The sequence below is a fragment of the Oncorhynchus tshawytscha genome, unplaced genomic scaffold (genome assembly GCF_018296145.1).
Source record: "Oncorhynchus tshawytscha isolate Ot180627B unplaced genomic scaffold, Otsh_v2.0 Un_contig_2357_pilon_pilon, whole genome shotgun sequence".
Lineage (NCBI taxonomy): Eukaryota > Metazoa > Chordata > Actinopteri > Salmoniformes > Salmonidae > Oncorhynchus > Oncorhynchus tshawytscha.
Genome location: NW_024609757.1, coordinates 154,654 through 222,500, shown reverse-complemented (window position 1 = coordinate 222,500; position 67,847 = coordinate 154,654). Strand labels below are relative to the sequence as shown.

Sequence of the window (67,847 nt, the reverse complement as noted above, 5' to 3'; positions counted from 1 at the left end):
GAAGAGAGACTGCTAGGGTAGATTATTAGTACCCTATAGACCTGTAAGAAGAGAGACTGCTAGGTAGACTATTAGTACCCTATAGACCTGTAGGAAGAGAGACTGCTACCTATAGTACCCTATAGACATGTAAGAAGAGACTGAGACTGCCCTATAGACATGTAGGGATGCTACTGTAGACTACCCTATAGACCTGTAAGAAGAGAGACTGCTATAGACATGTAGATGCTACTGTAGACTATTAGTACCCTATAGACCTGTAAGAAGAGAGACTGCTAGGGTAGATTACTAGTACCCTATAGACCTGTAAGAAGAGAGACTGCTAGGGTAGATTACTAGTACCCTATAGACCTGTAAGAAGAGAGACTGCTAGGGTAGATTACTAGTACCCTATAGACCTGTAAGAATAGAGACTGCTAGGGTAGATTATTAGTACCCTATAGACCTGTAAGAAGAGAGACTGCTAGGGTAGATTATTAGTACCTATAGACTGCTGTAATAGACCTGTAAGAGAGAGAAATGCTAGGGTAGATTACTAGTACCCTATAGACCTGTAAGAAGAGAAATGCTAGGGTAGATTATTAGTACCCTATAGACCTGTAAGAAGAGAGATTATGCTAGGAGAGACTGCTAGATTATTAGTACCCTATAGACCTGTAAGAAGAGAGACTAGGGTGCTAGGACCTGTAGATTATTAGTACCCTATAGACCTGTAAGAAGAGAGACTGCTAGGGTAGATTATTAGTACCCTATAGACCTGTAAGAAGAGAGACTGCTAGGGTAGATTATTAGTACCCTATAGACCTGTAAGAAGAGACATGCTAGGGTAGATTATTAGTACCCTATAGACCTGTAAGAAGAGAGACTGCTAGGGTAGATTATTAGTACCCTATAGACCTGTAAAAAGAGAGACTGCTAGGGTAGATTATTAGTACCCTATAGACCTGTAAGAAGAGAGACTGCTAGGGTAGATTATTAGTACCCTATAGACCTGTAAGAATAGAGACTGCTAGGGTAGATTATTAGTACCCTATAGACCTGTAAGAAGAGAGACTGCTAGGGTAGATTATTAGTACCCTATAGACCTGTAAGAAGAGAAATGCTAGGGTAGATTACTAGTACCCTATAGACCTGTAAGAAGATAAATGCTAGGGTAGATTATTAGTACCCTATAGACCTGTAAGAAGAGACATGCTAGGGTAGATTATTAGTACCCTATAGACCTGTAAGAAGAGAGACTGCTAGGGTAGATTACTAGTACCCTATAGACCTGTAAGAAGAGAAATGCTAGGGTAGATTATTAGTACCCTATAGACCTGTAAGAAGAGAAATGCTAGGGTAGATTATTAGTACCCTATAGACCTGTAAGAAGAGAGACTGCTAGGGTAGATTACTAGTACCCTATAGACCTGTAAGGAGAGAAATGCTAGGGTAGATTACTAGTACCCTATAGACCTGTAAGAAGAGAGACTGCTAGGGTAGATTACTAGTACCCTATAGACCTGTAAGAAGAGAGACTGCTAGGGTAGATTATTAGTACCCTATAGACCTGTAAGAAGAGAAATGCTAGGGTAGATTATTAGTACCCTATAGACCTGTAAGAAGAGAGACTGCTAGGGTAGATTATTAGTACCCTATAGACCTGTAAGAAGAGAGACTGCTAGGGTAGATTATTAGTACCCTATAGACCTGTAAGGAGAGAAATACAAGGGTAAAGTACGAGCAGAGCCAGTAGGGACACTTTCTAAAAGCACTAAGCTCATGTCCCCTAAACTTCTTACCAAGGGTTCACTGTACCGTAACTCGAAACTCCCATCCTATGTTCCAATGATTCTTATGCCGGGATAAACTGCTCTTTAGGCTATCCAATACTTCATGCCAGAGAGGACAACTCGTTATTCAAGATGCCATTTTTGACAAATGGCATCTGCCTACATAAACTGGGGGTGATTGCCCTAAAAAACTAATAACTTTGTAAATATCCTTAGCTTGCAGTTTTAGATAATATGTATGTATATGTCCCATCTGGAGACTGATGCTTAGTTACTATGGTGACAAAAGATGATGACACATGAGAATGGCTCTCATAGTGACACAACCAAGGAATTATAGCAAGGACTGCAGAGTTTAATTGCTGCAATTATACATACCTCTCTGTGTGTGTGTGTGTGTGTGTGTGTAACAATCCTTTATAGACCCTTGTCTATTTCTGAATGCATAGGGTGTTCTTTTTGAATGGCAAGAATGCCTACTTAGAAACCGGTATTGATTGAATAGTTTGAACATAAGCATAAATAACATAAATAAATACTGGGAACGTGTTGTCTCGTCAGGCCTGGGTCTGGGACTGTACAAACACATAGGCGTGCACACACACACACACACACACACACACACACACACACACACACACACACACACACACACACACACGCACGCACACACACACACACACACACACGCACACACCCACACACACACACAGACACCTGCAAACCTCCTTCCTGTAAATATCCATATAATTTTAGCCTTTACACTCCAGAGACCTCACTATAATTAATTGACAACAAGACGGGACAACGTCATTAACAACAAAACCTCATCACCTCACCTTCATCATGGATATTCTCCGCACAGGAGAACCAGATCCCGGTGTGGAACTGTCTAAATAGGAACCGGTCGTCCCCCGTTTCCCAACTGTACACCACTACTTTGGGGTCCGTCTCGTTCACTCCGTAATCGATGCAGTTGTGCGTGCGAAGTTTAGTGCACTTCGGCTTGGGGACGCGCTGCGTGCCGACGCACCAGTATGTTGTGATGAAAGCAGTTATTGAGAAAAATAATGCTAAAAGATTCATACTAACGGACAGCAGTGCCCTGCACTTGCGAGTGGTCTTCATTGTCCATAGATATCTGCACTTATTAGATAACTCACCCACTCGCCATCCATCCAATATGAATCAAAACAGGTCATGAAAAACTGGTCAAACTCCACCGAAAATAAGTTTCAACTGATGTGCAACATGTCGGCAATAAAATACATCATTTGGCAATTTGAAATGACTCTCCCTACCCGATTTGAGGGACAGCAAAATTCAGCTTCAATCCACCATTATCATCTGTTCGAGTCGTTAGCCATTAGATCATTTTCACACGAAGTGCCCTGAAATGAGACTCATCCGTTCGCTGAAGGATTGTCACATCCAAAGATTTGAAGAGCTTGTTCACACAAAACTGTGGGATTTGTATCGGTGATGCTCGCCTTCAATCTGTGATGAGCTGCTCTCTCTCTCTCTCTCTCTATTTTTTCCCTCTCTCAGAGATGAGATTACAGTTCATTGATATTTAATTTTGTGTGAACAATAATCAAACCATAGTATCAGACTGGGAATAGGATCAATAGTATTTCTTATATTTCAGAACAGTACTTGGACTGTTTGACTGAGCCTGTCTGGGGTGGAGTGCCAGATGGGTAGGATTAGCACTTTTGGGACTATTCCATTGGCAATGACAAAATGATCAAGTCTAAACAACAAGACAAGCCTATCATAAAGACTATCTAGATAGCCATTGTTCAGTGTTACCATTAAGATGTCAACGAGTTAAGTGTTGCCATAAAGTCCATCTATAATGTTCTGCAAGGAGGGCTCTGTTCTAATTGAAGGGCCACGTCGACAGCAATTGGGTAATCACTCAAACGTCTCACTCGATCTCCCTCTCCCCTCTGACAGTGTAAAAGCCAACTATCACAGCTTATTGTGAAATAGACACAAATGACTTATTGGACACGAAAAAGTCCACTGTGTGTATTACATGATTTTCTTTTGTCATAATGCATCCTCCTTCCTTTTTTCGTGTGCCTGTCACAAATGTCCAATAAGCAATTTGTTTTCCCAATAATCTGGGATACTGGGTTTGGTAGAGGCAGTGGCACAGCGGCTCTTCTCATTACTACACTTGAGAGACAGCACGCTCACATGAGACTCTGATTGGATAAGCTACAACAGAAAGCCAGGATACTTCACCCAAAATGTGTGTGTGTGTGTGTGTATAACGTTGGTGGGACACAACAGTGTCCTGATACATGTGTGATCATGAAGCATCACCACTGACGACAGAGGGAGATATCTAGATTGCAGTACTCATGGGGTCTTATTTCAACATTTCAAAGGGCTTAGCTTGGTATTATAGACTCTTCACAGTAGTTGTAACAGACAGACAAATAGAAGGAAACGTGGGGTTAGGGTGGAGTACACAGGAGGCTGCTGAGGGGAGGACAGCTCATAATGGCTGAAAGAGCAAATGGAATGGCATCAAACACCTGGAAACCATGGAAACCACGTGTTTAATATATTTGATACTATTCCACCTATTCCACTCCAGCCATTACCATAAGCCCGTCCTCCCCAATTAAGGTGCCACCAACCTCCTGTGGTGGAGTAAATGTTTAGACAGTCAGTGACAGGTTTGTACATAGCCTATATTTAGTAGGCACTGTAGGTCCTAGCCATGTCCACTGGTTCAAAGAACTCGTCATTCTTTCCAGTATTCCATCCCATCAGTGACCCTACTCCCCTTGTATAGGAGGCAGCTGGACTCAACTGGGCCATTGTTGTATAACCCATATTCCATACATTCTGCTTACTTAACATGTCTAGGGCATATGTTGAAATGGAACATGTATTGGCCAATTGTATGTGTCAGATAGGACAGATTCATATTTCGATTGCGCTCACATGTACTGCACATAAAACAAGACAAAAATGCTTTCTTACAGGTTTGGCTCTAAGCTTTGATACACATTTTCAAGAAAGATAGAAATGGTCCACGCACACACACACACACACACACACACACACACACACACACACACACACACACACACACACACACACACACACACACACACACACACACACACACACACACACACACACACACACACACACACTTGACCGATAAAACAGGAAATCAAAATGTCCTAGACACGCAAATATCAATCATCAACACATGCAAAGCTTAAATATACTGCAAAATGGATACATTGATGCAGGGGAGATCAGGCAATGAAATATGATGATTCGGTTGAATAATGCTCAATCCATGTCAACAGCTGTCAACCCTGAGACCTCACGTTAAATACCCATGCAATTTATATCCCAACAAATGGACACACACACACACACATACAAAAGAGCTTAAGCGGTGGCCGTTATGTTACGCAGGAGTGTCTATGACAAGCGGATTACTGCATAGAAATCATGACATCTTTTTGATCCACCAGCCCTGCCTTTATTTTTAAAGCACATGTGTTTCCAAAGAGGTAAGAACAGCAACATCGTAAGCACGGATATGAGATGTATCCCAAATGGCACCCTACTCCCTACATAGCCCTATGGGCCCTGGTCAAAAGCAGTGCACGATATGGGGAATAGATTGCCCTTTGGTTCACAGCCATAAACATGGGGCTTCACTTGTGTTTGGAGGCTGGTGACTTCCGTTTGAAGCTGATAGACGGAGGGGAATTAGTCTCTCACCAGATAGAGACTAAGGATTAGTATAATCTGCACTTTACAGACCCTCGAAATCAAACTGTCTGACTGGGTGTGCAGGGCGCTTTAGAATCAGATTCTAGAACAGTGTTTGTTTGTTACAGGCTGATTGTTGAGTTAAAATCAAATTGTATTTGTCACATGGGCCAAATACAAACAGGTGTAGACCTTACAGTGAAATGCTTAGTTACAAGCCCCTAACCAACAATGCTTTAAGATGTTAAGAATTTAAAAAAAAATAAAAGTAACAAATTAACCAGCAGCAGTAAAATAACAAGCAAGGCTATATACAGAGGGTACCGGTACAGAGTCAATGTGCGGAGGCACCGGTTAGTTGGGGTAATATGTACAGGGGAGAGTTAACTATGAATGAGCCAATTGGATAGATTATAAACTGGGGAGTATTAGCAGCCGTGTAAAAGAGGGGTCTGGGAATTTAGCCCTTCAGGAGCCTTATGGCTTGGGAAGAAACTGTTTAAGAAGTGCTCATGGGATCCTTAATGACTCAACGCTCCGGTACCGCTTGCTGTGTGGTAGCAGAGAGAACAGTCTATGACTGGGGTGGCTGGAGTCTTTGACAATTTTTAGGGCCTTCCTCTGACAACGCCTGATACAGAGGTCCTGGATGGCAGGATTCTTGCCCACAGTGATGAACTGGGCCGTACGCACTACCCCCTGTAGTGCCTTGCGGTCGGAGACCGAGCAGTTGCCATACCAGGCAGTGATGCAACCAGCCAGTCACCATGCTCTCGATGGTGCAGCTGTAGAATCTTCTGAGGATCTGAGGACCCATGCCAAGATCTATTTGAGTTTCCAGAGGGCAGTGTAAAAGAGGGGTCTGTGTATCCCTTTCAGGAGTCTTATGGCTTGGGGGTATGTTAGTTGTTTGGACAAGAATCTTGACCTCAACCTGTTCCACTACAGCCCTGTGTGGTAGCAGAGAATGGGACTAGGGTGGCTGGAGTCTTTGACAATTTTTAGTTCCTCTGATGATCTCCTGATACAGAGGTCCTGGATGGCAGGAGGTTGTTGTCCCCAGTGGCACCACTGGGCCAGGTTTCTGACCTCCTGTAGTGCCTCATGCGTTGTTGGTGATCAGTTGTGTTTTGATGTGGCAGTGATGCAACCAGTGCTGCTGGATGGTGCAGCTGTAGAATTGTTTTTGTGGATGCTTTTGGACCCATGCCATTTTTTAATTTTGAATGGGATCCATAGGCTTTGTCTGCCCAGTGTCTTAGTGTTTGGACCATGCTAGTTTGTTGTGGACAAATTTGAGGCTCCTGAGTGGTGCAAACTGTCCACTACAGCCCCGCATCTTAGAATGAGGGGCGTCACTCAGTCCCCTGGTTCTGTAGTCCACAATCACATCTTTGATCACGTTGAGGGAGAGGGTGGTCCTGGCACCACATGACCAGCTGACCTCCTCCCTTTCTCATCGTTGTTGTGATCAGTTTGTTTTGATGGCCTTGTTAAATAAAAGGTTAAACATAAATACAAAATGAGGATGAGACGAACTAGCCAGACCATTAAGACCGGATACCAGGAAATTTTTCCAATATTGGAATGCAGATCCATATTGCTCACTGTGAACCAGTGACAGCGACTGATTTGACCCCTAAGCTCCCTGTGTGAATGAGGATGTTCTCTATGTACCATAGAAGGGCCAGAATGCTAGTATTCTAATTCCTAGTTCTATGGTTCACACTTCCACTAGTCATAGGCTCGCTTGCCAGGGACAAAAATGTGAATATGGTGTCCGTCTACACAGACCAGAGAAATGGAAGGATGAATGATTCTCTGGTATTGCTGATCTATTTGACACATGTATATGACATAGAAACCCACACAAAAACAAGAATGAGGGAAACATAAAATACATAGCTGGTGAATAAGGTTGTCTTGACATACTTTATATGCATAGCATTGAGAAACAAATCAGTCAGACTAAATCAATCAATTATGTTCCCTTTTGTTACAGTAAGTACAAGTGTTAACATCAGGAACAGACTAGAGTAGGCGAGTGAAAGAACAGTGATGAGGGGTTTCGGGGTAAGTAGTACAAAATGCCAGATGGTGCGAAAACGGATATGTGGGAAAAAGTAGTCAGTTGACCAGACTATGTAAAAGATGTTAGAAAAGAAAGGTTTTGTTTAATACAATAATAACATTTTTCATTGAACTTCCAATCTTTCTGTATTCACAAGGAAAACAGTAGCACTACAAGGATAGAACATTATTTAAATGAATCATTATTTAGGGGAAATTTTATGGAAAAAATAAACTATAGGACGTTATCAAGCACATAAAAATATTTAAAGCGTCTCGAGCAGTAATCATTGACCAAACTACTACAGTAGCTACATGCCTTACCACAGACAGACAAACAAGGAAACCAATTCTAATCATTATCCAAATTATTATTATAAAGGTGAGATGGAATGTAAGAACTGTGATAAATATCTGAGGATGCCTGGTCCCAGATCTGTTTGTGCTGTATAAGCCAACTCCTACGGTCATTGTCAAGGCATGAAAAACTGATCTGGGACCAGGCTACAACCGAGGTGCAGTAAGGCTTTTCCAGTATGGGGGAGAAGTTCATGTCGATCACAATTTTAGGGAAGCAAAATTCCGGAAACTTAAAGCAGGAATGATAATAACTTAGAGGATTTGAAACCATCATAGGTCATACGGGGGGAAAGTGTTACTAGGTCCCTGTATTAATACAGGAATGTCTCTCTTTCCTTCTCATCCCTCTCTCCTTTCACATCCTTCACTTTGGTAGCCTCGTCAACCAGACGTATCGTGAAGTGAAATAGAACGGTGGGCATATCGGTCTGGTTACGAGGCGATCACTTTGGTCCCGGGACTGGGAAATTAAGTGGCGCTCGACACGGCCAGCTTCTTCAAGTGGTCCATGAACACCTGTAGACTCACGTCGTCTGTGAGGATGGGGGCTCCGGTCTCCTAGAGAATGAAAAGAGACAGAAATGTGATGAGTATGGTGAAAACACTAGAGTAAAGCTTCCTTCAGTTGGATCAGATTCAAAATGGCCAGCAGAAGAGAGACTGATGGTACATGAAGCTCTACCACTTGTAAGACTAGAATTCCTTTAAGAAAAATACAATTGACTCCCCATGATAAAACTCCAGCCTTGACATCACCCATTTCCAAATCAAGTCCACAGCTGTTATTGTACATAAAAACTGGTTCTCAGTTTACGTTTTGAAGAATGAATGAATTGAACATTGTATTACCTGTCCCCAGGAGTAGAGGTTGTTGTGTGTCTGGGAGGGGTTGACCTTGGACAGGAGGAAGCGGGCCTGGGACCCTCCGTGCTCTGTGTCGATGTACCGGGGCATGGGGAACCGGGTCTGCAGGATCTCCTGGGCGTCATCCACGGGTGCTACCAGTAGATGCTTGAAGTTCTCGTACTCCGGCTGCTCCTGGTAACCCGCCTTACGCCACTGGGCGATGGTCTGGTGGAGAGAGAGAGATACAACAGGGTTGTAGTCATGGTAGGATGTTTTGTGTTGGTGTTAGTTGTATAGGCCAGGGTTGTAGTCATGGTAGGATGTTTTGTGTTGGTTTTAGTTGTATAGACCAGGGTTATAGTCATGGTAGGATGTTGTGTTAGTTGTATAGGCCAGGGTTATTGTCATGGTAGGATGTTGGTGTTAGTTGTATAGACCAGGGTTATTGTCATGGTAGGATGTTGTGTTGGTGTTAGTTGTATAGACCAGGGTTATTGTCATGGTAGGCTGTTGGTGTTAGTTGTATAGACCAGGGTTATTGTCATGGTAGGGTGTTGGTGTTAGTTGTACCAGCTGTTTGTCAGCTTTTTTGTCGTTTGTGAGAAAACTCTTAACATGTTGAGAATAGAAAAGGACAGGGCATTGTGAATGAATGAACATAATGAATCTACTAATATGTATCCCATTTCTTCAAACCCATCACATCAGGCAGGTACACACACACACACACACACACACAGACACACAGACACACAGACACACAGACACACAGACACACAGACACACACGTCTTGTTTCTTGTTGTAATATTGATAGTGATTTACATTGTTGTTTATGCTCTACATGATGATGTTCAGTTTGAGATGCTAGGAAATAATAATAATTATTAGGGTTTCCCAGCTACTATTATAACCATTATTGTCATGGTAGCTGTTGTGTTATTGTATAGACCAGGGTCTCATTCCATGGTAGATGACCAGCACATTATTGGTGTTCCAGCTACTAATAACCAGGGAATAGGCATGGTAGATCACCAGGGTTACAACAGGATAAGTCTGTTGTTTTACAGGGTTATTGTCATGTGAGGTAGTATAGAACTCATTCTCCATGGTAGATGACCAGCTGGAAGAAGCTGTTTGTCAGCATTTTGAGGAGAAAACAAACATGTCTAGAAAAGGAGATTGTGAATGAATGAACCACTAATATGTCCATTTCTTCAGAACACATCAGGCAGTAGAACAGACAGACACACACAGGACAAGTCTCACAGGCAGTGAAATCTTTTTTTCTTTGTAATATTGATAGTGATTTACATTGAGAAAGATGTTCAGTTTGTGGGAACTCATTGGAAGAAGGTGTCCATGAGCATGTGTGAATATTTGACTAATATTTCTAGCTCCTTAGGGAAATGTGACCTAATTATCTAATATATAGACTGGTTTTGTAACAGAGTAGATTGGAAAACAAATCATTTAGAAAGTTGATTAGAATTAAATTCAATATTTAATATTTGATTGGCCGCATACACGTTTTGCAGATGTTACTGCAGGTGCAGTGAAATGCTTGTGTTTCTAGCTCCAACGGTGCAGTGAAATGCTTGTGTTTCTAGCTCCAACAGTGCAGTGAAATGCTTATGTTTCTAGCTCCAACAGTGCAGTGAAATGCTTGAGTTCCAACGGTGCAGTGAAATGCTTATGTTTCTAGCTCCACGTGCAGTGAAATGCTTGTGTTTCTAGCTCCAACAGTGCAGTGAAATGCTTGTGTTTCTAGTCCAACAGTGCAGTGAAATGCTTGTGTTTCTAGCTCCAACAGTGCAGTGAAATGCTTCTAGCTCCAACAGTGCAGTGAAATGCTTATGTTTCTAGCTCCAACGGTGCAGTGAAATGCTTGTGTTTCTAGCTCCAACGGTGCAGTGAAATGCTTATGTTTCTAGCTCCAACAGTGCAGTGAAATGCTTATGTTTCTAGCTCCAACAGTGCAGTGAAATGCTTGTGTTTCTAGCTCCAACAGCAGTGAAATGCTTATGTTTCTAGCTCCAACAGTGCAGTGAAATGCTTGTTTCTAGCTCCAACATGCAGTGAAATGCTTATGTTTCTAGCTCCAACGGTGCAGTGAAATGCTTATGTTTCTAGCTCCAACAGTGCAGTGAAATGCTTATGTTTCTAGCTCCAACGGTGCAGTAAATGCTTATGTTTCTAGCTCCAACAGTGCAGTGAAATGCTTGTGTTTCTCCAACAGTGCAGTGAAATGCTTGTGTTTCTAGCTCCAACGGTGCAGTGAAATGCTTGTGTTTCTAGCTCCAACAGTGCAGTGAAATGCTTGTGTTTCTAGCTCCAACAGTGCAGTGAAATGCTTATGTTTCTAGCTCCAACAGTGCAGTGAAATGCTTGTGTTTCTAGCTCCAACGGTGCAGTGAAATGCTTGTGTTTCTAGCTCCAACGGTGCAGTGAAATGCTTGTGTTTCTAGCTCCAACGGTGCAGTGAAATGCTTGTGTTTCTAGCTCCAACGGTGCAGTAAAATGCTTGTGTTTCTAGCTCCAACGGTGCAGTGAAATGCTTGTGTTTCTAGCTCCAACGGTGCAGTAAAATGCTTGTGTTTCTAGCTCCAACGGTGCAGTGAAATGCTTGTGTTTCTAGCTCCAACAGTGCAGTGAAATGCTTGTGTTTCTAGCTCCAACGGTGCAGTGAAATGCTTGTGTTTCTAGATCCAACGGTGCAGTAATACCTAACAATACACACAAATGCAAAAAAAATGTATTCAGAAATTAAGATACTGCAAAGTTTCCTAGGAGCTAGAAACTGGTCGACCATGTTTTTCGTCGCCATCTAGTACACTATAGAGATCGAGAGTGTGTAATTAGAGTGTGTCATTAGTGTGTGTCCATAGTATTTGGTAAGAGTCTGACCTCTGGTGGTCCGTGGAACGAGTAAGAGTACAGGATGGGCTGGATCATGATGAGAGACTGGGTCAGGTCCTGGCGGACAAAGTGGTGTCTGTAGTAGGAACACTCATCTGGGCTGTTGTTGAACACCTGCAGGAACGGTGACCGCCGCAGGTGGAACATAAACTAGAGGGAGGACAGAGATATTCATTCTAACGATTATAATGAAATAGGATTTTTTTTATTTAAAAAAAATATATATTATCAAATTATATAGATATTTTTTTATATTTGGGATATTGCTTCTTGCATCATCAAATGTTCCTGTACATATCCCACTGAGGTCAACTAAACTAAGTGGAAGTTATGAGTTGTGATTATCTGTGCAATGGGAATATTCAAGATGAATAAAGTTAACGTTCAGTTTAGAGTGATTAACACAATGTTTAGAATATTTATATATTTTCCATTTCTGTAATAAACATGATTTTTTCAGTGTTCTTGTTTGTGACACTCGGGTTGATGGCCACTAGACACAGTGCTGTGTGTTATGGATTAAACTCCTGTCTGTTGACAGTGATTGACTCCAGACAGGAGGTACAAGGACACACTATTATGTGATTCTGTAGCAACTGACAAAGTCACTGCCTTTTGTTTCAACGTCATACAAGCCTCTGGTGTTAAGTTGTCAGACAAGGCCAATTCCACCGTTCTCTGCTTCTGTGCTGGGTGGTGTTAGGATACAGCCGTTGACTACTTTTTCATGTACATATATCCGTTTTGACATAAATATGATTTTTTTGCTAAAGTTAGAGGTAAGCACTCAAGTAATTATTCAGATCTCGATGAGCTAGTCAAATCTATTCCACTTCACCTCTATTAGAAGGACTTGTAATTGAAGGGCTCTTATTAAATAGCTCATATAGTTCCAGAGTGTACCACTAGGTGTCAGTCTTACCTGTGGGTAGAGTGAGAGGGACTCCGAGAGCTTGAATGAGGTGGGGTCATCTTTGTTGAACTGACCGAATTTCTGACACTGTAACAAAGGAGACGACAAACGTCAGCGTCTTGAACTAAGGCATCAACACATACCTTCAGGACTTCAGTCAAGTGCTGTTAGTTTAGGTATCCAACACAACTTCCGAAACATCACAGAGGGATTTAAAAACTGTCAGCGAATTAGTATTCGTGTCATTCTGCTTCACATTCCAGACAACTCCTTTCTACATTCTTCTACAATGAATAAGAACAAAGAGACACAAGAATACAAAGGATTCTTCTATCCACAATCACCCACAAGTCCTACATACATTCAGCTATGTGAAGAACAACAGGCTACTCTCTTGGAATAGCCAAGGTGGGACCAATGCCCAATGACATTACAAAGCCTGTCACACATTGGTCAGCCTAGCTGTCACTCACCAGGCGAATGAGCTGTCTGTCCAGCCAGCGCAGGACGTCCGGCCCCTCTTCCGACTCGGCCCTGAACACGCCCAGCCTGGCCATGATGACCGCCGACGCCTCCTGGTCGAAGGACGACTCAATGTGCTGGATCTGGGACTGGGCGTCGGCCCAACTGGATGGAGGGAGAAAGAGGGAGTGGACAGGTTAGGGGCAGGGCGAGACTGACGCACGTGTGCGTAAGCACAAATCTAGGCTGCACGTCCACTTCCAGTCATTTAACAGGGCAGGGTGAATGTCAACCTCCTCATTTGTACGGCCGATATGGACTTTTGTCTTTAAGCAGTGAGTTACCACAATGTGAGAAACGCAACGTCTACAAAATGCAGACTCTTGCATATATATATTGTAAGGGCTGTCAGTTCAGTCACACTTCAGTCAAGAACGATGTAGCAGTTCTGCAAACCCACTTCCTGTTTACTGTTTCAAAGCGAGAGAGAAGACTTACTTCCTGGCGACGGTGGTAACCCTGATCCTCCTCTGGGTGTTGGAGTGTTGGTACTGGGTGACAAACTGGACCGCTCCTCTACCACCCTGAGGGATTGGGGCGTTGTGCTGCACAGAGAAAATATAACTACAATAGTTGGTATAGGAGTACATTTAATATTGCTAAACATCCTGCTTGAATACTCAAAACCACATCCTAAGGAATCACTGAGGTGAGAATGATGAATTGTCACATTACATTGGTTTGGTCGACCCAAATCAATGACTACTTTGAGTAAGAATGAAATGAGAAACAAGTGATCAAAGGGAAATGTGTTCACCTGATTGACGACCTCGAAGTACAAGGCCAACGTCGTGGAGGGACTGAGACTGCAGATTTTCCACTGGGTTGTTCCTCCAACACCGACCTCCTGTAACAGAGACAAAGGGCCATTGAAGTCAATGAAAAACATCTTCCCAATTCAGAGGGGAAAATGCTATTAGAATAGAAGGTTGAACAATTCCGCAAACCATTCCTGAAATTCTGGAAAAACTGGGAATTTTGGGACCGTTTCTGGATTATTATGATTTATTTTAACCCTATTTGGATTCTGTATGTGCCTGAAAGACTCACGTTCTCTGATATACACGGTCCCTTAGCGTTGAGGGAGACACAGGGCCCGATGGCCCCCGATACCTTCAGCTCCCTGGACGCCTTGACTTCCAGCGTGCCTCCGAAGGCCATGCGGAACTCTCCGTTGTGGTCCTTACTGAACACCCTCTGGAAGGTCTGCTTGAACAGAGAGGTGTTGAAGGAGTCGCCCATCGCTATGTGACCTCTGAGAGGATGGAAACCCGGGAGGAAAAAAAACATGAATATTCAGCAGCATAATTCCAATACAAAAATGAAAAGTCAATGAGCTAGTGAGGATGAAGTCTCTGGAAAAGTCATTCTATCGAATGTAGAGGAATTGTACAAAATGTATTTCTTATTCAGATCAAATAAAAGCTTCAGTAGACAGTTCTCAAATCACCAGGGACATGAGGGATTCAGCACAACTAGGGGAATCAGGTGAAGACAGGATACAGGTCAGGCGTAGGTCGTCTGAGACTGGTACTAACCCAGTGAGGTTGGATAAACATTTCATCTCTAGAAGTCCGGTCTGATCCAAGGCACAGGCGTAGATGTCAATACTGTGGCCGTTCACTGCCGCACGGTTCGCCAAGGCGTCGTAGTACTGAATAAAACAAAACAAGGGAACCGTTTGCAACATATACAAACAGTGCTGGGTAGCACCTTGAGAACTCTTTGGAGCATCGGTGTCCATGAACATACCTCAACAGAAGAGGTATGGAGAGAGAAGAGAGCGCAAACTTGAGAAATATTTGACAAATCGTGAGCTTGAAATAAAGAAAAATTTGAAACACATTAAGACAAAAATGAGATCCATCTTAGCTTGAAGTCTTAAAGATGGAATCCGTGAAAGAAAAAACCATAATTTTGTTGCAGCTAAACTGGTAAAACATTAAGACAAAAATAATAATGTCTGGAATAGAGAGAAGGGAATGGCATCAAACACATGGAAACCATTTGTTGTTTTTTATAACATCCATCAGCCATTAGCTCTAAAACCAACCTAGAATTGCACCACGTATTCTTAAAGATGGAAAATACGTGTTTGTTGTTTCCAGTAACTTCTGTGGTTGTAATATCGGGATGTGGCAGTTCCACCAATGAAGGATTCCGCTTTAACTCTAAAAACTAGCCCACTAAGAACAAACCATTGTTATTAGTTTTTTTTGCCATGGGCTAAAAGTGTCGCGCAGCATGGTAAAACAAAATTGCATCCATTCTGCGCTATCCATTCTGAGGCTGCAAAGGGGAGGACGGCTCATAAGAATGTCTGGATTCTGCGCTATCCATTCTGATCCATTCTGATCCATTCTGGGAATTCTGCGCATCCATTCTGCGCTAATTCTGCGCTACCATTCTGCGCTATCCATTCTGCGCTAATTCTGCCATTTCTGCGTATCCATTCTGATCCATTCTGTATCCATTCTGATCCATTCTGCATCCATTCTGCGCTATCCATTCTGCTCTATCCATTCTGCGCTATCCATTCTGCTTCCATTCTGCCATCCATTCTGCGCTATCCATTCTGCGCTATCCATTCTGCCTATCCATTCTGCTCTATCCATTCTGCCTATCCATTCTGCGCTTCCATTCTGCTCTATCCATTCTGCTCTATCCATTCTGCGCTATCCATTCTGCCATCCATTCTGCTCTATCCATTCTGCTGCTGAATTCTGCGCTATCCATTCTGCGCTATCCATTCTGCTCTATCCATTCTGCGCTATCCATTCTGCGCTATCCATTCTGCTCTATCCATTCTGCGCTATCCATTCTGCTATCCATTCTGCGCTATCCATTCTGCTATCCATTCTGCTCTATCCATTCTGCGCTATCCATTCTGCTCTATCCATTCTGCGCTATCCATTCTGCGCTATCCATTCTGCGCTATCCATTCTGCGCTATCCATTCTGCGCTATCCATTCTGCTCTATCCATTCTGCTCTATCCATTCTGCGCTATCCATTCTGCGCTATCCATTCTGCGCTATCCATTCTGCGCTATCCATTCTGCTCTATCCATTCTGCTCTATCCATTCTGCTCTATCCATTCTGCTCTATCCATTCTGCGCTATCCATTCTGCGCTATCCATTCTGCTCTATCCATTCTGCGCTATCCATTCTGCTCCATTCTGCGCTCCATTCTGCGCTATCCATTCTGCTCTATCCATTCTGCGCTATCCATTCTGCTCTATCCATTCTGCGCTATCCATTCTGCTCTATCCATTCTGCATCCATTCTGCTCTATCCATTCTGCGCGCTATCCATTCTGCATCCATTCTGCGCTATCCATTCTGCGCTATCCATTCTGCTATCCATTCTGCTCCATTCTGCGCTATCCATTCTGCTCTCCATTCTGCATCCATTCTGCTATCCATTCTGCGCTATCCATTCTGCGCTATCCATTCTGCTATCCATTCTGCGCTATCCATTCTGCGCTATCCATTCTGCGCTATCCATTCTGCTCTATCCATCCATTCTGCGCTATCCATTCTGCGCTATCCATTCTGCGCTATCCATTCTGCTCTATCCATTCTGCGCTATCCATTCTGCGCTATCCATTCTGCTCTATCCATTCTGCGCTATCCATTCTGCTCCATCCATTCTGCTTCTATCCATTCTGCGCTATCCATTCTGCGCGCTATCCATTCTGCGCTATCCATTCTGCTATTCTTGGCATTCTGCGCTATCCATTCTGTTATTCTTGGACTGACCTTGGTGGCTTTCTTCAGATGCCGTGCGTTGTCCTTGGTGATGTCATGCCAGGAGCGGATGGGGGTCTTGAGTTCGTCTCCCACCACCATCCCGGGGCCCTGGGTGGGGGGTCCGCCCATGAACATCATCACACGGGCCCCTGTGTTGGGAAACGTACCCTGGGGGTGGAAAGACGGTGGCTATGGTCAGTATGGTCAAGATTTGATTTATTTATTTGAGTAATTCAACCATGGTATCAAACATGGCATTTCTGACTGAGATGTGACTGCCAACACAGAAGCTGCCATTAGGTTATTGTAGTCTGATTTAACTGTAGTATGATATAACAGAATGTACTGGGAATTTCCAGGTGAACAATAACGACAGCAATCATTGATAACAGCAATCGAAATCCCGTCGGTTTTAAGAATTTGGAACAGGGAGACACCTCCAGAACAGAAGCAGAGAAAATGTCTGTTATTCAGTAACCCCTACATTCTAATCTCACAGCACCAATGCTCTGTAAAAACCTGCTGAGAGGCTTGTAGGAAGTCACAACATCAGCCGCTACGGAATCACAGTGTCACAGAACACATTAACAATCAGTGTCCTGTGTCCTTGTACCTCCAGTCTGGCATCACCATCAACAGATATGACAACCATCCAGAACATTCACTATCAATTCTAGTGACCACCAACCCGTACACAAATGACTGTCCCAAACAGAACACGGGATATACTGTGTATTACACGAAGGGAAAACATACGCTAAGCATTGTGTTAATTACTCTAAACTGAATCATTTCCCCATTACAGTGACATCCCAAGTGATTTGACTGTGAAATTGTATGCAAATGCTCCCTCAGTCACGGTAAGGATTCACCAAACTACCGATATCCCTTCAAGAAACTCATTCATATTAAGTTACCATACAGACCGGTTTCCCAAAAGCACCTTAAGGGGAGGTTCATCGTTAGAACCATCAGAATGGATGAAGTTAGACTTCAGATGTTTTTCTCTAACCATGACATTATCAGTAGACATCAGCACCAGAGGACCGGACAGCAGGAAACACAGCTGTTCTAACACGTACCTACAGCATGTTAGTTGTGTTACCAGAGACAGGAAGAGAGGATAGTGGAGAGAGAGAGAGAAGGAGCAATAAGGCAAAAAGAAAGAAGCTGACCTTTGACCTAAGAAAGTATGAGTGGTACTATTGGCAGACCTAACTGAAGAGATAATGTCAGTGTGTGTGTGTGTGTGAGAGAGGAAGTGTGTGAAAGGTTAGTTGAAACCTGTGACATGTCAGAGCGGGTAAGGTTCAGTTTAGTTTTGAAGGTCAGTTGCCTATGTTGACTACATCGAATCAGGTTATTTGTACACCGCACAAAATGTGTACATAGGACTGTGTGCTTGTGTAAGTGCGTGTGTGTAAGTATATGCACGCTTATGTAACTGTTCTTACCTCCAGCAGGCCCACGGCGATGGACAGTGCTATTCCAGTAGACCGCAGTGGTCTCTTCCCCTGTGGTACAGGCCAGGGGTCTCTCTGCAACTCTCCCAACAGGTCTGTCAGGTTCATGTCTACCTTATGGACCGGCTGCAGGAACCGACAGGTGACGGCTGGATCCTGAGGGGCCGCGGGACGACCCTGAGGCCCAGATGCCGCTGGGTTCGTCAGGCCTAGCATCTCCTGAAAGAGAGAAAGAGAGCTATGAGTTCTCATGGACTTTCAACAATGGTATTGTGGAATATTGCATGGCAGCCTAAGAGTTTCTCTTGTCCTGGCCAGTCTCTTGACTGTATTCTATATAGGCCTAACGCTCTGACTGTACACAATATCATATATAACACTGTATTTATACAACACTGTATTTCAAAGTACCTCTGACAATGTTCTTGAATATTACATGGCAGACTAAGGGAGTTTTCCCTGTCGGCTGTATTCTGTATAGGCCTAACGCTCTGTTTCTGGGTGTTAGGAACCTAGGGCTTTTTTTCTGTATAGAACACTACCCCTGTAGTGGCATAGACCCATTCTATGTCATTCAGAACCATCCCAAAGAGCCAATCATATCTTCTTATTCTATCTTGTGACACCTGGCTGTCTTTGACCTGTATCCTGTCCCCATTCTACTGTTTTATTGTCATTTAATTTCCAATTGATTCAAGGACACCTAGACATGATCATATGACAAACGACCACAACAAAGATCCTATTCCATTTCTATGGACAAAGCAGACTTTGACCTAGATCAGAGGTCTCAAACATACGTCCCTCGGGCCAAATGCGGTCCTTGAAAGATTTAATGCGGCCCGCAGTTGTCGTCATAAATATAGCCTACAGTCATCTTAGTACAACTAATCCAGATCTTTTCCCAAAACTAATGAATGCATTTTCAAGACTACTTGCCTTCCCGTATGTAACAGTTACTGACTGACCTGGATCTGTTTGGAGGAAAGCTCCTTGGTTCCTCTGAACACGTAGCTCTTTGCAATGCCCTCGCAGCTCAGCTCGTGGACCTGCACCATGCGTCCGAAGGTGATGAGGCCGACCAGGGCGTTGGGGGGCAGCAGGGACAGGGACATCTGCAGGGACTCCTTCAGGGCCTGCAGGTCCTCCTCCTCCAGACACGTGTCCACCACGTACAGGAAGATGAGGGGGTTCGGGGGGCCGCGCTACATTGGTGGCAGAGACAGGATTGGAGAGGTTATTTTACAGAAACAAAGTGCTGGGTCTTTAGTTTTGAGTTGACATGGGTTTTCTATGTTGCAGTGTTTTGAGTTCTTCCATGTTGGGATGGTGTCACATGACACTGAGGTCAAGTGACTTTTGTAACCCGATGTCACTTTGTAAATTGACAACGTCCATTACAATAAACAGCAAAGACAAAGAATGTCTAAATAAATGATCAACTTTTATTAGTTATTTTACCAGGTAAGTTGACTGAGAACACATTCTCATTTGCAGCAACAACCAGGGAATAGTCACTTTAAACTGGGGATTATTAGGTGGTTTGAGGGTCAGATTGGGAATTTAGCAGGACACCGGGGTTAACACCCCTACTCTTAAGTGCCATGGGATCTTTAATGACCTCAGAGAGTCAGGACACCCGTTTAACGTCCCATCCGAAAGACAGCACCCTACACAGGGCAATGTCCCCAATCACTGCCCTGGGGCATTGGGATATTTTTTTTTAGACCAGAGGAAAGAATGCCTCCTACTGGCCCTCCAACACCATTTCCAGTAGCATCTGGTCTCCCATCCAGGGACTGACCAGGAGCAAGCCAGCAGTGGTATGCAGGGTGGTATGCTGCTGGTACCTAAAACTTAAAAAGTGATGGTAATGTCATGTGGTGTGTACATTTGCCAGTACATTCTTTGTGGCTAGTAACTCAACTTGAGGATCAAAGAAACATTCATATTTGATGAAGCAATTCTGTGGGTTGAGACGCACAACTACAAAGCCAGGCCGCGTGTACAGAACATAATGTCTATGTGCAAAGTTCAGAGATCTCTATGTGGAACTGTACGTGTCTACCTGCACTATGTACTCAATGGTTGAGAACTGTGGCATGAGCTCAGCCGGCTGGTTAACGTCCGAGATGCCAGCGTATGACGGGGGGAACTGTGAAGGAGAGAACGAGACGACAAAAGTGGTTAGCTTCACCTGCTAGAGGAATGTAGACAGGCCACTTTAAAGATATTCCTATATGACTAGTATAAACACAGGAATGTATGTAGTCCACCCACAGATATGACTATTGGTACATTATGCGTACATTATGCGCCTCGGTATTCTATGGTGGAATAGTGTTTGGTCATACAGCTCAGTATAGTCCATTGTGGTGTACTCACTGGGTTTCTTTGGAAGCAGAAGTTGCACGCCCATATTTTGGCTCTGTAGTCAACTTGGCTACAAGGGGGGGGGGAAGACAGAGGTACTTGGATACAGTGTACAGCAGCAGTCAAACAGACCTGGTCACATAGTCTGAGGCTTTTAGAGCTTCTAGAGCAAATGTATATTGGATTGTTAAGGTGTGGATAGGGTTGATCCACCACACCTGTCCCTGAGTGATATAGCTACACCTAAGCATTCCTAAAGATATTAAAAACTTAATTGGTGATCCCTTTCTTCTCCTACTCTTCCCTTCACCCGAGACGTAAGTTCCCAGAATAATAAAATGCTGAAGTTGAAAACAAAGAGACGCCATGTAAGTCGTATAGCTTAGCTTCTAGCTAAGTGCTTGTAAAAACATCAACAAGCAACAATTAAAAACCACTCACTCAGCCTAAAACAACAACATTCACCTCCACTCCTCAAATACTCACCATAGCGGGTTTAGTACAGCCTTGCAGTTGGCCCTGCTACAGAGGACTGGTTCGTACTGCACCGGTGGCAGGTCTGGCCTCTCCTTGAGTGGGGTGAAGAGGCAGGAGACAGGCACTACCAGCCGGGTAGCTTCCAGCCTGCTCGAGGGCCACAGGTTCCAGCTAAAACGCACGCCGTCCCGATCCTCATTCTGTTGGATAAACTCCTGGTATGTCGCCATGGCAACTTCAATGGGAAAGAAAGTGAAGAGATTCTTAATAAACTCGTCTGGTTAAATAAATAAATAAATATGGAGCGAAGTTAGTCCGATAGCTAAACTAGCTCTAGCTAAGGGCAGGTAGTCTGTCGTAGCTTCCCCCGAGAGCTGTTTGAGTCTGGAGTTCGGTGTGAGCTAACTCTCACTTTCCACTCTTTCCATGGCTTTGTTCCAAGTTCATAGGTGGAGGCCTATGTGGAACATGAATGACGATGATGCTCGTCATCAAAACCTGTTTGGCATGTTTTGATACTTAAGAATCCCTGGGCTAATTTTGAATCCTACGCAAATATTGGTCACACCTATTTCAACTACGTAACATTTCAGGGACGAGTGAGTCTTGGGCTTACATGCCTCGGTAGGTATGAATGGCAGTAACCAGATGTCTTAGATATCTATAGCTCTGGAAGTCCAGACATATGCTGTGTTTTGGACAATCATGTGACATGTACAATTTTTTATTTATCTGATCTTATCTAGAAATGAGAAATACATTAAAAAAATGTCATAAATTGTCTGACGGTGGCATTGGAACATCTGACGTGAAAAGGGGACATTGATTTCAATGGAAAAGCATTAAAGCTGCAATTTGGTAAAAATACAGGCATGTCACATGATTCCACAAAACACAGGGCCCTAGTTATGGAATGTTATGGAACGTTTCCTTGTAATGTAATTCCATGTAATGTTATGGAAGAGACCACCACCACTTGATGGTCTTCTGACACACTTATCAAGACAGTCGGTCTGTTCCAAACCATAGTTCACTTCAGCTATCTAATTCAGATATGAACCAAAATGAACGCGCACCTCTCCACTCTCTCATTCAGGGGAACCCTCTGCGTCAAACAGCTCTACCAGGTGATTGACAGCTGGCCTACAGGACCCTTCACTCGAAGTAGCAACGATCCATTGATTACACAACCGAGTGCTTAAATGGACAGACTAAAAACGGTCTCTTCTAGCTATGCTATATACTGGCACATCTTCGCTATTACTGGCCATTACTAGGAACCAAAACACGCATGTTGTAGTAGTTAAATGGTTAGACGGGTATCACAAATCACATTTTAGGATCTCGTCCCTGGTAGAGATGCCTTCCTGAAAGGAGGCGGATGCTAGTAGCAGCAACAAGCTAGTTAGCGACAGGTTCTAGTTGATCCTAGGTAACGTTAGCTAACGTCAGTTAGCATTTAATCAAATTCCGGGAGTGTTTCTAATGTAAACTTGATATAAAACACGATCATGCAAGTTATATTAACGATACATGTTAACTAGGCTAGCCTTGCGAACGGACTAACCCAGCCTTTAGTCGGCTTTTTTTCTGGACGAACGCAAACAGAATGGCCTAGCTAGACACTTTTCATCAAATTGATGCACGCAGATCAGACGGAGAACCATACCTTTTATACAGATCCGGTTGGAAATCCAGACGAAGGTAAATAAATATTATACTGTAATAAATCGGATCAGCATTTAGGTGACAAATACCGATGCGCAAACAGAATGAGAGCGAAGAATCTGAGGGGGCAACTCCCGGCCGGTGGTCCTCTACTTCAGTAGAATGACGTGTTACTACATTTTCTGGCTCTCGTGTCCATGACGTGAGATACAAGCACGCACACGAGGATCATGGGAAATGATGTCCTGAATGTATTATATGCCCATAAAAAAAGATGACGAAATGCTGTAGCCCATGGCTTTTGATCTGTAGATGGCGCTGGGTACCAAAGCATACCCATCAGCCCCGCATCATTTGATGGAGACACTTGGATGGAGAGAGAGAGAGAGAGAGAGAGAGAGAGAGGTGGTTCTGCTAGTCACTGCAGTCACGCTCTCTCCCTCTATTCACGCGCAGTGCACTTGCCTGGCGATGCTACAGCGGTTCCTCCTCCCTTATGTATTGGACTGTACAGCTACAAGAGGCGGGAGATGCGCATCAGCAACCCGCTACCCGCCGAAGCTCCCTTCACTTCAGGACGGAAGAGACTAAATGTGGATGCATTCAGGTGCAAACTTGCATGAACTAAAAAATTGTCCATGCCGGGGTTTCGGGATGTTAGATAGCTGCACGTAGCCTTTTCTAGGGCTATATTTCACTGTTGGACGAGGGATTCGGCGGCGTCCTCAGCTGTTGCATTTGGGGGCTGAAGTGTCAGGCAACTATGCGATTTGATTTCGAACGGTAATTCCGGATCAGTTTGACTTGTGCGGCTGATGCGAGCAGAGGTTGACTGTCAGTGCCCTCTGAGTTGTATTTCAAGCCTGTTGTCGCCGGTATTCCCGACAACGGAACCGTAGGGATGGAAAAAGCTAGTCAGCCACAGCTTTCGCTGTCCATAACAAAGAGTGAAAGTCCAGCGGAGGACATCTCAAATATACAGGACGAGGACCTTCTCAAGTGGACCAAAGAGGATTTGGTGCGGCGGCTCCGGCGGTCTGAAACCGATAAAATGAGCGTGATACTGGACCACAGCAATCTGATCCGCGAGGTCAATCGCAGCCTCCAGCTACACTTGAACGAAATAAGAGGGCTGAAGGTGAGGAATGGGCGCGCACGGCATTTCTAAAAAGATGAGATCATAGTTAACGGCGGGGAGGCCGCACTGGCGCACCTGAGCGCGCACAGCATGAGAGGGTGTTCGGGGTTGAGTTTGCGCGTTCTTTAAAGGCGCCGCTGTTCACATGATGAAATGGAGGCAGGATGTATATAAGTTCATTTCATTTGACAAGATCTCTCTCCCTCTCCCTGTGCATGTATCTGTGAGCGTGCATGAGCCTACTTGTGTGTGCATCCTTCATCTTCCATCAGAAAGCATAGTGAGAGGGCATCTGGGCTGAATGTCAAGCATCATCATTCTTCTCTCTTTCTCACTCACTCACCTGTTGTCTTTAGTCTCCATCTCCTTTGCAAGAGCTTTGGTGTGTAGGCCTGTGGCACAAGCTTGATGCTTTGCTCTTGGAATATCATCAACAAAATTCTACTAGGCTACAAGAGTAAAGCTATTTAACCCAGAATACTCATTAAACTCCCCAAATATATGACTTCTCTCTCCCAAATCATATTTGGTGCAGTGTAACTAGCAATAATAATCCTGGCATAATCTTATTATTTCTCCAAGCTTACATAAACTTGATTTAACATCCTACTCCGATACTCTGGGATTCATTAAAATGAGATAGGAGCGACTGAGATGAAGCACATGGGGATGGAGGAAGGATCCGTGGCTGCTTCAGAGAGCAGGCCCAAAAGGCCCAGCCCGAAGCACCATGGTACCTAATTAAACTACACGTGCTGGAGGGTCTGAGGTGTATGTTATTATGGATAATTAGGGGAGGTGGAGAACTTTGGGCAAATATGCCGTCATGTTGCAAATGAGAGAGAGAGCGGTATGCTCTGGCCTGGTGCTTTGCTTGCCCTCCCTCCCTGGCTCCCTCTCTCAGCTCACTCACGGCCTATTTGCCCTCTACCACTCTTACATCCAACATTTTCACATCCATATTTATGTGATACAGAGGTTTATGAGCAGCTGATTTTCATTTTTATTTGACTCTGTCTTTGATTGACATGATATTAAAGTGAGGTTTCCTCGAATAAGAGATTTCTACCCCAGTAGGACCTAGATAAGAGGGAATGAATAAAATAGCACTAATGAACACTTCTCACCTCCCTTTCTCCACTCATCTCGTCTCCTCTCCTCAGGACATCAACCAGAAACTGCAGGAGGACAACCGGGAGCTGAGGGACCTGTGTTGCTTCCTGGATGACGACCGTCAGAAGGGCAAGCGGGTGTCCAGGGAGTGGCAGCGACTGGGGCGCTACAGCGCCTCCATCATGAGGAAGGAGGTGACGTTGTACCTTCAGAAGCTCAAGGAGCTGGAGTTGCGGCAGGACGAGGTGGTCCGGGAGAACCTGGATCTCAAAGAACTCTGTTTGTTACTCGACGAGGAGAAAGGTGGAGGAGGAGGAGGAGGAGGTGGTGGAGGGGTGGGGGTTGGTGGTGTAGGAGGAGGAGGGGGGGAGGTTGTGTGGTGGGGGTGGCAGGAGGGTGTAGGAATTCTATCGATAGCCAGAGTAGTTTGTTGCTGGTCCCCGGGACAGGGTTGTTAATGAGGGACGTGGGGGATGGGAGTAGTACGTCTAGCGCGGGGAGCGCCGACAGCTCCGATCACCCCCACCACAAGCAGCTCCACCTGGTTACACACGCCGGTAGCCTCGGGGGCGGTGGAACTGGGAGCCCGGAGCATCTCCAAAAGCCCCGGGCTGGCAGTGTGAGTGGAGAACGTGAGATCCCCTCCAGCCCTGAACCTCCTCACCCCCAGGGCAGGCACCGTAGCACCAGCCTGGAGTATCCCTACGCCATGCCCCAACTCTGCCGGCCCCGCTGCGGCTCCATCTCGGTGCCCGACCACACCCATAGCGCCCGTTCCATGCGGGGGCTCAGCCCTGAGAAGTACGGCCGCAACGTGGGACGCCGGAGCCCCGAGTCCCAGCACCCATCCACCAAGCACCACCACCTCCACGGCTCCGACCTGCTTCTCTCCCAGAAACAGCAGCACCTCCTGGGGTCGGGTCAGGGCGGCAGCGCCGGGGAGCTCTACCAGAGGCACCACAGGGGGAGCATCGGGGGCGGTAGCTGCTGTGGAAGCCCCGAGCCCAGACAGGCACATCTAGGGTTGGGGACGCCAGAGCACCAGCACCATGAGAAGGGCTGTGTGATGTCGGCCGGGGGCAGTCCAGAGACTCACAGGCACCAGTATAGTGGGAGTCCAGACCACATGAAGTTCGGCAGCCCTGGGAGAGAGGTACAGAAGAGACCGGCCACCGCTGAAGAGCTGTCACCGCATCACAGGAGCATCTACAACGGCATGAACGGTAGGTGTTATAAGACTGGTATAAGACTGTTATAAGGCGAGTATAAGAATACAGGGGTTAATTGAGATTTCAAAGAAGTACTCATTCATATACAAACAGTACACACACGCACAGATACACACACACACACACACACACACACACACACACACACACACACACACACACAGAGACAGACAGACAGACAGACAGACAGACAGACAGACAGGCAGGCAGGCAGGCAGACAGACAGACAGACAGACAGACAGACAGACAGACAGACAGACAGACAGACAGACAGACAGACAGACAGACAGGCAGGCAGGCAGGCAGGCAGACAGACAGACAGACAGACAGACAGACAGACAGACAGACAGACAGACAGACAGACAGACAGACAGACAGACAGACAGACAGACAGACAGACAGACAGACAGACAGACAGACAGACAGACAGACAGACTACAGTCCCCCCAAACACATACCAGGGAAGTACTGTAATCTGAAATTCAGGAAGTAAACTGAAATTCCAATTAAATAATTGAATAAAGGGCATTTATTTTCAATGACTTTTCAATAAATGAAAAACTAGAAAGATATATATTTCACAAGGTTTTACATTTCTGAATTTTAAATTGAAATCACTTCCTGAATTGACTGGTTTCAATTTAAATGGATTCAACCCTGACACATACAGACCCTTATATGTTGACTGTACAAAACATTAAGAACACCTGCTCTTTCCGTTACATACAGTAGACTGACCAGGTGAATCCAGTTGAATGCTATGATCCCTTATTGATGTCACTTGTTATATCCACTTTACCAGTGGATTCATCAGTGTAGATGAAGGAGAGGAGACAGGTTAAATAAAGTTTGTTAAACCTTGAAACAACTGAGACATGAATTGTGTACTGTATGTGTGTCATTCAGAGGATGAATGGGAAACACAAAATATTTAAATGCATTTGAACAGGGTACGGTAAAAGATGCCAGACACACCGGTTTGTGTCAAGAACTGCAACGCTGCATCCTAATGGAACACTTTCAATACCTTGTAGAGTCCATCGCCTGACAAATTGAGACTGTTCTGTTTGCAAAGGGGACCCCCTTTGCAGACACAATGTTACAAAGGTGTTCCTAATGTTTATTATACTCAGTGTACATTTCACATCACATATACCTCTGTAGACAGTCAATACCAAAGACATCTACATTTTTCATTAGCTTTGTGGCACATAAAAGTAATAAAAAAAAAAAAAGTTTGCTCAGAGAAATAGAGACAGAGAACAAGAAAGAGATTGAGCGATGTAGGGAACTGATGTAATTAAATGAGAAAAACTGACAAGAACTCCCCGTTGCCCGTGATTAGAATCCATTAGATGTGTTTCACCATATCTCTGGAGGTATTGGATGGGAACTGAAGGGTGCTGGGAATAGAGGCTTGATAAGAACGAGGTTGAATGAAGCTTGGATGTTTCTAATGGAATCCAAGGCGGCTCCAAATCAACTGCACTTAAAGTGCACACTGAGGTGCAGGGTATAGTGTAGTAAGACGTTCTCCTAATAAGTCATTCCTCTAACTTCCCCTCCCACCTCCTTTGCCGCCTCCACTTCAACCGTTCCACTAACATACTTCCTCGTTCTTCCAAATCTGCGGGGGGGGGTTCCACCCATCTCGTTGGGAGAGCCGCAGGTCTTAGGGTGTCAGGAAGAGAATATCAAAGTACCCCCTTGGCTGGTGTTTGGATACCCCACAGAGGCTGATGATGGTGATTTCTCTAGCTGAGGTAAAAGTGCTGAGTGGCTCTGCTTGGCGGAGAGAGGAAGGTAGTGATGAAGAGGACAGAGAGGGGTAGCGAGAGAGAGAGAAAGGGGAGAGAGAGAAGCCACAGGACATTTTCCACAAGGTGAAATATTTGCCTTACTTTGCAATATAGAGCAAAACATATAGAACCGTAGCATACATATTATCTACATTTTAGTACAACTAACCACTGTACCCAGAATAGGCTAATAGCTAGTAGTAGTTTCCTACAAATTTGACCTTACTTTGCAATATTTAAAAAACAAAAAATATATTTAACCTTTATTTAACCAGGTAGGCAAGTTGAGAACAAGTTCTCATTTACAATTGCGACCTGGCCACGATAAAGCAAAGCAGTTCGACAGATACAACGACACAGAGTTACACATGGAGTAAAACAAACATACAGTCAATTATACAGTATAAACAAGTCTATATACGATGTGAGCAAATGAGGTGAGAAGGGAGGTAAAGGCAAAAAAAGGCCATGGTAGTGAAGTAAATACAATATAGCAAGTAAAACACTGGAATGGTACATTTGCAGTGGAAGAATGTGCAAAGTAGAGATACAAATAATGGGGTGCAAAGGAGCAAAATAAATAAATAAATAAAATAAATACAGTAGGGAAAGAGGTAGTTGTTTGGCCTAAATTATAGGTGGGCTATGTACAGGTGCAGTAATCTGTGATCTGCTCTGACAGTTGGTGCTTAAAGCTAGTGAGGGAGATAAGTGTTTACCTGTTTCAGAGATTTTTGTAGTTCGTTCCAGTCATTGGCAGCAGAGAACTGGAAGGAGAGGCGGCCAAAGAAAGAATTGGTTTTGGGGGTGACCAGAGAGATATACCTGCTGGAGTGCGTGCTACAGGTGGGTGATGCTATGGTGACCAGCGAGCTGAAATAAGGGGGGACTTTACCTAGCAGGGTCTTGTAGATGACATGGAGCCCGTGGGTTTGGCGACGAGTATGAAGCGAGGGCCAGCCAACGAGGGCGTACAGGTCGCAATGGTGGGTTGTATATGGGGCTTTGGTGACAAAACGGATTGCACTGTGATAGACTGCATCCAATTTGTTGAGTAGTGTATTGGAGGCTATTTTGTAAATTACATCGCCGAAGTCGAGGATTGGCAGGATGGTCAGTTTTACAAGGGTATGTTTGGCAGCATGAGTGAAGGATGCTTTGTTGCGAAATAGGAAGCCAATTCTAGATTTAACTTTGGATTGGAGATGTTTGATGTGGGTCTGGAATGAGAGTTTACAGTCTAACCAGACACCTAAGTATTAGTAGTTGTAGTAGTTGTAGCGGAAGCAGCAGCAGTAGTAGTAGCAGTAGTAGTAGCAGTAGCAGCAGCAGTAGTAGTAGCAGTAGCAGTAGTAGTAGTAGTAGTAGCAGCAGTAGTAGCAGTAGCAGTAGCAGCAGCAGTAGTAGTAGCAGCAGTAGTAGTAGTAGTAGTAGTAGTAGTAATAGCAGCAGTAGTAGTAGCAGTAGCAGTAGTACTAGTAGTAGTAGTAGTAGCAGTAGTAGTAGTTGTAGCGGAAGCAGCAGCAGTAGTAGTAGTAGTAGTAGTAGAAGAAGTAGTAGTAGTAGTAGTAGTAGTAGTAGTAGTAGTAGTAGTAGCAGTAGCAGCAGCAGCAGTACTACTACTACTAGTAGAAGAAGTAGTAGTAGTAGTAGTAGTAGTAGAAGAAGTAGTAGTAGTAGTAGCAGTAGTAGTAGTAGTAGCAGTAGCAGTATTGTACACCCCAGGAGGTTGGTGGCACCTTAATTGTGGAGGACAGGCTCATGGTAATTGTGGGAGCGGTATCAGTGGAATGGTATCAAATACATCAAACACATGGTTTCCATTTAATCCTCTCCGTTCCAGCCATTATTATGAGCTGTCCTCCCATCAGCAGCCTCCACTGTTCTACACATCCTCCACTTACTTTGTAATGTGGAGCAAGAACATATAGTAACCATATTGTCTAGATTAGATTCATATGACTTCCCCAATAGGCATTTTAGGCAGGCTAGCTAATAGTAGTGTAGAATGTTTTCTACTCATTTAGAATCCTCCATGGATTTTGAAGGATTAGGTTTAAAGCACAACTTTGAATTGGATTATGTGTTTGGATAGTATTAGCTGACTGCAGTTGGGCACTCAGTAGTACAGTATGCACTGTGTGTGTGTCTGTGTGTTTCTGTGTGTGTGTGTGTCTGTGTCTTTGTGTGGACAGATGCGGTAGCTGTGTACAGAATATTACCACCACCAGTCTTAGTGACAGCGAGAGTCCGGTCATTTGTCACTGTCTGTCCCCAGGTCATTGTCTGAGGGCCACAGTATAACCACTGACCCGAGGGTCATAGTATACCCACTGACCTGGGGGCCACTGACCTGAGGACCACAGTATACCCACTGACCTGAGGGCTACAGTATACCGACTAACCTGATGACCACAGTATACCCACTAACCTGAGGACCACAGTATACCCACTAACCTGAGGACCACAGTATACCCACTAACCTGAGGACCACAGTATACCCACTAACCTGAGGACCACAGTATACCCACTAACCTGAGGACCACAGTATACCCACTAACCTGAGGACCACAGTATACCCACTAACCTGAGGACCACAGTATACCCACTAACCTGAGGACCACAGTATACCCACTAACCTGAGGACCACAGTATACCCACTAACCTGAGGACCACAGTATACCCACTAACCTGAGGACCACAGTATACCCACTAACCTGAGGACCACAGTATACCCACTAACCTGAGGACCACAGTATACCCACTAACCTGAGGACCACAGTATACCCACTAACCTGAGGACCACAGTATACCCACTAACCTGAGGACCACAGTATACCCACTAACCTGAGGACCACAGTATACCCACTAACCTGAGGACCACAGTATACCCACTAACCTGAGGACCACAGTATACCCACTAACCTGAGGACCACAGTATACCCACTAACCTGAGGACCACAGTATACCCACTAACCTGAGGACCACAGTATACCCACTAACCTGAGGACCACAGTATACCCACTAACCTGAGGACCACAGTATACCCACTAACCTGATGACCACAGTATACCCACTAACCTGAGGACCACAGTATACCCACTAACCTGAGGACCACAGTATACCCACTAACCTGATGACCACAGTATGCCCACTAACCTGAGGACCACAGTATACCCACTAACCTGAGGACCACAGTATACCCACTAACCTGATGACCACAGTATACCCACTAACCTGAGGACCACAGTATACCCACTAACCTGAGGACCACAGTATACCCACTAACCTGAGGACCACAGTATACCCACTAACCTGAGGACCACAGTATACCCACTAACCTGAGGACCACAGTATACCCACTGACCTCAGGGCCACAGTATACCCACTAACCTGAGGACCACAGTATACCCACTGACCTCAGGGACCACAGTATACCCACTAACCTGAGGACCACAGTATACCCACTGACCTCAGGACCACAGTATACCCACTAACCTGAGGACCACAGTATACCCACTGACCTCAGGGCCACAGTATACCCACTAACCTGAGGACCACAGTATACCCACTAACCTGAGGACCACAGTATACCCACTAACCTGAGGACCACAGTATACCCACTAACCTGACCACAGTATACCCACTAACCTGGGACCACAGTATACCCACTAACCTGAGGACCACAGTATACCCACTAACCTGAGGACCACAGTATACCCACTAACCTGAGGACCACAGTATACCCACTAACCTGAGGACCACAGTATACCCACTAACCTGAGGACCACAGTATACCCACTAACCTGAGGACCACAGTATACCCACTAACCTGAGGACCACAGTATACCCACTAACCTGAGGACCACAGTATACCCACTAACCTGAGGACCACAGTATACCCACTAACCTGAGGACCACAGTATACCCACTAACCTGAGGACCACAGTATACCCACTAACCTGAGGACCACAGTATACCCACTAACCTGAGGACCACAGTATACCCACTAACCTGAGGACCACAGTATACCCACTAACCTGAGGACCACAGTATACCCACTAACCTGAGGACCACAGTATACCCACTAACCTGAGGACCACAGTATACCCACTAACCTGAGGACCACAGTATACCCACTAACCTGAGGACCACAGTATACCCACTAACCTGAGGACCACAGTATACCCACTAACCTGAGGACCACAGTATACCCACTAACCTGAGGACCACAGTATACCCACTAACCTGAGGGACCACAGTATACCCACTAACCTGAGGACCACAGTATACCCACTAACCTGAGGACCACAGTATACCCACTAACCTGAGGACCACAGTATACCCACTAACCTGAGGACCACAGTATACCCACTAACCTGAGGACCACAGTATACCCACTAACCTGAGGACCACAGTATACCCACTAACCTGAGGACCACAGTATACCCACTAACCTGAGGACCACAGTATACCCACTAACCTGAGGACCACAGTATACCCACTAACCTGAGGACCCACTAACCTGAGGACCACAGTATACCCACTAACCTGAGGACCACAGTATACCCACTAACCTGAACCACAGTGAGGACCACAGTATACCCACTAACCTGAGGACCACAGTATACCCACTAACCTGAGGACCACAGTATACCCACTAACCTGAGGACCACAGTATACCCACTAACCTGAGGACCACAGTATACCCACTAACCTGAGGACCACAGTATACCCACTAACCTGAGGACCACAGTATACCCACTAACCTGAGGACCACAGTATACCCACTAACCTGAGGACCACAGTATACCCACTAACCTGAGGACCACAGTATACCCACTAACCTGAGGACCACAGTATACCCACTAACCTGAGGACCACAGTATACCCACTAACCTGAGGACCACAGTATACCCACTAACCTGAGGACCACAGTATACCCACTAACCTGAGGACCACAGTATACCCACTAACCTGAGGGACCACAGTATACCCACTAACCTGAGGACCACAGTATACCCACTAACCTGAGGACCACAGTATACCCACTAACCTGAGGACCACAGTATACCCACTAACCTGAGGACCACAGTATACCCACTAACCTGAGGACCACAGTATACCCACTAACCTGATGACCACAGTATACCCACTAACCTGAGGACCACAGTATACCCACTAACCTGAGGACCACAGTATACCCACTAACCAGAGGACCACAGTATACCCACTAACCTGAGGACCACAGTATACCCACTGACCTGAGGACCACAGTATACCCACTAACCTGAGGACCACAGTATACCCACTGACCTCAGGGCCACAGTATACCCACTAACCTGAGGACCACAGTATACCCACTGACCTCAGGGCCACAGTATACCCACTAACCTGAGGACCACAGTATACCCACTAACCTGAGGACCACAGTATACCCACTAACCTGAGGACCACAGTATACCCACTAACCTGAGGACCACAGTGACTCCTATATAATAATGTTTGTTTCTGTCCATCGTTTTCTCACCTCCTGTTCTCTGTACATCATGGAGACTTTACCATAGTCATACAATCAAGAGTTTTGTGTTGCTCCTGAGGGACCGTCATTTTCTGCATGTCACCTCTTCTCTTCATAATGAACAGTAGCCTAGGCTCTATATTCACTCCACATTCAGAAAATGAAATGTATATATATATATATATATATATATATATATATATATATATATATATACGATGGTTACTCTGAAACTCAACCCTGAGGTGGTCTATGACATGTGATCTGGTCAGGACACACTCTGTGCCAGGTTATACGGGCCTGGGAATGAACTATAACTAAGATCTCGTGTGTTTTTACACATGTTGATGTTTATTTATTTATTGAGTCTTGTCATGAGATTTCCCCTTAAATAGGCCAGCTGCAAAGTCAATATTGGCTATATTGTGAAAAGTTATGAAAACAAAAATGTGCTTTTTGGTCGTAATTTTAAGGTTAAGGTTATGCAATAGGGTTAGCAGTGTGGATAAGGTTATGGTTAGGCTTAAAATCAGATTTTATGACTTCATGGCTGTGCCAGTTAGTGACCACTGTGCAGAACTGCCTCTAGAACAATATTCATGACGAATTACATTAACCTGCTGTTTTTACGGTGCTCTTTAAATGCCACTCACAATACTACCTCTGAAAATCTATCTGTAATGGAAGGCTTTCTGAAACACCTTTGTTACAACACTATAAAGGATGGGTTTGAAAAGTCTAGATAGTAACGGCTGGCTTTAGAGATACCAGAGGATTGGGAGCAGTGTTAGAGCCTCATTATGTTCATGTACGTCAGTCTCTTCCCGCTGCCAAAAAACACAGAACAAACCTTTTTGGAGGGTGGAATTAATCATGTGTATGTGTTAATGTGTGTGTGTTCTGTGATGACGTGGTGTCCTCCAGCCTGAGTGTGTGTGTGTGCGGTTTTGTGACGATTGAGTGGTGTACTCCAGCCTGCCTCGTCGCCATGGGATTATCCTCTAAGCGGTTTCCACAACATTATTATTATTATTTTTTTTATAAAGTGTGTGTGTGTGTGTGTGTGTGTACCAGGCCTCCGCTGCCACAATCCACACACTAACGCATGTGTGTGGGCAAACACACACACCCATGTAGACACGCACACACACACGTTACAACAAGCCAACCGGCCATGCAAACAAACGGTGAAAGTCTAACTGCAATCCCATTTAAATTGTGGAATCTGGGCTGGGTGAAATCTCAAATGAAAACACAGCAGGTGTTGACCTAGACAGCTCTTTTAATGCTCTCATCTGTTGTTGCTTATTTTAGGACATTGTCTAAATCACAGCCAGCCGCTGTTGTGTGTGTGTTTGTGTGTGTGTGTGTGTGTGTATATATGTGTGTGTGTGTGTGTGTGTGCATATGTGTGTGTGCATGTGTGTGTGTGTTTACAGTGTCAAAAAAATAAATCCTCACAAAAACAAGCAGGTTCTTACTAGTGCCTATTAAAATGAGATTGATACCCCAACCTTCCTTTATTTGTGTTGTCACAACATTGTCACATGGTAGTGTCATTATAAACAACCTTCTCACAACCAAGGGGTGAATATTATTTATAGATCAGAGCATTGGAATGATAATTCAATTCAGTGATATAGTAGTCGATCATCAACCTGGGTTGTATTTGCTACTCACCAACCAGGCGAAAAATGGGTGAAAAAGGGAGGGACAACCTGAATTTGTCCAATAGGAAGCTTGGTTTTGTTTTCTGTTGAAAAACCTTTTGTTACGGTGTATCCTAATGAATTACGAGCCTGATGTAGCCTACCACCAGACATCTCAGACAGAATGACTTTGCAGTATCACATTCAGTATGTGGATTGACATGCAGCATAGGATAGTGCTGGCGGGGCTTCTCCATCCATTTAAGGACAGATAAGTCTGCGGCTAAATCGTGTTTTCTGCCTTGGTAATCACATGTTCTGGATATTGGCTTAAGCTGCTCAGATGATCAGGAGAGAAAGGCTGTGGGATAAAAGGGTTACAGTGGATGCATCAAAAATAGCACCCTCTTCCCTATATAGTGCCCAATGGGCCCTGAGTAGATGTAGACCTTAAAGTGAAATGCTTACTTACAAGCCCTTTAACCAACAATTCAGTTTTAAGAAAATCCCCCAAAAAGTAAGAGATAAGAATAACAAATAATTAAAGAGCAGCAGTAAATAACAATAGCGGGGCTACATACAGGGTGAACCGGTACAGAGTCAATGTGTCAATGTCCGGGGGCACTGGTGTTGAGGTAATTGAGGTACTTATGTACATGCAGGTAGAGTTATTAAAGTGGCTATGCATAGATAATAACAGAGAGTAGTAGCAGTGTGTGTGTGTGGGGGGTGCAAGTAGTCTGGGTAGCCATTTGATTAGCTGTTCAGGGATCTTATGGCCTGGGGGTAGAAGCTGTTTAGGTCCTAAAGGCTTCTAGACTTGGCGCTTAGGTACCGCTTGCATTGCAGTATCAGAGAGAACAGTCTATGACTAGGGTGGCTGGAGGCTTTGACAATTTTTAGGGCCTTCCTCTGACACCGCCTGGTATAGATGTCCTATTTTATTTCTTTATTTTATTTCACCTTTATTTAACCAGGTAGGCTAGTTGAGAACAAGTTCTCATTTGCAACTGCGACCTGGCCAAGATAAAGCGTAGCAATTCGACACATACAATAACACAGAGTTACACATGGAATAAACAAAAGATACAGTCAATAATACAGTAGAACAAAAGAAAAATGAGTGCAAATGAGGTAAGTTAAGGAAATAAATAGGCCATGGTTTCAAAGTAATTACAATATAGCAATTAAACACTGGAATGGTAGATTGGCAGAAGATGAATGTGCAGGTACGGAGTGTGGTGTCAGGAAAATAACCTCACACTCAACGTCAACAAAACTAAGGAGATGATTGTGGACTTCAGGAAACAGCAGAGGGAACACCCCCCTATCCACATCGATGGAACAGTAGTGGAGAGGGTAGCAAGTTTTAAGTTCCTCGGCATACACATCACAGACAAACTGAATTGGTCCACTCACACAGACAGTATCGTGAAGAAGGCGCAGCAGCGCCTCTTCAACCTCAGGAGGCTGAAGAAATTCGGCTTGTCACCAAAAGCACTCACAAACTTCTACAGATGCACAATCGAGAGCATCCTGGCGGGCTGTATCACCGCCTGGTACGGCAACTGCTCCGCCCTCAACCGTAAGGCTCTCCAGAGGGTAGTGAGGTCTGCACAACGCATCACCGGGGGCAAACTACCTGCCCTCCAGGACACCTACACCACCCGATGTTACAGGAAGGCCATAAAGATCATCAAGGACATCAACCACCCGAGCCACTGCCTGTTCACCCCGCTATCATCCAGAAGGCGAGGTCAGTACAGGTGCATCAAAGCTGGGACCGAGAGACTGAAAAACAGCTTCTATCTCAAGGCCATCAGACTGTTAAACAGCCACCACTAACATTGAGTGGCTGCTGCCAACACACTGACACTGACACTGACTCAACTCCAGCCACTTTAATAATGGGAATTGATGGGAAATTATGTAAATATATCACTAGCCACTTTAAACAATGCTACCTTATATAATGTTACTTACCCTACATTATTCATCTCATATGCATACGTATATACTGTACTCTATATCATCGACTGCATCCTTATGTAATACATGTATCACTAGCCACTTTAACTATGCCACTTTGTTTACATACTCATCTCATATGTATATACTGTGCTCGATACCATCTACTGTATCTTGCCTATGCTGCTCTGTACCATCACTCATTCATATATCCTTATGTACATATTCTTTATCCCCTTACACTGTGTATAAGACAGTAGTTTTGGAATTGTTAGTTAGATTACTTGTTGGTTATTACTGCACTGTCGGAACTAGAAGCACAAGCATTTCGCTACACTCGCATTAACATCTGCTAACCATGTGTATGTGACAAATACAATTTGATTTGATTTGATTTGAGGTAGAGATACTGGGGTGCAAAGGAGCAAAATAAATAAATAAATACAGTATGGGGATGAGGTAGGTACATATATGGGCTGTTTACAGATGGGCTATGTACAGGTGCAGTGATCTGTAAACTGCTCTGACAGCGGGTGCTTAAAGCTAGTGAGGGAGATGTGAGTCTCCAGCTTCAGAGATTTTTGCAATTTGTTCCAGTCATGGGCAGCAGAGAACTGGAAGGAAAGACGACCAAAGGAGGAATTGGCTTTTTGGGGTGACCAGTGAGATATATCTGCTGTAGCGCGTGCTACGAGTGGGTGGCAGGAAGCTTTGCCCCGGTGATGTACTGGGCCGTACGCACTACCCTCTGTAGTGCCTTGCGATCGGAGGCCGAGCAGTTGTCATAGCAGGCAGTGATGCAACCCGTCAGGATGCTCTCGATGGTGCAGCTGTAAAACATTTTTGAGGATCTGAGGACCCATGCCAAATCTTTTCAGTCTCCTGAGGGGGAATAGGTTTTGTTGTGCCCTCTTCACAACTGTCTTGGTGTGCTTGGACCATGTTAGTTTGTTGGTGATGTGGACACCAAGGAACTTGAAGCTCTCAACCTGTTCCACTGCAGCTCCGTCGATGAGAATGGGGGTATGCTTGGTCCTCCTTTTCCTGTAGACCACAATCTGTAGTCCACAGTCCACAATCCTGTAGTCCACAATCCCTATAGGCTGTCTCATCGTTGTCGATGATCAGGCCTACCACTGTTGTGTCATCAGCAATCTTAATGATGGTATTGGAGTCGTGCCTGGCCGTGCAGTCATGAGTGAACAGGGAGTATAGGAGGGGACTGAGCACACACCCCTGAGGGGCCCCCCATGTTGAGGATCAGCGTTGTGGATGTGTTGTTACATACCCTTACCGCCTGGTGGCGCCCCGTCGGGAAGTCCAGGATCCAGTTGCAGAGGGAGGTGTTTAGTCCCAGGGTCCTTAGCTTAGTGATTAACGTTGAGGGCACTATTGTGTTGAACACTGAGCTTTAGTCAATGAATAGCATTCTTACATGGGTGTTCTTTTTGTCCAGGTGGGAAAGGGCACTGTGGAGTGCAATAGACATTGCATCATCTGTGGATCTGTTGGTGCGGTATGCAAATTGGAGTGGGTATAGGGTTTCTGGGATAATGGTGTTGATGTGAAAAATGACCAGCCTTTAAAAGCATTTCATGGCTACAGACGTGAGGGCTACGGGTCGGTAGTCATTTAGGCAGGTTACCTTAATGTCCTGGGCACAGGGACTATGGTGGTCTGCTTGAAACATGTTGGTATTACAGAGAGTTTGAAAATGTCAGTGAAGACACTTGCCAGTTGGTCAGTGCATGCTCAGAGTACACGTCCCGGTAATCCGTCTGGCCCAGCGGCCTTGTGAATGTTGACCTGTTTAAAGGTCTTACTCACATCGGCTGCGGAGAGCGTGATCACACAGTCGTACGGATCAGCTGATGCTCTAATGCATGTTTCAGTTTTACTTGCCTCGAAGCGAGCATAGAAGTTATTTAGCTCGTCTGGTAGGCTTGTGTCACTGGGCAGCTCTCGGCTGTGCTTCCCTTTGTAGTCTGTAATAGTTTGCAAGTCCTGCCACATCTGATGAGCGTCGGAGCCGGTATTGTACGATTCGATCTTAGTCCTGTATTGATGCTTTGCCTGTTTGATGGTTCGTCAGAGGGCATAGCGGGATTTCTTATAAGCTTCCGAGTTAGAGTCCTGCTCCTTGAAAGCAGCAGCTCTATACTTTAGCTCAGTGCAAATGTTGCCTGTAATCCATGGCTTCTGGTTGGGATATGTACGTACAGTCACTGTGGGGACGACATCCTTGATGCACTTATTGATAAAGCCAGTGACTTATGTGGTGTACTCCTCAATGCCATCGGAAGAATCCTGGAACATATTCCAATCTGTGCTAGCAAAACAGTCCTGTAGCTTAGCATTTGCTTCATCTGACCACTTTTTTATAGACCGAGTAACTGGTGCTACCTGCTTTAATTTTTGCTTGTAAGCAGGAATCAGGAGGAAAGAGTTATGGTCAGATTTTCTAAATGGAGGGCGAGGGAGAGCTTTGTACGTGTCTCTGTGTGTGGAATAAAGGTAGTCTAGAATTCCTTTCCCTCAGGTTGCACATTTAACATACTGATAGAAATGAGGTAAAACTGATTTAAGTTTCCCTGCATTCAAGTCCCCGGCCACTTGGAGCTTTGCCTCCGGATGAGCATTTTCCTGTTTTCTAATGGCGGAATACAGCTCATTGAGTGAGGTTTTAGTGCCAGCCTCTGTCTGTGGTGGTATGTAGACAGCTATGAAAAATACAGATGAAAACACTCTAGATATATAGTGTGGTCTACAGCTTATCATGAGATACTCTACCTCAGGCGAGCAAAACCCTGAGACTTTCTTAGATATTGTGCATCAGCTATTGTTAACAAATATGCATAGGCCCCTGCCCCGTGTCTTACCAGAGGCTGCTGTTCTGTCCTGCCGATGGAGTGTATAACCCACCAGCTGTATGTTGTTATTGTCATCGTTGAGCCACGACTCGGTGAAACAGATTAGGATGGTTGGTAGGATATACGTGCTTTCAGTTTGTCCCATTTATTTTCCAGCGAATGAACGTTAGCTAGCAGAATGGATGGCAAGGGCAGATTAGCCACTCGTCTCCTGTTCCTCACAAGGCATCCTGATCTCTTTCCGCGAAACCTACACTACCGTTTAAAAGTTTGGGGCTACTTAGAAATGTCCTTGTTTTAGAAAAAACAAAAACAATTTTGTTCATTAAAATAAAATACAATTGTTCAGAAATACAGTGAAGACATTGTTAATGTTGTAAATGACTATTGTAGCTGGAAACGGCAGATATCTATGGAATATCTATATAGGCGTACAGAGGCCCATTATCAGCCACCATCACTCCTGTGTTCCAATGGCACACTGTGTTAGCTTATCCAAGTTTATCATTTTAAAATGCTAATTGATCATTAGAAAGCCCTTTTGCAATTATGGTAGCACAGCTGAAAACTGTTGTCCTGATTAAAGAAGCAATAAAACTGGCCTTCTTTAGACTAGTTGAGTATCTGGAGCATCAGCATTTGTGGGTTCGATTACAGGCTCAAAATAGGCAGAAACAAAGAACTTTCTTCTGAAACTCGTCAGTCTTTTCTTGTTTTGAGAAATGAAGGCAATTTCATGCGAGAAATTGCCAAGAAACTGAAGATCTCGTACAACGCTGTGCACTACTCCCTTCACAGAACAGCGCAAACTGTCTCTAACCAGAATAGAAAGAGGAATGGGAGGCCCCGGTGCACAACTGATCAAGAGGACAAGTACATTAGAGTGTCTAGTTTGAGAAACAGACGCCTCACAAGTCCTCAACTGGCAGCTTCATTAAATCGTTCCCGCAAAACACCAGTCTCAATGTCAACAGTGAAGAGGCGACTCCGGGATGAACACAGGAGTGATGGTTGCTGATACTGGGCCTCTGTACGCCTATGTAGATATTCCATTAAAAAAATTGCTGTTTCCAGCTACAATAGTCATTTACAACATTAGCAATGTCTACACTGTATTTCTGATCAATTTGATGTTATTTTAATGGACAAAAAAATGTGCTTTTCTTTCAAAAACAAGGAAATGTCTAAGTGACCCCAAACTTTTGAACGGTAGTGTACATTTCCTTTTCCAGCGAATCACGGGGATCTGGGCCTGGTCTGGTGTCTGTAGTATATCCCTCGTGTCCAACTAATTGAAGAACTCCTCGTACAATTTGAGGTGAGTAATCCCAGTTCTGATGTCCAGAAGCTCTTTTTGGTCGTAAGAGACAGTAGCAGCAACATTATGTACAGAACAACTTACGAACAACGCAAAAAAAAATAAAAAAAATAAGCATGGTTGGTTAAGAGCTGATAAGACGGCGGCCCTACTCTCCGGTGCCATCTTGCTTGTCAGTGGATGCACTACAAAGGGAATAGGGTGTCATTTGGGACACAGAGAGTGCGTGAAGCCCCAGTGGTTATGCAGACGGTCTGGCAGTAGTCACAGAGGGACAGGGTTTATTAGGTTGAGTGGAGGTTTTCTGACAATACTCTGTAGGTGTGAAAAGCGTTTTTCACTTCCGTCTCCTCTCTCTCCCTCTCTCTTCCTTCACCCTCCCGTGCAAAGGGGAAGCCTGTGGTTCAACAGCCTCTCTCTCCCTCTCTCTTCCTTCACCCTCCCGTGCAAAGGGGAAGCCTGTGGTTCAACAGCCTCTCTCTCCCTCTCTCTTCCTTCACCCTCCCGTGCAAAGGGGAAGCCTGTGGTTCAATAGCCTCTCTCTCTCTCTCTTCCTTCACCCTCCCGTGCAAAGGGAAGCCTGTGGTTCAACAGCCTCTCTCTCTCTCTCTTCCTTCGCCCTCCCGTGCAAAGGGGAAGCCTGTGGTTCAACAGCCTCTCTCTCCCTCTCTCTTCCTTCACCCTCCCGTGCAAAGGGGAAGCCTGTGGTTCAACAGCCTCTCTCTCCCTCTCTCTTCCTTCACCCTCCCGTGCAAAGGGAAGCCTGTGGTTCAACAGCCTCTCTCTCCCTCTCTCTTCCTTCACCCTCCCGTGCAAAGGGGAAGCCTGTGGTTCAACAGCCTCTCTCTCCCTCTCTCTCTCTCTCTCTTCCCTCACCCTCCCGTGCAAAGGGGAAGCCTGTGGTTCAACAGCCTCTCTCTCCCTCTCTGTGTGACCTTGGGATATACTCCCCTTTGACTTGAGCTCTAAATATAGCAGCAGACCAATACCTCCCCTCCTGTTTACCCCGATACCTTTCCCCTGCATTCAGACACACACACATTTAATTCATTTAGCAGATGCTCTTATCCAGAGTGACTTACAGGAGAACTTAGGGTTAAGTGCCTTGCTCAAGGGAACATCAACAGATTTTTCACCTAGTCGGCTCTGGGATTCGAAACCAGTGACCTTTCGGTTACTGGCCCAACGCTCTTAACCGCTAGGCTACCTGCCACCCTCACATACACACACACACCTGTGTGCAAGCGTTCAAACACACACACACCTACACGCACACACATCTGCGCACACACACGCGCATTCCAGAAATAAACTAATTTCAATGTCCCACCTAGCTGTCAATCATTGTTGAATGCTGAATTGTCTCTCTGAAATTGAATTGATCTAAATTGAGATTTTAGTTTCTGATCAATTTTTCCCATGATATTACTTTCTTTAAAGTATTGCTTTATTTATGGATGCTCTTATTGTATTTTGGGGGTCCAAGGTGAGCTTCTACTTTATTGAAAAGATATACAGTACTGACTGGCTGATGGAACCTATTTTTTTGTGCATATTGAGACAACTATTTTACAATCTGTACAATACTGTATTGGTTGTAGAGAAAGCATCCATTAGATTGAAGTCATATTGCTGCCCTAGAATGTCTATAGTGACAGAACAATTACTGTAGGCTGGCCTCTGCTCTGATGTGTGTGTGTGTGTGTGTGTGTGTGTGTGTGTGTGTGTGTGTGTGTGTGTGTGTGTGTGTGTGTGTGTGTGTGTGTGTGTGTGTGTGTGTGTGTGTGTGCGCGTCTTCCTAATTGGTCGAAAGTGTTGAATCACCTGTCTGAGGAGTAGCACCATCACAAAGCCTTCAGAACACACACACACACACACACACACACACACACACACAGAGTGGATTAGAGAGAGAGAGAGTGTGTTGTCACTCTTCCTCTCTCCACCTCTTCCTCGCAAGTCTGCCAAAAGATGTCACACTCACAAGCTACGTTCATGTGCAAACAAATTCGTAGCTGATAGTTTAAGCTACAGGGAATCCAACATTTTGTCACTGATTCTTTGTTTGGAGATATGGGAGTATTAGGCAGACATTTGTCACATGGATTAGTATAATCAGAAAGTTTAGGAGATATGGGAGTGTTTGGCAGACATTTGTCACATGGATAAATATAATCAGAAAGTTTAGGAGATATGGGAGTATTAGGCAGACATTTGTCACATGGATAAATATAATCAGAAAGTTTAGGAGATATGGGAGTGTTAGGCAGACATTTGTCACATGGATAAATATAATCAGAAAGTTTAGGAGATATGGGAGTATTAGGCAGACATTTGTCACATGGATTATTATAATCAGAAAGTTTAGGAGATATGGGAGTGTTTGGCAGACATTTGTCACAGACATTTGTCACATGGATAAATATAATCAGAAAGTTTAGGAGATATGGGAGTATTAGGCAGACATTTGTCACATGGATAAATATAATCAGAAAGTTTAGGAGATATGGGAGTATTAGGCAGACATTTGTCACATGGATAAATATAATCAGAAAGTTTAGGAGATATGGGAGTATTAGGCAGACATTTTTCACATGGATAAATATAATCAGAAAGTTTAGGAGATATGGGAGTATTAGGCAGACATTTGTCACATGGATTAGTATAATCAGAAAGTTTAGGAGATATGGGAGTGTTTGGCAGACATTTGTCACATGGATAAATATAATCAGAAAGTTTAGGAGATATGGGAGTATTAGGCAGACATTTGTCACATGGATAAATATAATCAGAAAGTTTAGGAGATATGGGAGTATTAGGCAGACATTTGTCACATGGATAAATATAATCAGAAAGTTTAGGAGATATGGGAGTATTAGGCAGACATTTGTCACATGGATAAATATAATCAGAAAGTTTAGGAGATATGGGAGTATTAGGCAGACATTTGTCACATGGATAAATATAATCAGAAAGTTTAGGAGATATGGGAGTATTAGGCAGACATTTGTCACATGGATAAATATAATCAGAAAGTTTAGGAGATATGGGAGTATTAGGCAGACATTTGTCACATGGATAAATATAATCAGAAAGTTTAGGAGATATGGGAGTATTAGGCAGACATTTGTCACATGGATAAATATAATCAGAAAGTTTAGGAGATATGGGAGTATTAGGCAGACATTTTTCACATGGATAAATATAATCAGAATGTTTAGGAGATATGGGAGTGTTAGGCAGACATTTGTCACATGGATTAATATAATCAGAAAGTTTAGGAGATATGGGAGTGTTGGCAGACATTTGTCACATGGATAAATATAATCAGAAAGTTTAGGAGATATGGGAGTATTAGGCAGACATTTGTCACATGGATTAATATAATCAGAAAGTTTAGGAGATATGGGAGTGTTAGGCAGACATTTGTCACATGGATTAATATAATCACAAAGTTTAGGAGATATGGGAGTGTTTGGCAGACATTTGTCACATGGATTAATATAATCAGAAAGTTTAGGAGATATGGGAGTATTAGGCAGACATTTGTCACATGGATAAATATAATCAGAAAGTTTAGATGTTCTTAACATACACCTTACCTCTTGCACTTCGGAGATGTAGCTATTTAACAGAGCTGGTTTGGAACTACGCACACTGAGTAACCTTGCCTAAGACCTGAAGACTCAGAGGGCTAACATCAGAGGACCAACATAATCTCATGGTACCCAGGAGACCGGGTTTGAATTACGGTCTTTCATTTTCTATTTGTTTGTGTTCACGTCTAGGACACATAACCTTCTAACAACAACCGACATACCTTCGGAGCACACATTATAGCAAGAGTGTTATTAAACATTTTGCTGGTAAGCCTCATTAACCTTAATGTCTGCTCCCTTTGGACAACTGTGTGTGCGCGCATGCATGCGTTCATGGCAATGTGTGTGTGTGTGTTTAGCACAGAGATGTTTAGCAGATTACTATTAATGTTAAACTAAAAAAATATTTTTAGGTGTCGTTCTCACAGATAAAAGGTTTCCACTTTTTGAGTTGAGGCGAAACATTTTATTACGGCACTTCAGTGTGAAAATGACATGGAGAGTTGAATTGTAGCTAAACTATATTGAAGAGTAAGTCCAGATATCGTGATCTTTACAGATTAAAACCAGGCATTTCTTAGTTAATGGCCTCAACTGTCACCTTTACACCCCTGCCCTGTGGTCAGTAGTGGAGGGGACCAACTCCAAGCATTTGCTCCCAGATCTCATCGCAAGCTCCTGAGATATGTGATAACTGTTCTCTCTCCCCTCATTCCAGGTGTGGCGTGCCAATGAGAGATGGACCAGTGGGCAGAGACAAATCAGATCTAAACCTAACGGTAGACATGACGGAGAGGGGGGGTTGAGAGAGGGGAGAGACATTGAAGAGAGTAGAGAGAGGAGAGAGATAGGGGAGAGAGGATGGAGAGAGGATGGAGAGAGGGGAGAGAGGATGGAGATAGGGGAGAGAGGATGGAGAGAGGGGAGAGAGGATGGAGAGAGGGGAGAGAGGGGAGAGGATGGAGAGAGGATGGAGAGAAGAGGGAGAGAGGGGAGATACAGGCATCAATTCCAGTGGAGAAATAAGCTGGAGGAAGTTTTCAATTTTTTTCATAATTTGAAGACCTGGAGGTGACCTTGACTTTATGTTTTAGAGAAAGTTGTTTTTGTCATTTCTGGTAGATGGATTCAGTTCAAAGCAGTTCAATTCATACGATCTACAGCATTGCTCATCTTGGATGTTATTACCAGGTTGTGACAGTTTGTGTCATTCCTGGTGGGCAAGAAGTAGTTGAATTAATGTCAACCTGAATGTCATCCATCTTGGAAGAGACGTTCACAACGAGTGTCTGAACTCATCTTGCTTTCACATTCTCTGTTGCTAGCCAACTGGCTTCCGCTGCTGTTAACAATGCTATCTTGACGAGCATCAGTATGTTATCTAACAGTTTGATCAATGATCAAGGGACACCTCCCAGAGTTATATTGTCTCCAGTAACAACATCTATCTGGTCTCACCAAAGTCAGATACCATCTATCACAACATAACAGGGACGGGAAGAGAGATAACACATCATTAAAGGTACAGTATGGGATCTGGGAATCTGTTCCTCAGTTCAATTCAGGGCTGCCGTTTTGTTGTTTGTTTTAAATCCCAGAATGTCGCTTTAAGATAACGTAGGATGTCAAAGCTAAGCACCGACCACATTATTATACATTTTTATCACATCCCCTCAATGTAGTTTCTAATCTTTTCTCTTTTCAGCAGCGTGGTATTTTTGATACATGTTTAATGACGACAAAAAAAAACGAACAATACAAAAACGTAACGTGAAAACCTATACAGTCTATCTGGTGCAACCAAACACAGAGACAGGAACAATCACCCACCAAACACTCAAAGAATATGGCTGCCTAAATATGGTTCCCAATCAGAGACAACGAGAATCACCTGCCTCTGATTGAGAACCAGCTTCAGGCAACCATAGACTTTTCTAGACAACCCTACTAAGCCACAATCCCAATACCTACTAAAACCCCAAGACAAAACACACCACATAAATAACCCATGTCACACCCTGGCCTGACCGAAATAATAAAGAAAACACAAAATACTAAGATCAGGGTGTGACACATTCCTTCTGACAGAGCTGGTGTAACTGAGTCAGGTTTGTAGGCCTCCTTGCTCGCACACGCTTTTTCAGTTCTGCCCACAAATTTTCTATGGGTTGAGGTCAGGGCTTTGTGATGGCCACTCCAATACCTTGACTTTGTTATCCTTAAGCCATTTTGTCACAACTTTGGAAGTATGCTTGTATCATTGTCTAATTGTCCATTTAACTTCCTGACTGATGTCTTGAGATGTTTCTTCAATATATCCACATAATTTTCTCCCTCATGATGCCCTCTATTTTGTGAAGAGCACCAGTTCCTCCTGCAGCAAAGCACCCCCACAACATGAGGCTGCCACCGTCGTGCTTCACGGTTGGGATGGTGTTCTTCGGCTTGCAAGCCTCTCCCTTTTTCCCCCAAACATAAAGATGGTCATTATGGCCAAACAGTTCTATTTTTGTTTCATCAGACCAGAGGACATTTCTCCAAAAAGTATGATCTTTGTCCCCATGTGCAGTTGCAAACCATAGTCTGGCTTTTTTATGGAGGTTTTGGAGCAGTGGTTTCTTCCTTGCTGAGCGGCCTTTCAGGTCATGTCGATATAGGACTCGTTTTACTGTGGATATAGATAATTTTGTACCTGTTTCCTCCAGCATTTTCACAAAGGCCTTTGCTGTTGTTCTGGGATTGATTTGCACTTTCCACACCAAAGTATATTCATCTCTAGGAGACAGAACACGTCTCCTTCCTGAGCGGTATGATGGCTGCGTGGTCCCATGGTGTTTATACTTGCGTACTATTGTTTGTACAGATGAACGTGGTACCTTCAGGCATTTGGAAATTGTTCCCAAGGATGAACCAGACTTGTGGAGGTCTACAATTTGTTTTCTGATTTCTTGGCTGATTACTTTTGATTTTCCCATGATGTCAAGCAAAGAGGCACTGAGTTTGAAGGTAGGCCTTGAAATACATCCACAGGTACACCTCCAATTGACTCAAATGATGTCAATTAGCCTACCACAAGCTTCTAATGCCAAGACATAATTTTCTGGAATTTTCCAAGCTGTTTAAAGGCACAGTCAACTTAGTGTATGTAAACTTCTGACCCACTGGAATTGTGATACAGTGAATTATAAGTGAAATGATCTGTCTGTAAACAATTGTTGGAACAATTAATTATGTCATGCACGAAGTAGAGGTCCTAATCGACTTGACAAAACTATAGTTTGTTAACAAGAAATTTGTGGAGTGATTGAAAAACGAGTTTTAATGAGTCCAACGTAAGTGTATGTATACTTCCGACTTCAACTGTATGTGCTCATCATTTGATCGGGATGGATCTGTGATGTGTCTGAGCCAAATGCCTGTAAGCATATTAATTATGTACATTTTCACGTTTTTTTACTTAAACTTGACATCGGAATGATTTGCATCAAGGTCATACGCCTGATTTCCCGTGTCCTGCTGTAGCATACTGTCTGCTTCTCTGTACTGTAGAGAGATTTCTTCCTCTTGATAGGACACCATTACGAGCAGCAGCCTGCAGATAATGGCTACTGTATCTCATTACCCCCCATTGCTAGAGTCCAACTCGCTATTTTCCTCTCCTCTGCACGGTTACAGCCAAATAACATTTCACTACGGTCTTGGTCTTGGCTCTAAGAGGAACGTTCGCTGCAGGTGAAACATATAATTGCCAGTGTTTCTTGCTCGACTTTTAGTCAAGAAAATGCTGGCGTGACTTCTGAGGCTCTGATTGGTCTGTCTTTCCAAGGGGAGGTCATGGATACATGACCTTGGTGCTGAGGTTGAGGGATTTACTGCAGTGCTGTTGTTCAACTGGCGTTTGTCAAGAAGCGTGTGCGCATGTGCACATGCAAGTGTGTGTGTCTTCGTCTGTCCGTGTGTGTGTTGAACTGGCATTCATCAAGAGTACTCCCTAGTTGAGTTGTGTAATCCCCCTCCTGCCTCTTCTCCCAGCGCTGAGATAGGAGTGTGAATCTCACCTCGGCTGCACAGTGTTAGAAGAGCCCTCGTTGATCACAGTGAGAATGAGATGCTATGGGAAAGACAGAGACGAGGTACTATCTCAGAAAGACATAGATGTTATATGGGAAGGAGATATCTTCTGTATCTACTAACGTTATAGATGTTGCTGTTATGACATCATCACCACATCTGTCTGCATTGTGTTCAACAGAATGTCTTAGTTTTTTTTTCAATTGTGTTTTCTGTCTTTAAAGCGTTTAGATTACACAAAACTGTCCCTTTAGACCCCAGCTTTAGACTATTGCTGTGATTAGAGGTCGCCTGATTAATCGGAATGGCCGATTAATTAGGGACGATTTCAAGTTTCCATAACAATCGGAAATCGGTATTTTTGGACACCCCGATTTGGCCGATTTAAAACATTTTTGTTGTTGTTGTTGTACACCTTCATTTAATCTTTATTTAACCAGGCAAGTCAGTTAAGAACACATTCTTATTTTCAATGACGGCCTAGGAACGGTGGGTTAACTGCCTCGTTCAGGGGCAGAACCACAGATTTTCACCTTGTCAGCTCGGGGGATCCAATCTTGCAACCTTACAGTTAACTAGTCCAACGCTATAACCAACCACCTGCCTGTCATTGCACTCCACAAGGAGACTGCCTGTTATGCGAATGCAGTAAGCCAAGGTAAGTTGCTAGCTAGCATTAAACTTATCTTATAAAAAACAATCAATCAATCATAATCACTAGTTAACTACACATGGTTGATGATATTACTAGTTTATCTAGCGTGTCCTGCGTTGCATATAATCTGACTGAGCGTACACGCATACAAGTATCTGACTGAGCGGTGGTAGGCAGAAGCAGGCTCGTAAGCATTCATTCAAACAGCACTTTTGTGCGTTTTGCCAGCAGCTCTTCGTTGTGCGTCAAGCATTGCGCTGTTTATGACTTCAAGCCTATCAACCCCCGAGATGAGGCTGGTGTAACCGATGTGAAATGGCTAACTAGTTAGTGGGGTGCGCACTAATAGCGTTTCAAACGTCACTCGCTCTGAGACTTGGAGTGGTTCTTCCCCTTGCTCTGCATGGGTAATGCTGCTTCGAGGGTGGCTGTTGTCGTTGTGTTCCTGGTTTGAGCCCCGGGAGGAGCGAGGAGAGGTACAGAAGCTATACTGTTACACTGGCAATACTAAAGTGCCTATAAGAACATCCAATAGTCAAAGGTTAACGAAATACAAATGGTATAGAGAGAAATAGTCCTATAATTCCTATATTAACTACAACCTAAAACTTCTTACCTGGGAATATTGAAGACTCATATTAAAAGGAACCACCAGCTTTTCATATGTTCTCATGTTCTGAGCAAGGAACTTAAACGTTAAGCTTAAGCTTTCTTACATGGCACATATTGCACTTTTACTTTCTTCTCCAACACTTTGTTTTTGCATGATTTATTTGAGGCTACATTGATTTTATTGATGTATTATATTAAGTTCAAATAAGTGTTCATTCAGTATTGTTGTAATTGTCATTATTACAAACACATTTTTAAAAATCGTCCGATTAACCGGCAGCGGCATTTCTGGTCCTCCAATAATCGGTCTAGCTGTGATTGCCTATTATTCCCATATGAAATAGAACAAAAGCTTTAGATTGAAGGGAAATACAGCGATTGCCACAGCTACTGAAGAACTGCATGAGATAGAGAGAGCAAATGTGTAAACAATTAACCTCCTTAGGAAGCGGATAACCAAGGTATTGAGTTGAGACTGCGTGTATCACGCCCTGACCGTAGAGGGCTTTTTATGTCTCTATTTTTGGTTTGGTCAGGGTGTGATTTGGGTGGGCATTCTATGTTCATGTTTCTATGTTTTCTATTTCTTTGTGTTCGGCCAGGTATGGTTCTCAATCAGGGACAGCTGTCTATCGTTGTCTCTAATTGGGAATCATACTTAGGTAGCTTTTTTTCCCCTCCTTCTGTGTGGGAACTTGTTCTTCGTTTGTGTGCAGACAGTTTGCACAAGGAAGCAGTTCGGTCGTTGTTCTCTTTATTGTTTTGTTTTGTCTAAAGTTTCACTTCAGTAATAAAGATTATGTGGAACTCAAGGAACGCTGCGCCTTGGTCTCATCCTTCTTCATATGACGACCGTTACAGTGTGTGTGTGTGTGTGTGTGCGATTTGTGGAGAGAAACTCATTAAAGTTAGACCCTGGGCACTAGAAGAAACAGTGGTAGAGTGGTGCATTGTGGGATGATCAGAGGCTAACGTTGGGGTAACACTGTCGTCAACAGTGGGGAGAGGTTGCCAATAACGTGGTCCCTTCCTTGTTTATAATTTATCACCAATGAGAGGTTACCGTGAGCTGCTGTGTTTGTCTCTGAAACTAGGACAACAGCAGTTTATCTTACAAATGTACGCTTCAATATTTAATTTGCCTTTTGAGAGTCATGTCTGAAACATGCCTCTGTACAACTAAGAAGGAAGTGACCATTTTTGAATACAGGGTCGTATTCCTTACGGCACTCAACGAACACGTTCTGAGACGGAAAACAAAAAAGAGCATTTCTTATTGGATTCTTAACGAGCATTCTTAATGAGCATTACTTATAAGTCCAAGCAGACCCTCCCCGTGTTAGTCTGTTTTCGTCCGTGTGGTGCCTAATGAATACAACCCAGAGTGACCATGAAGTGACCATCTTTGAATGCACAGGGTTATAGCCTATATTAAGCCATGAAATGAGGCAACAGATTAGCACAATTAGTTGATGCTGAGACAGTAATACAACTACATTGGAATCTGTGAGCTCCCTCTGACTCCCTCTGACACTTAGTTATATTTTTAACAATTTCATTTATTTCAAATAAATTAGAGGTTCTTCTCCACCCGAGTGGAGTGGAAGGAGTACTGTTTACTGTGTGTGTTTATTTCCCCCTACTACCCCCCCCCCCCTCCTCCCCCAGCATACTGCAAAGATTCAACATTCATATGATCACTGTAAAAATAGGTCCTAAACTGTAATCCGCACGATATGGCGTCTGCACCATGAGTGTGTGCGTCAGTGTGTGTGCGTCTATTGATGTCTCTGTGTCTCAGTCTGTCTCTTGATTGGAGGCAGTGATAAGTAGAACTGAGATCAGAGGAGCAGCAGAATTGAAGAGAGGCAGGTATCTAACACACATACACACACACACAAACACACATACACACACACACACACACACACACACACACACACACACACACACACACACACACACACACACACACACACACACACACCAGGCATGGTCAACCTCATTAGCCAGCTCCACTCTGGTGAGTTTCACACTCCAATCACCCACAGTCAAGCTTCCGCAGCCCAGACTGTGTATGTGAGTGAGTGTGTGTGTGTGTGTGTGTGTGTGTGTGTGTGTGTGTGTGTGTGTGTGTGTGTGTGTGTGTGTGTGTGTGTGTGTGTGTGTGTGTGTGTGTGTGTGTGTGTGTGTGTGTGTGTGTGTGTGTGTGTGTGTGTGTGTGTGTGTGTGTGTGTGTGTACAGTCGGATACTGAGTCCTGGGCTTAGCAGCAGACAGCCGACAGGTCCTTAAGAAACCAAACTGTGGAATTCACAATCATTCAGCTCTTCTGTCACACATTTGAACTGTGCTACGGCATAAAGATCTTTACTGTATGCTGTAACACAATAGAGTATCTTACATTACTAACATATACATTACATACAGAACAGTAGATGTCATGTTTAGCATTCTCATCCTCATCCTATGAGTACTAACCTGAAACAACACCACTGCTGGAGAGCGAGAGAGAGAGAGAGAGAGAGAGAGAGACAGAGAGAGGGGGGAGAGAGAGGGGGAGAGAGCGACATATAGAGGGGGGAGAGAGAGACGGGGGGAGAGGAGAGGCAGAGGCAGAGAGGAGAGAAATAGAGATACAGAGAGAGAGAGAGACAGAGAGGGGGAGAGAGAGACAAAGAGAGAGAGAGACAGGGGGAGAGAGAGAGAGACACAGAGAGAGGGGGAGAGAGAGAGAGACAGACAGAGAGAGAGAGAGAGAGAGAGGGTTGGATTGCTACTCCACAACGTTATCTAAAGGAGATAATTCTAGCTTCCTGGAATCACTCTCTCATTCTCATCTGCAAATGTAACACATTTGGATACCCTGAACAATACATACAGTACCCTACAGTACAGTACATAGATGCAGTGCAGTGAGTGCATAGTTGCAGATGCATTTGTCCTATACAATGCCCCAAGGCATCGGTGTTATTTTTCAGCTCGTACTCCTTTTCCCCTGGTAATGTAGCTGGACAGATCATGTACTGTAAAGGTTACATTATAACCTATATTCAGCCTAGTGATGCTGTAGGGACATTTTAGTTATGGTAGATGTTCAGCAGCTGGTAGGGCATGACCCTTGTAGCGCCAGGGTAGTGGGTTCGATTCCCGGGAACACCCATACTTAAAATGTATCCAGGCATGACTAAATCGTCTAATAATTGGCATATATTATTATATATTATATGTAACTGTGTGTGCCTAAGGGGCAGACTGACCGACAGACAGACCGGCCGCTAGCTAAGCGGAAGGTCACTGATCTACAGTGCATCTCAACATGCCTTCCTCTCAGCCGCGCCCCTAAATAATTAATAAAGCCAATTTTTAGGAGATCTGAGGCTCAGAAATGACCTTGTGTTGATCTGGTTCACTTGTTTATTGGGATCCCCATTGGCTCTTGCAGAAGCAGATGCTACTCTCCCAGGGTCCACAAAGAAACACAAAACAGGACAAGTAGCAGAACACTGATACACTGATTTTAAAAGACAATGATATACAAACAATACAACAACAAAAATGATACAGTCAATACAACTAAGCAACAAATGTGTGTGTTAGAGTGTTTCACGGTCCCCAGTAGTTCCATGAGATGTTGTTTAACCCCTGTAAGTCTAAGCCGCTGGGGGGAGGGGGGGTTCTGAGCTGACATATGGAATTGTTTTAATAAGGTCATACCATGGATCATTTAGCTATTTGATTTAGAATTTTCAGACCCTGTTAGGTATCACTCAAAAATATCAAATAATGATTTGATAAAATATTGAATTTGGCCTTTAGTACTGTAGCCCATAAAAACGCATTGATTAACACATTATCTAGAAGATGTAAGAAAGCTTGGGATTTAACCTCTTTTTGGAGGGGGGTAGGCACAAAGCTACCTCTATACTTCCAAATGGTATGGGTTACATTCAGACCAGTCTTGGGTTCGTGAGAATCGGTTTCGGATGCTACAAACATAAGTTGGCACATCGACAGTACTGACTTCAGACCAGTCCCGTGACACGTGTGGGGGGCCGTTGAGCAGAATGGACGCTACAGACGTATTTGTGAGAAGACAGACTTTTGGGATGTCTCATGTTCTGACAAGCACTGCTGGAGCTCGTCCACCTTCCACCGCAAATGCGGAAGGCCGCCAACGGCCGATGCGTTGGATTGAGATGCAGCCCGTGCAAAAATGACATCTCTAGTTTAAACTGAAGGATTTTGATGGAGATTTTTTGTATTATGTTACTTAGATTGACACACCGGTGAGTAGTTGGAGATGGAAGGGAGTTCCATGTGATCATGGCTCTGTATAAAATGTGCCGTGAATTCGTTTTGGATTTAGGGACTGTGAAGAGACCCCTGGTGGCATGTCTTTAAAAAATAAAAAATATTGAACCTTTATTTAACCAGGTAGGCTAGTTGAGAACAAGTTCTCATTTACAACTGCGACCTGACCAAGGTAAAGCAAAGCAGTGCGACAGAAACAACAACACAGAGTTACACATGGAATAAACAAGCGTACAGTCAATAAACAATAGGAAACAAAATAAAGTCTATATACTGTGTGTGCAAATGGCTTGGGGAGGTATGGCAATAAATAGGCCATAGTGGCAAGTAATTACAATTTAGCAGATTAACACTGGAGTGATAGAGGAGCAGATTATGATGAGCAGATGATGGTGTGTAAGTAGTGATACTGGTGTGCAAAAGAGCAGCAAAGTAAATAAAAACACTATGGAGATGAGGTAGGTAGATTGGGTGGGCTATTTACAGATGGACTATGTACAGCGGCATCGATCGGTTAGCTGCTCAGATAGCTGATTTTTAAAGTTAGTGAGGGAAATGTAAGTCTTCAGCTTCAGCGATTATTGCAATTCGTTCCAGTCACTGGCAGCAGAGAACTGGAATGAAAGGCGGCCAAAGGAGGTGTTGGCTTTGGGGATGACCAGTGAGATATACCTGCTAGAGGATGTTCGACTTGTAGCGTACAGGTTGCAGTGGTGGGTAGTATATGGGGCTTTGGTGACAAAACGGATGGCACTGTGATAGACTGCATCCACTTTGTTGAGTAGAGTGTTGGGGGCTATTTTGTAAATGACATCGCAGAAGTCGAGGATCGGTAGGATAGTCAGTTTTACGAGGAGTTTAACTTCCTCAACGTGACCATGATAACTGACTGTCCAGTGTCATACCTAGGAGTTTAACTTCCTCTACTTGACCATGATAACTGACCGTCCAGTGTTATACCTAGGAGTTTAACTTCCTCAACTTGACCATGATAACTGACTGTCCAGTGTCATACCTAGGAGTTTAACTCCCTCAACGTGACCATGATAACTGACTGTCCAGTGTCATACCTAGGAGTTTAACTTCCTCAACTTGACCATGATAACTGACTGTCCAGTATCATACCTAGGAGTTTAACTCCCTCAACGTAACCATGATAACTGACTGTCCAGTGTCATACCTAGGAGTTTAACTTCCTCAACGTGACCATGTTAACTGACTGTCCAGTGTCATACCTAGGAGTTTAACTTCCTCCATGATAACTGACTGTCCAGTGTCATACCTGAACTCCCTCAACGTGACACATGATAACATGTTAACTGACTGTCCAGTGTCATACCTAGGAGTTTAACTTCCTCAACTGATGACCATGATAACTGACTGTCCAGTGTCATACCTAGGAGTTTAACTCCCTCAACGTGACCATGATAACTGACTGTCCAGTGTCATACCTAGGAGTTTAACTTCCTCAACTTGACCATGATAACTGACTGTCCAGTGTCATACCTAGGAGTTTAACTCCCTCAACGTGACCATGATAACTGACTGTCCAGTGTCATACCTAGGAGTTTAACTCCCTCAACGTGACCATGATAACTGACTGTCCAGTGTCATACCTAGGAGTTTAACTTCCTCAACTTGACCATGATAACTGATTGTCCAGTGTCATACCTAGGAGTTTAACTTCCTCAACTTGACCATGATAACTGACTGTCCAGTGTCATACCTAGGAGTTTAACTCCCTCAACGTGACCATGATAACTGACTGTCCAGTGTCATACCTAGGAGTTTAACTCCCTCAACGTGACCATGACTAACTGACCACCCAGTGTCATACCTAGGAGTTTAACTCCCTCAACTGACCGTCCAGTGTCATACCTAGGAGTTTAACTCCCTCAACGTGACCATGATAACTGACTGTCCAGTGTCATACCTAGGAGTTTAACTCCCTCAACGTGACCATGATAACTGACTGTCCAGTGTCATACCTAGGAGTTTAACTCCCTCAACGTGACCATGATAACTGACTGTCCAGTGTCATACCTAGGAGTTTAACCTCAGGACCATGATAACTCCCTCAACGTGACCATGATAACTGACTGTCCAGTGTCATACCTAGGAGTTTAACTCCCTCAACGTGACCATGATAACTGACCGTCCAGTGTCATACCTAGGAGTTTAACTCCCTCACTGTCCAGTGTCGTGACCATGATAACTGACTGTCCAGTGTCATACCTAGGAGTTTAACTCCCTCAACGTGACCATGATAACTGACTGTCCAGTGTCATACCTAGGAGTTTAACTCCCTCAACGTGACCATGATAACTGACTGTCCAGTGTCATACCTAGGAGTTTAACTCCCTCAACGTGACCATGATAACTGACTGTCCAGTGTCATACCTAGGAGTTTAACTCCCTCAACGTGACCATGATAACTGACTGTCCAGTGTCATACCTAGGAGTTTAACTCCCTCAACGTGACCATGATAACTGACTGTCCAGTGTCATACCTAGGAGTTTAACTCCCTCAACGTGACCATGATAACTGAGTGTCATACCTAGGAGTCCAGTGTCATAACTCCCTCAACTTGACCATGATAACTGACTGTCCAGTGTCATACCTAGGAGTTTAACTCCCTCAACTTGACCATGATAACTGACTGTGTCATCCTCCTCAGTGTCATACCTAGTTGAGTTTAACTCCCATCAACGTGACCATGATAACTGACCTCCCTCAACGTGGCCAGTGTCTGACTAGTGTCATACCTCCCTCAACTTGCTGACCATGATAACTGACTGTCCAGTGTCATTTATACCTCCAGTTGAGTTTAACTGACCCAGTGTCATACCTCCCTCAACTTGAGTGGCCATGATAACTGACCGTCCAGTGTCATACCTCCCTCAACGTGCTCAGTGGCCACACCCTTTATACACGACTCCAGTTGAGTTTAACTGACTATCCAGTGTCATACCTCCCTCAACTTGCTCAGTGGCCACACCATTTATACACGACTCCAGTTGAGTTTAACTGACTGTCCAGTGTCATACCTCCCTCAACGTGCTCAGTGGCCACACCCTTTATACACGACTCCAGTTGAGTTTTAGGTCTTAGAGAATGTTTTGAAATACAATGTATTTAAGACCAGTTTATTATTAATCACCCATTCAGATTCAGAGGCTTTCCCCGTTGTGTTTTATGTCATTTGGTATTGTATTTTCTTTCCTATATGGTTTAGTCCCAAAAAATCTCAATTGTCAACCAATCTGCTGAGCAGCCTGACTTGTTTGCCGCCTCTTGTGCATCATTTCTGGTGCGATAGAAAGGACCGAAGGGGTTGACTGGGTCCACATGGAAGAGTTAATGTGTTGTCTGCTTTGATTTAGACATCAATTATATCTCGATTAAACATTTTGATAATACACAGGTAGTTTGCAGCCAAGGGTAGGATTGGTCAAAATCTATAAATGTGAAAACTTCCTTGAGTTCCTAAACATTGAGGGACAGTTTTCTAAACACAGATTAAGCCTAAATAAAATAAAAAACTTTTAATATAGTGTATTTCAATGCTTTGAGTCAACGACTAAAGGCTTAATCTGGGTCTGGGAAACTATCCTTGTCCTGAGCGTCAAAGTTTTTCCTTAAAAAAAAACGGTCACATTGGCTATTGCTCATTCGGTTTTCTCTCTTTGTACTTTAGAAGAACCATCAGTTATGTAAAGTCATAATTAGTCTTAGTCCTGAGCTGCATGGAAAGTGTTAGATCCGGAACAGCAATGTATTAGTGGGACCAGATTTCCTGCACAGCAAATCACACAAATCTTTTTGAGGAAAAGATAAATGAAGAGCCGTTCCGCTGAGCACAGAGGTGAAGCTCTGTGAAAGTTAAGCTCCACTTTATTCTTGAATAATCACGTCAACTATTCTTTCTGTGACCCCAAATCCAATTCCGGTCAGCGGTATAAAACCCAACCCTCTGAATATCTAATGTTCTGAGGAACTGTTCCTCACTTTATCGTTCCGGTCAGGTTTGAATATATCTCCAATGTCATTGTGAATATTGGGAGAGTGATTCTATCAGTTCGTGATCAGTTGAATCCATTACATCAGTTCTAGTCAGTTCATACTGGAAGGGGTCTCTGCATGTTTTCAGTATCAGTCCAGTTGATGCCAAACGTTATCCAAACATTACATCATCACCCTATCACAAGCCCGTGATTAAAACCGTACGATCACATGACATGTGTCGCATTTCTGAGCTTGGGATTGGCTAATCCGTTTAAGGCTAATTGTTCCCACTCTCTTCCACATTAAGCTGTCAGCTTACAAATAGAATGACCCACCTATCACAGAACACCATGTCATCAGCAGTCTGCCTACCCTCCCTCACCTTTCTAATGTCACTATTAGCGTCTGGGTCAGACTACTGTCTGCTGCTTATACACTTAAAATGGAGTGTGTCCGTGTGTGTGTGTGTGTGTGTGTGTGTGTGTGTGTGTGTGTGTGTGAGAGCGTCTAACCTTCTTCACTCATAACGCCCCGAGGCTCCTTAGTCGTGAAATCAATTCCATTCCACACACCCTGACCTCCAAAACTTGAAGGGAGTTTTCATACATGATCTCTATCCTCACACACGCACACACAGAGAGACACACACAAAAACAGTTTTTGCTATTTTCTCCCTCCCGTAGATAAATTGAGGCGTGGGTGCGTGCGCGCACCTTTGATGGTGATGTGTGGACTAGTGTAGTGGAGGCTTACAGTGGGATCTTTTTTTCTTGTAGTCTACAGTCACAAGATCTTATGAATAGTTAATAGGCAATAGAAGTCATCCCAGAGAGCTGGGGGAGAGAATGTGCTGCAAACATTATTATAGTCGCATGGGGAGGACAACAGTGGAGGAGAGAGAGAGAGTAAACTAAGAGGGATAGTTCTGTATTGTTTTGAGACATCTGTGTTTGACAGAACTACAGTGTGCTATCAGAATCAGTGTCACATTACAATGATGTGTCCTTGTGTTAATGTCATGTATTGTAGATATCTCACATCCTGTCAAAAGGAGTACAAGAGACTCATATCAAACATCTCCAATCAAAAATCAAATCAAGAGTCGGCTTTCTATTCCGCAACAAAGCCTCCTTCACTCACGCCGCCAAGCTTACCCTAGTAAAACTGACTATCCTACCAATCCTCGACTTCGGCGATGTCATCTACAAAATGGCTTCCAACACTCTACTCAGCAAACTGGATGCAGTATATCACAGTGCCATCCGTTTTGTCACTAAAGCACCTTATACCACCCACCACTGCGACTTGTATGCTCTAGTCGGCTGGCCCTCGCTACATATTCGTCGCCAGACCCACTGGCTCCAGGTCATCTACAAGTCCATGCTAGGTAAAGCTCCGCCTTATCTCAGTTCACTGGTCACGATGGCAACACCCATCCGTAGCACGCGCTCCAGCAGGTGTATCTCACTGATCATCCCTAAAGCCAACACCTCATTTGGCCGCCTCTCGTTCCAGTACTCTGCTGCCTGTGACTGGAACGAATTGCAAAAATCGCTGAAGTTGGAGACTTTTATCTCCCTCACCAACTTCAAACATCAGCTATCTGAGCAGCTAACCAATCGCTGCAGCTGTACATAGTCTATTGGTAAATAGCCCACCCATTTTCACCTACCTCATCCCCATACTGTTTTTATTTATTTACTTTTCTGCTCTTTTGCACACCAATATCTCTACCTGTACATGATCATTTATCACTCCAGTGTTAATCTGCAAAATTGTAACTATTCGTCTACCTCCTCATGCCTTTTGCACACATTGTATATAGACTCCCCCTTTGTTTTCTACTGTGTTATTGACTTGTTAATTGTTTATTCCATGTGTAACTCTGTGTTGTCTGCTCACACTGCTATGCTTTATCTTGGCCAGGTCGCAGTTGTAAATGAGAACTTGTTCTCAACTAGCCTACCTGGTTAAAAAAAGGTGAAATAAAAAAAATAAAAAAATAAAAAAGAGGAAATGGACTGAACTCCACAGGGCCTTGTTTGTTTTCACACCTTAACCCATTGGTACCTCTCTCCTCTTTCCCCCATATCTCTCTCATTCTCTCATCTTCCTTACTATTTGACTGTCCTCACCTTCTCTGTGTGTTTCATACTGCTGTGTGGCTATCAGATTGTGTATGCCTTTTTTGCGTGTACATTTGTGCACGCCCACACAGGGGGAATAGGGTGGAAAACTAAGACAGAACTTATCCACATTGACAGTTATTTAGCTGAGCCTGTGAAGTCTGGCTGACGTTACAGGAGAGTGGCCTGTCTGGTGGCTGTCAACTGCAGCGCTGCAGCAGAGGGTTGAAACAGTCGAAGGGGGGGGTCGCCTCGCCTCAAAGCCTGTGCCCACACAGTCTGGAGTGGAGTTATCACACGATAGAGCGGTCAAAAAGAACGTTGTGATGTACCATCTATCACTATTAACTAAACAGTCACGTGCGGTATTGTCCCTCCCCTCTCCTGTTTCACTCCTCCCCTCTCCTGTTTCACTCCCCGCCTCAGCTGTTTCATTGTCAAAAGGGACGTTGTTTCATTTAACACCCAAATTGTAGAACTAAATGATCTGGCACTGAGCTACATCTCTTCTGTTTCTCTCTCTCTCACTCTCTCTTTCTCAGCTTTGATGTCAGCTGGATGCTGTACCACCAACTGTAGAAATGTGAAAATATGGGACAGGTAAGAATCATTCAATAAGACACAATTGAACTTTTTTGTAATTTAGCAGATGCTTTAATCCAGAGCGATTTACAGTAGTGAGTACATGCATTTTCATACTTTTGACCCCTGTACTGGTCCCCCGTGGGAATCGAACACACAACCCTGGCTTTGCGAGTGCCATGCTCTACCAACTTTGCTCCCGAGTGGCGCAAGGTACTTCATCTCAGTGCAAGAGGCGTCACTACAATCCCTTGTTCGAATCCAGGCTGATTCATAAGGCGGCGCACAATTGGCCCAGCATTGTCCGGGTTTCGCTGGTGTAGACCGTCATTGTAAATAAGAATTTGTTCTTAAACTTGCCTGGTTAAATGAATACAAATATTTAAAAAAATATCCCTTCCTTAAACGTAGCCCTCAGCAAAACTTTACAAAGCCTGTATAAGCAGACCTGAGCCAGAGGGAATTGAAGAATTGTATCTCTAGCTGTGTCATCCTATGAGTCAGAGAGAATGCGCCCAGTGTGGTAGCCTGGTCCCAGATCTGTTTGTGCTCTCTGGAATGCCAATGACCAGAAGTTGACAAGACACCACAAACAGATGTGGAACCAGGCTACCAGTGTGGTAACTAAGGTGTACATCACATCAGTTGGCCAATCTGGATGTATAATTATCAAGCTGTGTAGCAGACAGTGAGACTGTAGTGGGTTTATAGTAATGAAGAGATAGAGGTGACCTTGCCATCTTAAATCTTGGCCCAGCGGGGAGGGAGCAGATGACTCTGTGTGTGTGTAGGTGGCTGTTTTAATATTGAATGATTCAGCGACAGGACATCCCCTCTCTCCTGGGGGATTGCACACCACCTTACATACACACAATCACTTCTTGATGTTTCATTCTGCCCAAAGATGGGACATACTCGTTTCCTGTTCTTTACTTTCTCAGAATTCCTCTCACCTTCTTTCTCGTTCTCGTTCTCGTTCTCTCTGCCTCTTTAGTCATATCATAACAGTAAGTATATCATTGATGCATTCAAAGTATGCCTTAAACATTTCTTCTTCTCGCTTATAGCTTCGATGCCTCTTCTTGACAACACTGCACCCCAGCTGGGACGTTTGGGGTGAGACGTACCTCCTCAACGGTGGGATAAGGAGGGTCCAACACTCCTGCTGCCCTGGCCCAAACAGACACTAGGACAACTGGACAACCCTCTCCAAGATCCTGATGGTCTGTCCCATCCGTCCTCATATACTACTATGTTTTCATTTCTACATATCTAGAGTTCGGGACAATTTGGGGGAAAACTTGGGAATGCTACTAGGACGAATGGATGGCATTCCCAAAGACTGCCACAGCTAAATGGATGAGAGCGAGACTGGATACCGCATATGAGCTCCCTGCCAACCACCAAGACATGGCCTACCTCCCAGAGAGGGAAAGAAGCAGGGGAAGAAGTGAAAAGAAGGAGAGAAGAAGAGGACCACTCCTCTCAGCTTATCAGTCTGGGGTTCTCTCTCTCTCTCTCTCTCTCTCTCCCTCTCTCCCTCTCCTATTCCTCCCTCTGCCTCTACCCTTTCTCTCTTATTATCTCTTTATCTCTCTCTCCTATTCCTCTTTCTCCCTCTGCCTCTCCCCCTCTCTCTCTCTCTCCTGTTCCTCTTTCTCCCTCAGCCTCTTCCCTCTCTCTCTTAATCTCTATATCTTCCCATTCACTTCTACTTTCTTCTTCTCTTTCCTCTCTCCCCTTCTCGCTCTCTCCCACCACCCCCTTTCTCCTTCCATCCCCCCTCTCCCCCTCCTTCCCCCTATCTCCAGCAGCCTCCACAGATATTCATTATCTTCTTCTGTGTACTGAGACATTCGTAATCTAATGTTCCTCCTCTCGTCTGCAGCCACAAATCTAGATGATAAGATTATCCTATCCTCTCCCAGTCATCATCTCAAACTTTTGTTGACCAATTTCATTAAACAGAGTGAAAAAGCTGAAGTTTGTGTTAAAGGGAAAGTTCAGCGAAATTGCATATTTAGATATTTGTTTCCTCACCTTGAAAACAGTTTCTCAAATATCTAATTTTGCTGAACTATCCCTTTTTTAGAAGTTCCCAGGCAAAACCCTCCACCACCAACATGCTGTGTCTTATTACAAAACTACAAAATGGCCGCCAATGTTAGCTTGTTGGGTAACGTTGTAGTTCTAACCAGATACAGTGTTACGGTGTTAGCCTAGTTTTCTTTTTTGTAAAATCTTGCTCCCTTCCGAGCACCTATATTTCCAGCTAGGGAGGTGAGTATACATTCTCCATGTTGTTTTATACAAGAAAGGTAAAGTGAAAGTACATAGTAGTTTATTGGAATTAGTTTTCTATATATATATATATGATTATTATTTTTGACTGGTATTAGAACACTTATATGAAGATATCTATGTATACAAAATAATAAAGATTCTTCTTTATGTAAACTTTGGTTTTTGGAAAACTTATTTTTGCATGATACTACTACGACTATACATGTAATTAAGGCTGGGATTCAATCCGATCGCAGCTTGTAGGCAGTGCGACAATTTCTGAATGGGCCGACATGTGCCGTGTTTACTGTGAATGCAATATCAGCGAACGCTGGAACATTGCCTACAACACCCGATCGGATTGAATCCCGGCCTTACCTTATTTTATGCAAAGATACTGTATGTTCTATGTTGTATATAGACGACTATAATATTAATGTGTATTTGTATGAATTAGTCAAAGGTTCCACTTTGATATATAGTAAGTACGCAAACAGGACTTCTCTATGGTGATTTAGATGGACATGATCTCAACAGTCTGAAAGTCTAACAATAGTAGGTTATGGTGTCGCTCACCACCATCAACTCCCCTTGACCCATCAAATCAGACAGGGTCCATGTCCCATCAGATCAGACATGGTCATTAGTGACTAGACCTTGTCCCATCAGATCAGACATGGTCATTAGTGACTAGACCTTGTCCCATCAGATCAGACATGGTCATTAGTAACTAGACCTTGTCCCATCAGATCAGACATGGTCATTAGTAACTAAGCCTTGTCCCATCAGATCAGACATGGTCAGAAGTAACTAGACCTTGTCCAATCAGATCAGACATGGTTAGTAGTAACTAGACCTTGTCCCATCAGATCAGACATGGTCAGTAGTAACTAGACCTTGTCCCATCAGATCAGACATGGTCATTAGTAACTAGACCTTGTCCCATCAGAACAGACAGGGTCATTAGTAACTGGACCTTGTCCCATCAGATCAGACTGGGTCATTAGTAACTAGACCTTGTCCCATCAAATCAGACAGGGTCCGTAGTAACTAAGCCTTGTCCCATCAGATCAGACAGGGTCCGTAGTAACTAAGCCTTGTCCCATCAGATCAGACAGTGTCCGTAGTAACTAAGCCTTGTCCCATCAGATCAGACAGGGTCCGTAGTAACTAAGCCTTGTCCCATCAGATCAGACAGGGTCCGTAGTAACTAAGCCTTGTCCCATCAGATCAGACAGTGTCCGTAGTAACTAAGCCTTGTCCCATCAGATCAGCCAGGGTTAGTAGTAACTAAGCCTTGTCCCATCAGATCAGACAGGGTCCGTAGTAACTAAGCCTTGTCCCATCAGATCAGCCAGGGTTAGTAGTAACTAAGCCTTGTCCCATCAGATCAGACAGGGTCCGTAGTAACTAAGCCTTGTCCCATCAGATCAGACAGGGTCCATAGTAACTAAGCCTTGTCCCATCAGATCAGACAGGGTCCGTAGTAACTTGGCCATTGGACAGGAAGCTGCTTCACCCCATAGGGCCTCTGCCCATTGTGTAACCGTAGGACGAGGTCACTTCCTAACCCAAGTTCCATTTCCTCTTACCTCTGACCTCTTCCCTGCCAGCGTCCCAAATGGCACCCTATCCCCTACATAGTGCACTACTTTTGACCAGAGCCTTATGAGCCTTATGGGCCCTGGTAAATGGTAGTGCAGTACATAGTGAATAGGGTGCCATTTGGGACGCACATTGTGAGGATGACAGACTGTCCCAATCCCATTAAGTTACCATGACATCTGCTTCTCCGGATTTTGGATGGAAGAGGGGTTTGGTAACGGGGGTATAGTGGATGTGCGTGTGTGTGTGTGTGTGTGTGTGTGTGCGCTTATATGTGTGTGTTTGTGATTGAAATCAAATTCCGGCTGATCTACTTCATCTGTCTGTTTGTTTGGAGTGATTAGGGTTCACTTTATTGCCCCAAAATAATCCCTTTAATGAGACTTACTCCCAGCTAAAGTATTTGTGTGTTAGTGTCGTCGTATCTGTGGTGTTAGTGGGTGTTATCCTATGGGATCCCGGATGCTTCTGGGAGATCAGGCTGCTGATGGAATCGAGTGATCCCCTTATTAGACGGGAGAGCTCTGACTCAGAATGAGGTAAGGATAAGCGAGGAGTGTGTGTGTGTGTGTGTGTGTGTGTTATCAGGGATGCTGCATGGGCTCAGAAAGATAGAGAAAACTGTGTTTGTGTTTATGTTCAACTTGTGTCTCTACTTAGCTTGTGGTCTTGGTTTGGAGTGTGTTGAGATGAAAGGGGCTCGGAGAAGATATGTGGTTTCTGAAGTGTGAAGTCTGTGTGTTGGTGCTGAGAACAGGGTGTTTCCCTACGGAGCTCACTAGCTAGTCAAGTAAAGTCAGACAGTAGCACAAGGACCTATGTTTGTCAATGTTTTCTGAACTGAAAGTCTTGGATATGTTTTAAGTGATGTTTGGTATTACTGCACTGTATTGTGCTGTAGTAGGTAGGCTACTGTGTTGAACTGTACTGTGATATGCTGCTGTGGGACTATGCATATAGTATGTCTCTCGTGCGTAATGCCATTGTAATGCAACATTGGACTTCAATGGTATGAACAATTTGTGGTAAGAAAACTTGATATGTTACTACAATGACATCAAAATGGATGAAAAGCATGACATGTGATGGAAAATATTGTCTAATGGTATATTATATATATATATATAGTATAAAACATCTGCAATTAAGTCATATTTTGTCTGAAATAGACAAATTGATCAACTTGATCAATCCAACATATATTTTTCAAAGAATAACATTTTGTATGTACGGAGAAGTTCGCAATTGTAAATGAGAACTTGTTCTCATCTTGCCTACCTGGTTAAATAAAGGTTAAATAAATAAAAATAAAAATAACAGCTAACTTACTTTGTGAAATATCTGGTTGTTTATATGGTTGTTTCTGGCTTAATTTGGAGAGATAACCTCTTATCTTACCATGAAATGAATGATTGTCAATGGCATTGTTCTGACCTCATAACCCATACTGTACATACATTTTTGTCCTTTTAAAGTGTAGAGGGGGCATCAGCGTTACTCTTGAAGTGTTTGATTGCCCTTATTTGTAGAATTTGGAGGGGAAACAATCTCTCTAACCTGTTTCTAAATATATGAATGGGGCCCAATGTCTCAGTTTGCAACCCGTTAAGCCCAATGTTGCGTTTTTGCAACACTTACAAATCTAACTCTAGCTCTGGCTCAGAATGTTTGTTTCTCAGTGTTCTATCCCTCTCCATAATCATTACACCTTAGAGAAGACGGGAAAACATATTTCAAGTCATGTACTTGCATGGATGGCCTACAACATAGTATGCTTGTGTAGGGGACCAGTATGGTGCCAGACGAGTGGACATCTTTCAAATCAAATCACATTGTATTCGTCACATGCAGCGAATACAACAGGTACAACCTTACCTTACAATACAACCTTACCTTGAAATGTTTACTTACAAGATCTTAACCAACAATGCAGTTTTAAGAAAATAGAGTTAAGACAATGTAAAGTAAAAAATGAATATATATATTTTTAATGAACACAATAAAATAACAATACTGAGGCTATATAGACTGCCGTTCAAAAGTTTGGGGTCACTTAGACAAGTCCTTCTTTTTGAAAGAAAAGCACATTTTTTGTCCATTAAAATAACATCAAATTGATCAGAAATACAGTGAAGACATTGTTAATGTTGTAAATGACTATTGTAGCTGGAAACGGCTGATTTATTATGGAATATCTACATAGGCGTACAGAGGCCCATTATCAGCAACCATCACTCCTGTGTTCCAATGGCACGTTGTGTTAGCTAATCCAAGTTTATAATTTTAAAAAGCTAATTGATCATTAGAAAACACTTTTAAAATTATCTTAGCACAGCTGAAAACTGTTGTCCTGATTAAAGAAGCAATAAAACTGGCCGTTCTTTAGATGGAACCCAAACCGTCTGTGTGCGTGCGCCATCGTGCGCCATCGTGCATACATGTTTTGTCCCCCTACACCAAACGCGATCACGACACGCAGGTTAAAATATCAAAACAAACTCT

At 43.9% G+C, this 67,847-nt stretch overlaps 3 protein-coding genes across 3 annotated transcripts in view; 1 reads left to right on the top strand and 2 right to left on the bottom strand.

Moving 5' to 3' along the window:
- LOC112235236 (germ cell-specific gene 1-like protein) overlaps positions 1-3,058 on the bottom strand; it is an 11,756-nt gene extending 8,698 nt beyond the window's left edge. The window contains exon 1 of the mRNA XM_042317638.1: positions 2,612-3,058. Coding sequence (XP_042173572.1) covers positions 2,612-2,900 — 289 coding nt within the window. The 5' untranslated portion in view covers positions 2,901-3,058. The remainder of the gene's footprint in view (positions 1-2,611) is intronic.
- A 4,383-nt stretch (positions 3,059-7,441) lies between these two features.
- LOC112230242 (protein transport protein Sec23B) lies at positions 7,442-23,076 on the bottom strand. Its single transcript, XM_042317639.1, is given in 17 exon segments — positions 7,442-8,516; positions 8,808-9,029; positions 9,903-9,970; positions 11,695-11,872; positions 12,645-12,722; positions 13,109-13,262; positions 13,596-13,702; positions 13,915-14,004; positions 14,208-14,412; positions 14,696-14,811; positions 16,917-17,075; positions 18,362-18,589; positions 19,339-19,575; positions 20,439-20,525; positions 20,756-20,813; positions 21,230-21,455; positions 22,890-23,076. Coding segments are annotated over 16 exon segments (2,298 nt in total). The 5' UTR covers positions 21,451-21,455; positions 22,890-23,076; the 3' UTR covers positions 7,442-8,426.
- A 112-nt stretch (positions 23,077-23,188) lies between these two features.
- On the top strand, positions 23,189-63,031 carry LOC112222238 (coiled-coil domain-containing protein 85A-like). The gene is made up of 5 exons (XM_042317640.1): positions 23,189-24,026; positions 25,190-25,484; positions 25,532-26,362; positions 61,418-61,475; positions 62,525-63,031. The coding sequence occupies exons 1-5, from the start codon at positions 23,790-23,792 to the stop codon at positions 62,541-62,543; spliced, it is 1,440 nt and encodes a 479-aa protein (XP_042173574.1). The 5' UTR covers positions 23,189-23,789; the 3' UTR covers positions 62,544-63,031.
- The last annotated feature ends 4,816 nt before the right edge of the window (positions 63,032-67,847 follow it).

What these genes read in the sequence shown, in the direction of transcription:
- LOC112222238 (XM_042317640.1), top strand. Translation starts at nt 23,790, where the DNA reads ATGGAAAAAGCTAGTCAGCCACAGCTTTCGCTGTCCATAACAAAGAGT. An exon ending in ACGAAATAAGAGGGCTGAAG is followed by an intron (nt 24,027 to 25,189) that starts GTGAGGAATGGG and finishes TCCTCTCCTCAG; the next exon opens with GACATCAACCAGAAACTGCA. An exon ending in TGGTGGAGGGGTGGGGGTTG is followed by an intron (nt 25,485 to 25,531) that starts GTGGTGTAGGAG and finishes TGGGGGTGGCAG; the next exon opens with GAGGGTGTAGGAATTCTATC.